Source organism: Arachis ipaensis, chromosome B9, assembly GCF_059453495.1.
Source record: "Arachis ipaensis isolate K30076 ecotype BB chromosome B9, ASM5945349v1, whole genome shotgun sequence".
NCBI classification, from domain to species: Eukaryota; Viridiplantae; Streptophyta; class Magnoliopsida; order Fabales; family Fabaceae; genus Arachis; species Arachis ipaensis.
In genome coordinates, this window is record NC_142444.1 from 44,261,562 (window position 1) to 44,333,650 (window position 72,089).

Below are 72,089 nucleotides of genomic sequence, written 5' to 3' on the forward strand. Positions count from 1 at the left end.
TTCTTGATCTAGCACACTCCTAGACCAGGTCTTTCAACTCTGTGCTACCCCATTGTTTTGAAAAATTTTGCCACAGATGCCACACACAAAATCTGTGCTGGGCCATGGGCATGACTTCCTTCACTGCTGGGATTAGTCCCTGACAGATACAGAGAAACCCGAAAAGAGTGTTAGTCAAATGAATCCCTCAAAGTTGATTATTAAATCAATTTAGTCCTATAATTATATTTCATTAAATCAAACAAAACCCAAAACTATGAATACGAGTATGAAAACTGTCCTCACCTTCTGCATGTCTGAAATGATGCACAACTTGTTATCATTGTAGTTGCCAAGGTCTGACTGCAACAAATCCAGAAACCATTTCCAGTTGTCCTTATTTTTCACATCGACAATTGCATAGGCAACGACAAAGATGTGATTATTGGCATCCTGAGCACACGCCGTCAGTATTTGTCCACTTTGCCTTGTCATTATACTGAGGATATACGGTTGGTGATTCCTCATCAGAGTCCAGTTCCTGGCTTGAGTCCTCCGAGTGCCATGAGTTGAGATCCGAATCACCATCTTCAAGGTTGTTATCTTCTAGGTCTGCCAAATCGAAAGTACAAAGTAATTACTCATGTGACCAAAATTAAATCCACAACTACAAACTACTTGAGCTAGCCAAATACCTGAGTCACTTTCATCCTCATCCTCAGAAGCTTCATAGCTTGAATCTTCAGTCTCTATTTCTTTCTCTGCTAATCTGGTCTTAGCAGGCTTGTGCTTCTCTTTCACCTCACTTTTTTTTTGTTCAGCCTTGTAGAATTCACACCATCCTCACTGTCACTGCTAGATTCATCATCTCCTACTACCTTTGGAGGTTTGTAAAGGCTGTCCTCAGCACTCTCATAGGAGTAATGAGAGTCACTGTCTTCTTCAACCTCTAATGTCTTCACAGGCCTTCCTGCTCTTGTGGTGGTAGTGACCTTGGTCTTTCCTCTGGTCTGAGATGGAGCAGGGGTAGGTTTGGTAGGCTGACTACAAAATTTTCTATGCTGTGATGGAGTTTGCACAGGGTGATGTGACTTTTTGGTGGGCTGAGATGATGCTCCGGTGGGCTTAAATGATGGTCTAGTTGGCTTGGATGATAGACCCGTGGACTTAATGGATGGTCCAGTGGGTTTAATGGGCTCCTTATTGGGCTGAATTGGTTGCTTAGTGGGCTTGGTATGCAGTTTACTGGGCTGACTTGGTTCCTTTGTGGGTTGGGTAGAAAATTTTGTAGACTGAGAAGACAACTTTGAAGGCTGAGATGATCTGCTACCATTAGCTAATGCCTTCGTGGATTCAGAGCATGCTTTTTGGTGGGATGGTAACTTGGTGGGTTGAGAGTGATGGCTTTTGATTTGGGTTGGCTTAATTTTTGGGACATCTTCTTCCTGCTCGTCAACCACACATGGCTCTGAAACACTATACTCGAAATACAGGTTGATCAAGTTGAAGTTCCTCCTGCAATCCTTCACCATTGCAATCAAATCATGATCCGTGGCCAGCCTCCTCAGCCCATATTCAAGGGGAACTCCTGGAGATTTCCACCAACACTCCCTAGCCTCAGCATATCCCAATTCCACATAGTATCCCTTCACAAAGAACACGTCAAGTGTGTCAGCTTCAACTCCCATTAACACCTCTGTGTGATCCGGCTCATAGTACAGATTTCCACCCTCATCCTTTTTAAACTTCCCATCATGGTGAAATACAAACGTCATAGGAGGACCCTCCATCTACAAGTGCAAAAATAAATAAATGTAGTCAACAACAAAATCTGAAACAACTACAGCCTTACACATGCATGTCAACACACAGCAAACAACCTAAACATAACCATCGCAAACCCTCCATTCCCCAGAAAAAACCCACCGCATAACGACCAGGAAACCCCTAACGGCAAACACATACAGAACATGTTCTTCCTAATCCGAACCCTACTCTCACTAGATGGTTCTTAGAACTAACTCAACCTAAACCAACGAACAGCAACATTGCAAAATCAACAGAAACTATCAAAAAAATTAAACCTTACCCTATGGCAGTTACTGTTCCTTCCTCCAACAACGAAACTCCTCCGCAAGCTCCTCCAACTATCCAACGTTGTAGAGCCAACTCCTCTACAAGCCTCGACACGCACGAGAATCGTCAATAACGCTACGAGGTTCTGATCAAAGGATTTTTGGGCAGAATACCAGAGTAAAGAGAAGACGAGGGGTTTTGGAGCGAAAGTTGAAGAGGGTTGTTATCAGAGGAGAGAAGGGAAGAACATTTGAATATCCCACTCTGGAGCATAAACGACGTCGTTCGATTGATTTGGGGGTGGATGAATGAAACTACGTCGTTTGGGAGTCTACCACGCTGGCACTTAACTTTCCAGCTCAGCAAACGTTAGCCACATCACCAACTCATATGACGGAAGGACAAACTTGAGCAACGTGAGTAACTTTCGGGAACGATTTTGATTAATTTTATCTTTCGGGGACTAAAATGGAGATCAAGGTTGCGAGAACCGGACCGATCAATGAACCGGTGAGGCGACTGGTTCACTGGTTCAGTGGTTCGACCGGGGTTCAACCGGGGTTCAACCCGTTTAATTAAATATTAAATAAAATTATTAAAAATTTAATATATAATTTTATATATTTAAATTCATTAAAATTCATGAATTTTTAAGTAAAAAAATTTTAATAGAATTTAAGATATAAAAAAAATTGAAGATGAAAAGTTCATTGATAATATTCAGATTGAGTTAAATTTATTGATAACTTTAAAACAACTAACTGAGGCAGAATTTCCACTCAAGCTGCAAAAAATTAAAGATCTTGCAGGCAACATTGTCAAGCCAAGGCTAATTATTCAACATCAATTCTCTTATACAATTCAATTATCCCTTTTTGGGCTGCCAATATATAATTCAATTGAATAACACATTGATGAAATTTCTTATTGTGCAACAAGCCTCTTATAACTAACCAAACCCTAACTAGATTCAACAAATTCAATGCTTTTCAACAACAAAAACTCAGAATACAGAGTTACAGACAACTCAACCTCCAAATCCAGAAACAGAAAAACTAAGTGAAACAATTCAAATTAAATTCAGACTCACATTAAGGAACAACCCAACTCAGAACACAATCACAATTCAGAATCTAGTACAAAAAATCAACTCAGAAGCCAGAATCTTAGAAATCAAAACTAAAGAAGCAGCGGCTTACTGGAGACACGGCGAGGGAGGAATGACCGTGGTGACAGTGAGCTCAGAAGAGGATCATCAGTTTCTTTTTTTTATTTTAATTAAAGTTTCAAAACCAGATCAATTTCAGTACTGCACCATTCAAACAAAACAAATCAAATTCAAAACAACACAATTTACACAAAAATGTATACATATATACACAAAATTGAATCAGAGGAAACAAATCTAGAGAGAAAAACAGAGAAACCGAATGAAGCAGCAAGCATATTCAGAAGCAGCAAAAAATTTTCATCATTAAGCAACAAACAGAAGCAGCAAAACATATTCAAAATCAACAACAGCAATGATTCAGAAAACCATGAATATAATGAAACAGCAAGCATATTCAGAAGCAGCAAAAAATTTTCATCATTCTGAATATAATAAAACAGCAAGCATATTCAGAAGCAGCAAAAAATTTTCATCATTAAGCAACAACCAGAAGCAGCAAAACATATTCAAAATCAACAACAGCAATGATTCAGAAAACCATGAATATAATGAAACAGCAAGCATATCCAGAAGCAGCAAAAAATTTTCATCATTAAGCAACAAACAGAAGTAGCAAAACATATTCATTATTCAAAATCAACAACAGCAATGATGAAAATCAAAATCATAAATCAAGAAGGCAGCATAGAACAGGCGAGCTCACAGAACCTCAGAAAATCAAAATCCAAAATCAAGAAGGAGCATAGAACAGAGTCTTACCGAATTCAGAAGGACGCGGGCTCGGCCGGTGATGGTCGCGGCTGCTGTGGATGGTTGTGGGTGGCGAATGAGGGTCGGGTTAGGTGATGTTCGGCGACGAGGAGGCGGGCTCGGCCGGTGGTGGTCGCGGCTGCTGTCGATGGTTGTGGGTGGCGAATGAGGGGCGGGCTAAGTGACGTTCGGCGACGAGGAGGCAGGCTCGGCCGGTGGTGGTCGCGGCTGCTGTCGATGGTTGTCGGTGGCGAATGGTGGCCTTGCTGGGTGAATGGAGGCTGGTGCAGATTAGGTTAGGGGAAAGGGGAGCTGAGCTCAGATTGAGATTAGGGTTAGTGGTAGTGGGTTAGGTTTCGGCGCTACGCGTTTGCCTTTTCTTCTTTTTTTTTTTTTAAGCCAAAACGACGTCGTTTTGGCATTGAAGCTGCAAACCACTAAACCGCCAAAAAACCGGACGGTTCTTTCGATTTGCCGGTTAACCGCCGGTTCGACCAGTTTTTTCACCGATTTTTTGCCAGACGGTTATCTCCGTCACCCGGACCGGCTAGGCCACCGATTCCCGGTTATTCCGGTTGAACCAGCCGATTCGGTCCGATTTTCAAAACCATGATGGAGATCGGATATCTTTCAAAGACGATTTTGACTATTAACTCCTTAAAATAACTCAATAAAAGAAAATTATTAAAAAGCGGAAGAGTGTTTGATGATTGCGATGAAAGTGTAAAGTCTGCAGAATCAAGAGCACAACATGGAAGACGACGCGGCGGCGATTCACGCTATCAAGTCGCTCTCGTCGGAGGACGACACTGACACCGGAAGCTGCTGCCCAATTTGCTTAGGACCCACTCTTCAACCTTCCTACCTCGACAAATGCTTCCGTAATTTCATTTCATTTCATTTCGTTCGGACGCCATTAAACAAATAATGTCTTTTGGGGAAAATTCTGGTTTAATACCAAGAGGAGATTCATTGGGATAATACTTAGTAACTAAGCTTGTTCTTTTGTGTTGCAGATAAGTTTTGCTTCAATTGCATTTTACGCTGGACCAAGGTGGTTGCCAGCAAGCACCGTTCTCAACCTTCTTCTGTCAAATGCCCCCTTTGCAAGGTTTCCTAATTTTTCAAATTTTTGGAAATACATTCAGGGTTTAGCTAACATGTGTGTTCAGAGCAGATGATAAATTTACCAGTGAAAAGTTTTAAATATTTTCATTTAATTAATGCAAAACAAATGCATTAGAAATTTAAATTTTTTATATTTTTAATGAAAACTTTTTAAATTTGTAAACTTAGCATACGCCCTTAAGGCACAAGATAGATAATTATTATTGTTATTGTTGTTTCTTTGGCCACTAAAGTAATCCCCTTTATAAGAATTTTAATCATTGACTTCTAATTGCTCCCAGTTTTGGGATCCAAAATGTTTGAAGGTGATTATTGACTTATGATCGGATAACATGGGAATAAGCACTGAATTTGGTTTCTCAAATTTCACTTGTGACTAAATTTGATCCTCATATTTCAACTGACCTCGAGTAGTTCCCCGTAGTTAATTGTTACTGAATTTGATCCTTCAAATTTCAATTGACCCGAAATAGTTCCCTATAGTTGATTGAATTCTGTGACTCAATGGTCCCCCAAAAATTTGACTCTGACCTAATTCGGTCCCTTAGTGACTCACGCCATGTGATTATGGCATTCACGGGCCAAATTGAGTCTTTAGTTGATAAAATGTGCTGCTGACTTTGTACTTGTTTCTCTAATATGCAGACAGAAAACTTTTCTATAATACATGGAGTTGATGGAAGTTGTTTTCAGCGGCATTATCTAAATGAAGATTTTGAGTATAGGTTTGTCTGATCAGTAAGTCTGTTAAAGTTTCAGTAGAAGTATCTTTACTGAGCCCTTATAGTTGTGTATGCAGTTTTACATTGTCGAGAGCTCACAGATATAGATTGCAATGCTATTACACTGAACAAGGTCTTCCTTCTACAGCTGCTTATTTAACAAATTTTGTGCTCAATAATGGTCTGTCTGTCTTCTACTTCATATCCATCTTAGTTATCTTTATATGAGTATATTCTTTGCTTTTAACTTTGATTAGGTTTCTTGGATGACGTATTCAATATATCACATTATTGGAAATCTCGTAAGTATTGTCAGCCAAACAGCTGGCTTCAGGGTTGGTTAAGAAGGGAAATTCAAGCTCTTATTCAGGTTAATGAATGTACCATATTAATGTTTTTTATGAATTCTCTTTAGTTAGTTTAATTTGTTTGCAGCTCTCTGATTCTTTATTGTAACTGGGGAAAAAAAAAAGAAAAAGTTCATTAGCAAAATGCTGCCAAATTATGAATGAAATTTCCGGTTTCTCACTCTGGTCTTTTTGTTTAGTGAATGAAAAATAAAAGGGCAATAGAAGATTGCATAGTTGTCCATCTTAACTTATTCCTCCTTTTTGCTTAAATTATAGGAGGAAGATGTTGACATCATTGTTTACCATATTTTTGGAGTGGTGAATGCATCATTGACAAAGTAAGTTTCTTCGTGCATCTTTAGCCGGTTTAACATCATTTGAGTATGCCAAATCCCAAATCAGTTATGATTTCTGCTAATTCTTAAACTTCCAGAAGAGAGCAGAAGTCACACATGAATGCACCTGAAAAGGTACAAGAGGAGTTCAAGACATCAGTATCTGAAGCAGCAAGGCCTTTTCTGGGAGCAAGAACAGAGAGATTTGTGTATGAGATTCAACTGTTTCTTGCTTCAGGATTGAATATTGAAGCATATGATGCTGTTTACATACAAAGATTAGGTTGGAGCTCACCTGGGGTAAATTCTCAGGTTTCTGAAAATGAATTAATTGATCGCACTACTGTGATTCCATACATGTATATATTTAATGATGACTCTGATGGAAATGAGTAGATATCCTTTATTATTTTTTTTTCTTCTCCATTTTCACTGTAATTTTTTCATAATATTAAGTGGGGTCATAGGTGCCAAATCGTGAATCATATTGAACATTGTTTATTTAAGGGGGTCATAGTTCTCCATTTTCACTCATAATTAACTTTTGGTTTAAATAAATTTTCGGTCCCTATAAAAATTTCTTCTAGTTCTGGTCTAATAAAATTTAAAAAGTTTCTGTTTTAATCACTATGGTTATTTTGTAACGCAGCAGGTTAATGTTGACATTGAAGGTTGAAGAGAAATTATTAGTTGCTCACTTGCTCTGAGAGTAAATGAAAGTTCTTGCTCTTTCCAATCACTTTTACGTCATGTGGATAAAATTTATTTAATTTAATTTAAAATTTAAAAATTATTAATTACAAAAAGCAAAACTAACTATAATTAAGTCAGTGTTATACTATCTCTTTTTCTTTTTTCCAATCATTCTTCTCTCTTATAAACCTCCTCCGTTGATTTTTTCTCTGTCATTCCTTCTCTTGTGGGCCCCTCCAACTCGAGCAGCCACCATGGCTTCTGTCCTCTTGCAACAAGATTTGTTGAGTATCCTCAAGTTCAATTATGCCCCTGTTCTTATTTGGCTTCTTCCAATATCTAATTTCTCTACGTTCAAATATTGATGTGGCTAGATATGTCACACCATGTCATGTCAGTCTTAACTCTTAACAGCAAATTAACAATAAATTCTACAGAAAAGATTTTATTGGATTAAAATCAAAAGAAAATTTTTGTAGGGACTAAAATCTTATTTTAACCTTCAATTCCGTTCGGTAATTAATAAGGAGTGCAGTCAACTTTAGCCAATTTTGAACTGCACCCTAAGGCTCACAAAAAACCTCCACAGTATATTAAAAAAAGTTAAATATAATAAAAAAAATTCAAGTTATACAAAAAATATTCAAATTACATGAAAAAATTTAAATTATATTAAAAAAAATTTAAATCATATTAAATTTTTTTTTCGGGGTTGTGAATGTTTTTTTGTAATTAGATGTTTTTTTCTTTATAAAAGAAATATCCACATCCTAAACACTAATACATTTTTTACTAAAAGACAAAAAACATCCAAATTATATAAAAAAAAAATCTACGTTACATAAAAAAAATTCAAATCACATAAAATTCAGTGTCAGAATTGTAGATGTTTTTTTTGTAATTAGATGTGTTTTTTTTTTGTACATCCATATTCTAAACTCCAATACATTTCTTACGGATAACAAAACATCCACAATATACTAAAAACATCCAATTATATTGGAAAAAATCTAAATTACATGAAAAATTATCGGAATCACATCGTAAAAGTCCAAATCACAAGAAGACTATGGTGGCGGAGGGAGAGCAGCGACGCAAGGGAGGACGGGCCTACTGTGGCGCGATGGAGGATGGGAGAGTGCAATCGCATCACTCGTGCGACTTCTCCCTGCAGCAGCGACGTGAATGGCGTGAAGGACCGCACATACATCTCACACGAAGACGGCAACGCAGCAATAGCAGCTCGATAGGGAGTGCAATGGCTGAGATGGTTTCGTCACCGAAGAAAGGCCAATGATTGCCGTACGATAAAGCGGGCGGCACGATGGCATGTTATTCTGGTTGATGAAGAGTCCTGCATCAATGGCAGAGCTTACGGCGATCATGACGGGGGCGCCCCAGTGTTGCGGCGGTACAATGGAGGTGCAGTGTGTGGTTATGAGTGACGGCAGGGCTTAGAAAAGAGGAATTAGAGTTTGTGTGGAGATTATTTGTGGGATCCTAATTATTCAAAATTTAATTAATTTTAATTATTTAAATTTTGATCTTTACAAAATTTTAAAATTAATTATTAAAAGAGTTTGTTTAAGTTGACTTATTTGCTTGTTAGTCCTTGTGCTTTCTCTTAAACAACTCCTTAACACTCTCTCTCTCTCTCTATATATATATATATATATATATATATATATATATATATATATATAATTTTTGTAAAAAATGTTCTTTTTAATAATTAACTCCTTCTAAAGGGTCCTTCGTGGTGTGTTTTTGAGTTGCCAAAAAAAAAAAAAAAGAAAATGAAATATTTTGAGAAGTTGAGAAGGGAAGGAAAGGAAGGTTAAAATTCTTAAATTCCTCTAGTTCACGAGTTTAAATTATGAAAGAAGGAAGGGTTTGGATTTAGTATTTTTACATTTTTTTTATTAGAATATTAGGGACAAAAACATAAATAACAATAAAATAAAAAAATTTAAAGACCAATAAAATTTATTGTATTTGTCTATCACTTTTAGTCATTAATTAAATTTTTTTAGTCTAGTAATCTAACATCATACTTTTAGCATATACTTTTAAATATTAATGACTAATTGCTAGCCAAAAATAATAAATTCTACTGATTCTCTAGTATTTTTTGTAAAATAATTTGTTTGGTTATTCGATGAGTCGGTCGGTCAAGATGGGCTAAGGTGAGAATCAGGATCCGAACGCGGATTAGGAGATGGAAGGCTGTCCGATGTGTTATCGGTTGGTCAGCAGGTGGAGCCATTTAAAAGGACACTCCGATGTCAAAGTCAGCGTCTGTATGATAAATAGGCTAATTTAGGGTAATAGTGACGTACTAAGGGAGAGCGGTATGTCTCTCTCCCATTCGGGTGGGCCTTCTTTCTGCTAAGGCCTAGCTCCTCAGAAGCTTCTGCCAGCTGTTGAGATCTTTCTAAAGAAGATTGAGTTACGTGGAGTGCGTCTACCTGTATAAAAAGGGCGCATATTCGCTTGGTGGCCCCCTGTTGTTGGGTTGGGGCAAAACAATGCCCCCAATGCATTAAGGCATGAGATTCACGATTGGCGCATTCACCTACTTGTGGTCTCGTAATGATAGCCTCTACCCAATGCGGGTTCGTCGTCATGGGTCCGGGCTTCTGGAGGCTTCCTCACGCATGGGAGTTGCCCTTAATGCCTATTTTGAAGGCGTCGCTTCGATTATCATGCTTAGGTCATTAAATGCACTTGAGTGTGATTTGAAAGCGCGCAAAAAAGTCGATTTTGCCCCTGACCTTTCGCGCTTCTTTTTCTACAGTTACAATTACCACCTTTGTTTTATATTATCATTTCTATTCTTCCCCTCCTTTTCCATAACTACCACCACCACTCACCCACTTCTTTCATCTTCCCTTTTGCGATTGCTACTTCCATCTTTGCCTGCGGATTTCGTACTACTACCGTGAGGGACTTACCATTCCCAGCACCGTTTTGTGTCACAATTATTGGTAAGTAGTCTTTTTATTTATTTCTTGCCATTGTTGCTCTGCTTTTCTTTGCTGCCGTCGTTTCCAAATATGGCATTTGCTAGGTAGTTTTTAGGGGGTGTACCATAGGTGTCATTTTCATAGTTTAGGCTAGGGTGGTTTAGTGTAGGATAACTTAGTTTTGGACTAGGATCTGGCTTCAGCCTTGCGATTAACTTAAGTGGTACCTCTACTATAGGTATGGCGATGCGACCTCATGGGATGGCTCCTCCCTCGCCTAGGGCCACAAATTGTTATGGATGGTATACATCCGACATGACGAGTATTTCCTTCAGGATAACTGTGGAGGACCTTCAGGAGTTCTATGATATGGGAGCAATATGTGGTGGTGGTCTCGAGGAGGAAAACTACGAGCTTAGTTCCGGGTCCCAGAAACGTATTTGCCACCTTAACCTTGATGTCCCCGTGTCCCCAACTAGATGTGGGTGCCTTTGTTCACCGTCCTGGGCATCAGGTTTCCTTTTCACCTTTTGTCCAAGCTCTCTTAAATAAATGTAATGCTGCCCCCTCCCAACTTCACCCGAATAGTTGGGTTGCTATCCGGTGCTTTGAGATGGTTTGCGAGTACCTAGAGCTCCCAGCTATTGTCGAAGTCTTCCTTTTCTTTTTCCTACTTACAAATCCCTCTAGGGAGGATAAGCACAAGAAGAAGTACCTGTCCTTTCAAGCTATACAAAATCGGAGGATCTTCGGTCTCTTCGAAGACACCTTCCATGACTTCAAAGAAACTTTCTTCAAAATATGGCCGGCTTAGGGTCATTATCCCTTCTGGCTTACTCTAGAGGGAGAGAGGCGCATCCCGACTTATTGGAGCTTTGGCTCTGGCGCCAAGTACTTAATCAAGGTGTCTTCTAAGGGTATAGGTTGGGAGAACCATCAGATTCTCGATGTTCTCCTGGATGTTGGTGCACGAAATTGTGATCATCAACAATGGCGCCAAAGACTTGGAGCTCTTAAACGTGAATCACACTTTGTCACAATTCTGCACAACTAACCAGCAAGTGCACTGGGTCGTCCAAGTAATAAACCTTACGTGAGTAAGGATCGATCCCACGGAGATTGTCGGCTTGAAGCAAGCTATGGTCATCTTGTAAATCTCAGTCAGGCGGATTCAAATGGTTATGGAGTTTAAGGTGGTGAAAATAAATATAAAATAAAGATAGAGATACTTATGTAATTCATTGGTGGATTTCAGATAAGCGTATGGAGATGCTTTGTTCCCCTTGAACCTCTGCTTTCCTATTGCCTTCTTCCAATCATTCATACTCCTTTACATGGCAAGCTTTATGTTGGGCATCACCGTTGTCAATGGCTACATCCCGTCCTCTCAGTGAAAATGGTCCTGATGCTCTGTCACAACATCGGCTTATCAGCTGTCGGTTCTCGATCATGTCGGAATAGGATCCATTGATCCTTTTGCGTCTGTCACACGCCCCACAATCGCGAGTTTGAAGCTCGTCACAGTCATCCCTTCCCAGATCCTACTCAGAATAACACAGACAAGGTTTAGACATTCCGGATCTCAGGAATGGCCGTCAATAATTCTAGCCTATACCACGAAGGTTCCAATCTTAGATCAGAAACCCAAGAGATACGCATTCAAGCCATTGCTAGTAGAATAGAGGTGGTTGTCAGGCACATGTTCATAGGTGAGAATGATGATGAGTGTCACCAATCATCACATTCATCAAGTTGAAGAACGAATGAATATCTTGGAGAAGAAATAGACTTGAGTTGAATAGAAAAACAATAGTACTTTGTATTAATTCATGAAGAACAGCAGAGCTCCACACCTTAATCTATGGTGTGTAGAAACTCCACCGTTGAAAATACATAAGAACAAGGTTAAGGCATGGCCGTGAGGCCAGCCCCCCAAAACGTGATCAAGTGTATGAAGGTATGAGTAAAAGATGGATAGTATGAAAATACAATAGCAAAGGGTCCTATTTATAGAAAACTAGTAGCCTAGGGTTACAGAAATAGGTAATTAATGCAGAAATCTTCTTCCGGGCCCACTTGGTGTGTGCTTGGGCTGAACATTGAAGCTTTCATGTGTAGAGACTTTTCTTGGAGTTAAACGCCAGCTTTTGTGCCAGTTTGGGCGTTTAACTCCAGCTTTTGTGCTAGTTTTGGAGTTAAACGCCAGAATTCTTGAGCTGACTTGGAACGCCTATTTGGGCCATCAAATTTCGGACAAATTATAGACTATTATATATTGCTGGAAAGGCCAGGATGTCTAATTTCCAACGCAATTGAGAGCGCACCGATTGGGCTTTTGTAGCTCTAGAAAATCCACTTTGAGTGCAGGGAGGTCAGAATCCAACAGCATCTACAGTCCTTTTTCAGCCTCTGAATCAGATTTTTGCTCAGGTCCCTCAATTTCAGCCAGAAATTACCTGAAATTACAGAAAAACATAAAAACTCATAGTAAAGTCCAGAAGAGTGATTTTTATTTAAAAACTAACGAAAATATAATAAAAACTAATTAAAATATACTAAAAACATACTAAAAACAATGCCAAAAAGCGTATAAATTATCCGCTCATCACAACACCAAACTTAAATTGTTGCTTGTCCCCAAGCAACTGAAAATCAAATAGGATAAAAAGAAGAGAATATACAATGAATTTCAAAAACATCTATGAAGATCAATATTAATTAGATGAGCGGGGCTTTTAGCTTTTTGCTTCTGAACAGTTTTGGCATCTCACTTTATTCCTTGAAGTTCAGAATGATTGGCATCTATAGGAACTCAGAATCCAGATAGTGTTACTGACTCTCCTAGTTAAGTATGTTGATTCTTAAACACAACTAATTTATGAGTCTTGGCCGTGGCCCTAAGCACTTTGTTTTCCAGTATTACCACCGGATACATAAATGCCACAGACACATAACTGGGTGAACCTTTTCAGATTGTGACTCAGCTTTGCTAGAGTCCCCAATTAGAGGTGTCCAGGGTTCTTAAGCACACTCTTCTTTTTGCTTTGGACCTTGACTTTAACCGCTCAGTCTCAAGTTTTCACTTGACACCTTCACGCCACAAGCACATGGTTAGGGACAGCTTGGTTTAGCCGCTTAGGCCATGATTTTATTTCTGTGGGCCCTCCTATCCACTGATGCTCAAAGCCTTGGATCCTTTTTATCACCCTTGCCTTTTGGTTTAAAGGGGTATTGGCTTTTTCTGCTTGCTTTTCTTTTTCTTTCTTTTTTCTTTTCCTTTTTTTTGCAAGCTTTTCACTGCTTTTTCTTGCTTCAAGAATCAATTTTATGATTTTTCAGATCATCAGATAACATTTCTCCTTTTCCTTTCATTCTTTCAAGAGCCAACAATTTTAACATTGATAAACAATCAAATTCAAAAATATGCACTGTTCAAGCATTCATTCAGAAAAACAATAGTATTGCCACCACATCAAGATAATTAAACTGTTTTAAAATTTGAAATTCATGCACTTCTTTTTCTTTTTCAATTAAAAACATTTTTCATTTAAGAAAGGTGATGGATTCATTTTCATAGCTTTAAGGCATAGACACTAATGATCATGTAATAAAGACACAAACATAGATAAACATAAAGCATAATTTTCGAAAAACAGGAAAATAAAGAACAAGGAAGTTAAAGAACGGGTCCACCTTAGTGATGGCGGCTTGTTCTTCCTCTTGAAGATCTTATGGAGTGCTTGAGCTCCTCAATGTCTCTTCCTTGCCTTTGTTGCTCCTCTCTCATGGTTCTTTGATCTTCTCTAATTTCATGGAGGAGGATGGAGTGCTCTTGGTGCTCCATCCTTAGTTGTCCCATGTTGGAACTTAATTCTCCTAGGGAGGTGTTGATTTGCTTCCAATAGTTTTGTGGAGGAAGATGCATCCCTTGAGGCATCTCAGGAATTTCATGATGAGGAGTTTCCTCATGCTCTTGGTGAGGTTCTCTCACTTGCTCCATCCTTTTCTTAGTGATGGGCTTGTCCTCATCAATGAAGATGTCTTCCTCTATGTCAATTCCAGCTGAATTGCAGAGGTGACAAATGAGATGAGGGAAGGCTAACCTTGCCATGGTAGAGGACTTGTCTGCCACCTTGTAGAGTTCTTGGGATATAACTTCATGAACTTCTACTTCCTCTCTAATCATGATGCTATGAATCATGATGGCCCGGTCTATAGTAACTTCAGACCGGTTGCTAGTGGGAATGATTGAGCGTTGGATGAACTCCAACCATCCCCTAGCCACGGGCTTGAGGTCATGCCTTCTTAGTTGAACCGGCTTCCCTCTTGAATCTCTCTTCCATTAAGCGCCCTCTTTACAGATGTCCATGAGGACTTGGTCCAACCTTTGATCAAAGTTGACCCTTCTAGTGTATGGGTGTGCATCTCCTTGCATCATGGGCAAGTTGAATGCCAACCTTACATTTTCCGGATTAAAGTCTAAGTATTTCCCTCGGACTATTGTAAGCTAATTCTTGGGGTCCGGGTTCACACTTTGATCATGGTTCTTGGTGATCCATGCATTGGCATAGAACTCTTGAACCATTAAGATTCCGACTTGTTGAATGGGGTTGGTGAGAACTTCCCAACCTCTTCTTCGGATTTCATGTCGGATCTCCGAATATTCGCCCTTTTTGAGCTTAAAAGGGACCTCGGGTATCACCTTCTTCTTGGCCACAACTTCATAGAAGTGGTCTTGATGCACCCTTGAGAGGAATCTCTCCATCTCCTATGACTCAGAGGTGGAAGCTTTTGCCTTCCCTTTCCTCTTTCTAGAAGTTTCTCTGGCCTTTGGTGCCATAAATGGTTATGGAAAAACAAAATGCTTTAGCTTTTACCACACCAAACTTAGAAGGTTTCTCGTCCTCAAGCAAAAGAAGAAAGAAGAGAGTAGAAGAAGAAGAAATAGAGGAGATGGAGGGGGGCTAGTGTTTCAGCCAAGGGGGAGAAGTAGTGTTTAAGATGTGGGAAAATGAAGGGGTGAAGATGGGTTTATATAGGAGTGAGAGAGGTGTGTATGGTTCGGCCATTATGGGTGGGTTTGGGAGGAAAAGTGGTTTGAATTTGGATGGTGAGGTAGGTGAGGTTTTATGAAGGATGGATGTGAGTGGTGAAGAGAATGGTGGGATTTGATAGGTGAGGGATTTTTGGGGAAGAGGTATTGAGGTGATTGGTGAATGGGTGAAGAAGAGAGAGAGTGGTGGGGTAGATGGGGATCCTGTGGGGTCCACAGATCCTGAGGTGTCAAGGATAGCTCATCCCTGCACCTAAGTGGCGTGCAAAACGCCCCTTTCTGCCAATCCTGGCGTTAAACGCCAGGCTGCTGTCCATTTCTGGCGTTTAACGCCAGCTTCTTGCCCATTCCTGGCGTTAAACGCCAGTCTGGTGCCCTTTTCTGGCGTTAAACGCCCAGAATAGTGCCAGATTGGGCGTTTAACGCTAAACCCTAAACCCTAAACCCTAAACCCGGGCGTTTAACGCCCATTCTGCTACCTTTACTGGCGTTTAAACGCCAGTAACTGTCTATTCCAGGGTGTTCTGTTTTTCATTCTATTTTTCACTTTTGTTTTTGCTTTTTCAATTGTTTTTGTGACTTCACATGATCATCAACCTACAGAAAACATAAAATAACAATAGAAAATAGAAAATTATCATAGAATAGTAACGATTAGGTTGCCTCCCAACAAGCGCTTCTTTAATGTCAATAGCTTGACAGTGGGCTCTCATGGAGCCTCACAGATGTTCAGAGCAATGTTGGAACCTCCCAACACCAAACTTAGAGTTTGACTGTGGGGGCTCTGTTTGACTCTGTATTGAGAGAAGCTCTTCATGCTTCCTCTCCATGGTTACAGAGGGGTATCCTTGAGCTTTAAACACAAGGGAGTCTTCATTCACTTGAATGATCAATTCTCCTCTGTCAATATCAATCACAGCCTTTGCTGTGGCTAGGAAGGGTCTGCCAAGGATGATGGATTCATCCATACACTTCCCAGTTTCTAGGATTATGAAATCAGCAGGGATGTAATGGTCTTCAACCTTTACCAAGATATCCTCTACAAGTCCATAAGCCTGTTTCTTTGAATTGTCTGCCATCTCCAGTGAGATTCTTGCAGCTTGTACCTTAATGATTCCTAGCTTCTTTATTACAGAGAGAGGCATGAGGTTTATGCTTGACCCTAAGTTACACAGAGCCTTCTCAAAGGTCATGGTGCCTATGGTACAAGGGATTGAAAACTTTCCAGGATCTTGTCTCTTCAGAGGTAATCTCTGCCTAGTCAAGTCATCCAGTTCTTTGATGAGCAATGGAGGTTCATCCTCCCAAGTCTCATTACCAAACAACCTGGCATTTAGCTTCATGATTGGTCCAAGGTACTTAGCAACTTGCTCTTTAGTAACATCTTCATCCTCTTCAGAGGAAGAATACTTATCAGAGCTCATGAATGGCAAAAGTAAATTTAATGGAATCTCTATGGTCTCAGTCTGAGCCTCAGATTCCCATGGTTCCTCATTAGGGAACTCTATGGAGGTCAGTGGACGTCCATTGAGGTCTTCCTCAATGGGGATCACTGCCTCTTCCTCCTCTCCAAGTTCGGCCGTGTGGGTTGTGGTTATGGCCTTGCACTCTCTTTTTGGATTTTCTTCTGTATTGCTTGGGAGAGTACTAGGAGGGAGTTCAGTAATTTTCTTACTCAGCTGACCCACTTGTGCCTCTAAATTTCTAATGAAGGACCTTGTTTCAGTCATGAAACTTTGAGTGGTTTTAATTAGATCAGAGACAATGGTTACTAAGTCAGAGTGGTTTTGCTTAGAGGTCTCTGTCTGTTGCTGAGAAGATGATGGAAAAGGCTTGCTATTGCTAAACCTGTTTCTTCCACCATTATTGTTGTTGAAACCTTGTTGAGGTCTCTGTTGATCCTTCCATGAGAGATTTGGATGATTTCTCCATGAAGGATTATAGGTGTTTCCATAAGGTTCTCCCATGTAATTTACTTCTTCCATTGCTGGGTTCTCAAGATCATAAGCTTCGTCTTCAAAGGAAGCTTCCTTAGTACTGCCTATTGCAGCTTGCATTCCAGACAGACTCTGAGAAATCATATTAACTTGTTGGGTTAATATTTTATTCTGAGCCAATATGGCATTCAGAGTATCAATCTCAAGAACTCCTTTCTTCTGATTTGTCCCATTATTCACATTCCTTTCAGAAGTGTACATGAATTGGTTATTTGCAACCATTTCAATGAGTTCTTGAGCTTCTACAGGCGTCTTCTTCAGATGAAGAGATCCTCCAGCAGAGCTATCCAATGACATCTTGGATAGTTCAGACACACCATTATAGAAAATTCCTATGATGCTCCATTCAGAAAGCATGTCAGAAGGACATCTTCTGATTAATTGCTTGTATCTTTCCCAAGCTTCATAGAGGGATTCACCTTCCTTTTGTCTGAAGGTTTAGACTTCCACTCTAAGCTTGCTCAATTTTTGAGGTGGAAAGAACTTTGCCAAGAAGGCATTGACTAGCTTTTTCCAAGAGTTCAGGCTTTCTTTAGGTTGTGAATCCAACCATGTCCTAGCTCTGTCTCTTATAGCAAAAGGAAAAAGCATAAGTCTATAGACTTCAGGGTCAACCCCATTGATCTTGACAGTGTCACAGATTTGCAAGAATTAAGCTAAGAACTGATGAGGATCTTCCAATGGAAGTCCATGAAACTTATAATTCTGTTGCATTAGAGAAACTAATTGAGGCTTAAGCTCAAAGTTGTTTGCTCCAATGGCAGGGATTGAGATGCTTCTCCCATAGAAGTCGGGAGCAAGTGCAGTAAAGTCACCAAGCACCTTCCTTGCATTGTTGGCATTGTTGTTTTCAGCTGCCATGGTTTCTTCTTCTTTGAAGAGCTCTGTTAGGCCCTCTAGAGAGAGTTGTGTTTTGGTTTCTCTTAGCTTTTTCTTCAAGGTCCTTTCAGGTTTAGGATCAGTTTCAACGAGAATGCTTTTATCTTTGCTCCTGCTCATATGAAAGAGAAGAGAACAAGAAAGTATGGAATCCTCTATGTCACAGTATAGAGATTCCTTGAAGTGTCAGAAGAAAAGAAGAATAGAAGGAGGAGGTGGAGAAGAGGGAATTCGAACTTATCAAGAGGGACAGAGTTCAAATTGCACCTTGATGAGGAGTCTTGGTCCCTTAAATAGAAGGATGTGAGAAGAGGGGAAGAATTTTCGAAAATTAATTAAAAGATTTTGAAATAATTAAAAGAAATTTTGAAAATTTTGATTGAGATTTTTGAAAATTAAGATTAGGAAAGAAATTAAGTGATTTTTGAAAAAGATTTTGAAATTAGAAATCAAAAAGATATGATTGAGAGTTAATTTTGAAAAAGATGTGATTGAAAAGATATGATTGAAAATCAATTTAGAAAAGAAAGTTTTTAAAATTAAAGTTGATTACTTGACTAACAAGAAATTAAAAGATATGATTCTAAAATTTAAAGTTTGATCCTTTCTTAATAGACAAGTAACAACTTGAAAATTTTTGAAGTAAATCTTGAATTGAAGCAAGGATTTTCGAAAATAATAATAAAATAAAAAATGGAAAGAAATTGATTTTGAAAGAGATATGATTGAAAAGATATGATTTGAAAAAGATTTGATTTTGAAAAATTATGAAAACTTGAAAAAAATGTGAATTAAAAATAAAATCTTCCCTCTAGTGTCATCCTGGCGTTAAACGCCCAGAATGGTGCCCATTCTGGCGTTTAACGCCCAAATCTCTACCTTTTTGGGCGTTAAACGCCCAGCCAGGTACTCTGGTTGGCGTTTAAACGCTAGTTTTCCTTCTTCACTGGGCGTTTTGAACGCCCAGCTTTTTCTGTTTGATTCCTCTGCTGAATGTTCTGAATCTTCAATTCTCTATATTATTGACTTGAAAAGACACAATTTTGAAAATATTTTTGAATTTTTTGATGATGAGAAACAACAATAAAAAATGCAACTAAGATCAAATAAACAATGCATGCAGGACACCAAACTTAAAAATTTTCATATAGGAGACACTAACAAATTGAGAATGCATATGAAAAATAACAAAACACACAAAACAAGAGAATTTAAAGATCAGAGCAATGAAATCATCAAGAACAACTTGAAGATCAATGAAGAACAATATGTAAAAATTCGAAAAATGCAAGAAGAAGAAAGTCATGCAATTGACACCAAACTTAAAAATTGATACTAGACTCAAACAAGAAACATAAAATATTTTTGATTTTTGTGATTTTATAGATTTTTTTGTGATTTTCGAAACTTATATGGAAAAAAAAAGAGAATCAAAACTTTTAATGAGAATTCCAGGAATCATGCAATGTTAGTCTAAAGCTTCAGTCTAAAAAGATTAGACATGTTTGGCCAAGCTTCAGCAGGACATTACATTCAGCAGCTAAATTGATGAGAATCAATCAGCTTTTGTGATGCTAAGAACATCACCTTGAAACTCTAGAATTCATTCTTATAAATTCTGAAAAGTACCTAATCTAAGCAACAAGATGAACCGTCAGTTGTCCAAACTCGAACAATCACCGGCAACGGTGCCAAAAACTTGGTGCACGAAATTGTGATCATCAACAATGGCACCAAAGACTTGGAGCTCTTAAACGTGAATCACACTTTGTCACAATTCCGCACAACTAACCAGCAAGTGCACTGGGTCGTCCAAGTAATAAACCTTACGTGAGTAAGGGTCGATCCCACGGAGATTGTCGGCTTGAAGAAAGCTATGGTCATCTTGTAAATCTCAGTCAGGCATATTCAAATGGTTATGGAGTTTAAAGTGATGAAAATAAACATAAAATAAAGATAGAGATACTTATGTAATTCATTGGTGGATTTCAGATAAGCGTATGAAGATGCTTTGTTCCCCTTGAACCTCTGCTTTCCTATTGCCTTCTTCCAATCATTCATACTCCTTTCCATGGCAAGCTTTATGTTGAGCATCACCGTTGTCAATGGCTACATCCCGTCCTCTCAGTGAAAATGGTCCTGATGCTCTGTCACAACATCAGCTAATCAGCTGTCAGTTCTCGATCATGTCGGAATAGGATCCATTGATCCTTTTGCGTCTGTCACACACCCCACAATCGCGAGTTTGAAGCTCGTCACAGTCATCCCTTCCCAGATCCTACTCAGAATACCACAGACAAGGTTTAGATATTCCGGATCTCAGGAATGGCCGCCAATAATTCTAGCCTATACTACGAAGGTTCCAATCTTAGATCAGAAACCCAAGAGATACGCATTCAAGCCATTGCTAGTAGAATAGAGGTGGTTGTCAGGCACATGTTCATAGGTGAGAATGATGATGAGTGTCACGGATCATCACATTCATCAAGTTGAAGAACGAATGAATATCTTGGAGAAGAAATAGACTTGAGTTGAATAGAAAAACAATAGTACTTTGTATTAATTCATGAAGAACAGCAGAGCTCCACACCTTAATCTATGGTGTGTAGAAACTCCACCGTTGAAAATATATAAGAACAAGGTTCAGGCATGGCCGTGAGGCCAGCCCCCCAAAATGTGATCAAGTGTATGAAGGTTTGAGTAAAAGATGGATAGTATGAAAATACAATAGCAAAGGGTCCTATTTATAGAAAACTAGTAGCCTAGGGTTACAGAAATAGGTAATTAATGCAGAAATCTTCTTCCGGGCCTACTTGGTGTGTGCTTGGGCTGAGCATTGAAGCTTTCATGTGTAGAGACTTTTCTTGGAGTTAAACGCCAGCTTTTGTGCCAGCTTTTGTGCCAGTTTTGGAGTTAAACGCCAGAATTCTTGAGCTGACTTGGAACGCCTGTTTGGGCCATCAAAGCTCGAGCAAAGTATGGACTATTATATATTGCTGGAAAGCCCAGGATGTCTACTTTCCAACGCAATTGAGAGCGCGCCAATTGGGCTTCTGAAGCTCCAGAAAATCTACTTTGAGTGCAGGGAGGTCAGAATCCAACAGCATCTACAGTCCTTTTTCAGCCTCTGAATCAGATTTTTGCTCAGGTCCCTCAATTTCAGCCAGAAAATACCTGAAATTACAAAAAAACATACAAACTCATAGTAAAGTCCAGAAGAGTGATTTTTATTTAAAAACTAATGAAAATATAATAAAAACTAATTAAAATATACTAAAAACAATACCAAAAAGCGTATAAATTATCCGCTCATCAGATGTGTTTGGCTCTAACCCTCTTAATCCTCTTCTTCTGATGGGCCACCGGATGCCGGTCGAGACCACATGGGTGAATTTGGGGCGTTCTCTGAGCCGTGTTCTATTTTCCTGACTAATCTATTTCTATTTTATAACAGTGTCATAACTTTGGTTTTTTGTTATTCTTTGCAGTTGAGATGGCAGGTGGGAACATCACCTTTGGTTGCTTGATGACCCACTTTTTTCCTGACAGATATGACGATGGAACTAATTCTCTCGAGGCCAAGGGTGGAGATTCCCCAGCCCGAGGAGCCGGAGGTCCAACCCGACCCCCAACCTGGGCATAGCGCTACTGGCGAGGTTGACCAAGACAAGGGAGTTGTGGTTGGGAAATCTTCGGAGCTCGAGAAGGGGACGATGATATACTGGAGATTTCCAATCATAAGAAGTAACATGATGGGTCCAGCCCGGGGCAACTTCTTTTCGTTATGAAAAAACACTTCGATGCGTGCACCTTTATTGACTCCCAACTACTATCAGGCACTTAAATTTTTTTCCGTGATGAAGACCTGGCAGCACAAGCCAAGTAGACATATCGGAGCCTTCTCCGAGCTGCTGCTATCACGAAGAAGGTGGAGTCGGTCTTGGCCCAGTGCCATACTTTAAATAGGAAGTATTAGGTGGCTCAGCATGAAATTTCTAAACTGAAGGCTGGGGGAAAACTGTGGTAACAAAGCTGGAGGATGCCGAGAAGTAGCTGAAGGAGGCCGGCGAAGAGATCCAACGCCTTAATAACCAAGATACCACCCTTCTGAAGCAAGTCAACGATGCTTAAGATCGGACTACTACGGCAGAGGATAGGGTAAAAGAACTCGAGAAGGAGCTGGCTAAGGTCATAAAATTGGCAGATTCTGCTCACCTTAAGGCCACCAATATGCGGAAAAAGAATAAGGAGATCATAAAGGATGCTCGGGATGCCATATCTGCTACCAAGGAGGCGATGAAGACCCAAGTGCTTCTGCTTGCTCCCGGTTTCGACACTTCTGCATCGGAGATTTCAAGATAATCCAAGATGGCAAGATTGTGGACATGCCGAGGTAATAGCCGCTTTTGTTTTTGTAGTTTGAACTCTATTTCTCTTTTGCTATAGTTGAACTCTTTCTCTTTTGCATTAGTTGTTTTCGTGTTGGTGCACCGATTATTTGCCCCGTTTATACATTTTTGGATTTGTTTTTGAATTTGTAAACTTGTGAATTTGCAAACTTGTATCTGCGTGATGCGTGAGCATCTTTTCTTTGATTTTCTTATTTTTTAGATATGAATTCATTGAGTTTTATTGAGATTTTAGTGTTGGAAGCCTGTTTGGATGCTACTTTGAGGCGCATTGTGGTTTTATTTATTTCAAAAAAAAATCCGGGCGAGTTTGGGAGAGTTCGTGCAGAAGAAAAAGGAGAAAAAGTGAAGCTACCAAGCTGGCGCTAAACGCCACTACTGGGCGTTTGTGCCAGGCATCTCGTGCTGTGTGCAAGGTCTCTGTTGGGCTGGCGCTAAATGCCCCGAAGTGCCAAGAGCTTTGTAAAATGTGCCTGAGCTACACTAGTGGCGCTAAACGCGGAGCCTGGCGTTTAGCGCCAGGAAGACCGCAACATACGCAAAACACTCTGCTTCAGCAACCATGTGTTTAGCGCTAGTAGTGCGAATTTGGATCGTACGGAACGGGCTTCATTAGTAGATTTAGTTAATAATCATTATTATTTTAGTTTATCTTTATTATTAGTTAAAATAAAACACAATCTTTTGGGATTTTAGTAGTAATTATTTTATTTTAGCCTCAAATCAATTAGGTTAGATATAAAAAGGGAAAAAGATTCAGCTCTTCGGGCTTCTTCGCTCCTCTCTTTCTCATTCCGCACTGGACACACTTTTGGAAACCCTAGTTTTTCTCTGAGCCATGAGCAACTAAACCTCCTGTGTTAAGATTAGGAGCTCTATTTATTCTATGGATTAATATTATTGTCATTATTTTTTCAATCAATGCATTGATTTATATTCAAGGATTACTTTTGTTCTTCATCTTATGAATTTGAGTATATTGGAAGATAGCTCTTTTTCTACATGAATTCTTGTTGATTCTTGGGAAAGTTAACTCACTTGGATAATAGCTTGAAAGTAACTCCTCCTAAATCACTGATTACCTGGACTTAACGTGATACGCGATATATAATCATCTTATAGTTGGGTAATTAGGGTTTTTGTGGCTAATAAACTAGAATTGGACCTAAACCTTTAATCTTAATTTAAGTGACCAAGAAATTAACAGTTGATTAGGTTAGAGGAGATCAAACCACTAAAGAATTAGGGTTTAGTCAATTAAAGTTTGCTATGAATTGAATCTTACATGATTAAAGCAATTGGTAAGAACCATTAATCCAGAAAAATAAATATCTCTGAAACCTTAACCGTCTCTCGCATACCTTTTACACCCAATCTACTAATTTCCTTCTTAATTCCTGAACTACTGTTTAATGTTTTTGAACCCAAAAATATTATTTTCTGCTTGTCTGACTAAGTGAATCGCTCAATTATTGTTTCTTGGTCCATCAATCCTCGTGGGATCGACCCTCACTCACCTGAGATATTACTTGGTACGAACCATTATGCATTTAAGCTAATTTGGTCATTTACTCATGTGATGTTTATGCTAACTTGGCCGTTTAGTCGTGTCATGATGGATATCTATTTTTACTGCATAGGGGGATCTCAGGTTGATCAAATCCTGAGAAGACATAGATATAATTGAAAATTATTCTTGAAAGGAAAAAGAATTTTATTGAAAATGGGCCTCATCAAAACCCCTCACCTCTGTTCCGTGTTGACGGTAAGGGGAAATAGTACCCTTTTTTTACAAACTACACTCGATAATACAAAGAGGCATGCAATAAAAGTAAAACGAAAATAAGGCATAGGCATATCAAAAGCAATAAAGTGAGGACAAAAAGTAACAAGGTATAACCAAATCATGTTCAGGAGGTTGTTAGGGTGGAAGAAGTGTTGCCCCCTACGAGTAGAATCTTCTTAGGTTCGCTGCATCCCAAGTTCTCGAGAGCTCATTCCCGTCTAGTCGCTTTAGTTTGTACGCATATTTCCCCTGTACTTCTTCACCCTGTACGGTCCTTCCCAATTTGGGGACAAATTTCTTTTCCTCGGTGCTGATGGCCTAATGTCGTTGCACCGTAGAACTAGACCTCCTTCTTCAAATATTCTATTATGTACTTTGTGATTGTAACACAGTGCTAATCTTTGCTTCAGTGCTGCTTCTGACAAGTGGGCCATCGCCCTTGTCTCGTCTACCAGGTCCTTTTCACTCGCCACATCGCTGCCTCCTGGTAGGAGCCTTGGGCTGGGTTCTCTTATCTCGATAGGAATAACAGCATCTACCCTGTAGGTAAAACAAAAGGGCATTTCGCTGGTAGAAAATTATGGTATCGTCCTTTAAGACCATAGGACGAAGGCTAGCTCATCTGCCCACAAGCCTTTCATCTGCTCCAATCACTTCTTCAATCCTTTTAGGATGACCTTGTTCGCTGCCTCTACCTGTCCATTGCTCTAGGGGTCGTTGCTTGATACCGAGACCTGACAGGAACTCGCCGAATTTCTTATAAAAAAATTGTGTCCTATTGTCTAATATCACGACCTCCAGGATCCCAAACTTTGCGATTACCTGTCTCCACAGATATTTGCAGCAATTTGCCAATGATATGCTTGCTAGTGGCTCTGCTTCTACCTACTTCGTATAGTAATCAATAGCCACGATCAGATACTTTACTTGTTGAGTCTCAGAAACGAGCCCAGTAGGTCAACTCCCCACTGGGAGAAAGGTCGGAGGCCATGATGGTGCCTTGTGGAAATTCACATTTTCTTGGCACCTAGATCGTTTCTTCATGTACTCGCTGGCGTCGGCCATCATTATGGGCCAATAGTAACCAGCCCTGACGGGCTTTCGAGTTAGAGCTTTTCTTCCGATGTGATGCCCACAACATCCCTCGTGTTCCTCTTTCATGATATACTCCATCTGCCCGGGCCTCAGACATTTCAATAGAGGTTGGTTGAGTCCTCTCTTGTATAACTAGCCTTTCACTACTGTATACTTAGCGGCCTATCTTCTCACGAGCTTAGCTTCTTCCAGGTTTGCGAGTACTTCACTTCCTTGATGAATTATTGGATCGGGTCAGCCCAAGAAGGGGGTTCTTGGTGGTGGTCTCGGGTTAAGCATAGGGCTACTGAGGGCTCCTTTTCCAAGCCTTGAATGAGAGATCGGTTTCTTGGTCCAAGCTTGGTGCTAGCTAGTTTGACAGCAGGTCTACTCTAGCATTCTTTTTCCTGAGAACGTGCTGCACAACTACCTCCTCAAAACCCGTACACAACTATTTGGTTTCTTCTAAGTACTTTTGTAATAGCGGGTTATAAGTTTGGTACATTCCATTTACCTGGGCTGTCACCACCTGAGAATCACTATTGATTTCGAGTCTTGTTATCCCAACTTCCTTTGCAAGCATTAGGCCCCTAATCATGGCCTCATAATCTGCTTGGTTATTCGAGACCGGGAGCTCGAACTTAATAGACTACTCGTAAGTCACCCCTTCTAAGTTTTCTAATATTATCCCTTCCTCACCGAACACTTAGTTGGATGCTTCATCCACGTGGAGTTTCCACCGTGTGTTCGGGCTCTCGCAAGGGTCGCCAGCTACTTCTGCTAGGAAGTCAACCATTACTTGTACCTTGATGGTGTGGCGAGGCTCATACTGGATGTCATATTGAGATAGCTCTATTGCCCATATCATCATCCGCTCTGCTAGGTCGGGCTTTTCTAATATCTGCATGATTGCCTGGTTGGTTCTTATTATGACTGGGTGCCCCTAAAAATACTGCCTTAGATTCCAAGAAGAAATCAGTAGGGTGAAGGCCACCTTTCCTAACCTTTTATACCTTAGCTCAGCACCTGGAGCACTTTACTTATGAAGTACATCGGTTGCTGTTATTTACCTTCTTCCTTCACCAGGATAGCGCTTAAGGCCTTTTCCACAATAGCAAGGTACATGTACAAGAGCTCTCCTTCCCTAGGCTTTCTGAGTACAGGGGGCTCCGACAATACGATCTTGAAGTGCTTAAAGGCTTCGTCACAAGATGGATCCCCACACTTAAACATTAGCATGTCCTAATGCTAAGCTCAAGAGAAGCTATAAGAGTGAAGAGGAATGGTAGAATGTATGAAATGCAACCTATCTGTATGAATGCAGCTAAATGCAAAATACTTTTACCTACTTGGTGAAAAATAAATAAATCTTTCAAGAACAGACATGAACTGAATTTCACTAATTCAAATCATAAAATAAAGTACAAGTAAACTTGTAAAAGAAAATAGCTCGTGAAAGCTGGGAACAAAGAATCGAGCATCGAACCCTCACCGGAAATGTATACACTCTAATCTCTCAAGTGTTTGAGGTTCGATTCTCTCAATTCTCTACTAATATTGCTTTCTAAGGCTTGCTTTTCTTCTAACAATCAACAAGTATTTAATGCACAGATACACATATCAAGAGGTCTTTTAAGGGTTGTAATGGGGTTAGGGTCAAGGTAGGATTGTATTTGGCTAAGTGGACTAAAATCTGAATCCTTAATTAACTTAAACTTTTCCCACCTAACTTAAGACAATCCATGTAATTACAATGCAAAATCTAACTGCCCATTAACTATGTTTACCACATATTCATGCATCCGATTTTGAGTACAGCACATATGCATTGCTTTCACCATTTACTTTGGGGTATTTTGTCCCCTTTTATTTATTTACTCTTTTTCTTTTTTTTCTCTCTTTTTTTTCTTTTTCTATTTTCCTTTTCTTAATAATTTTTTTTCTTTTTCAATGCATATGATTAAGGTATTCAATGCATAAACATGTTCTTAACATTCTTATTCATATTTTCTCAAGAATACACAGCACCCAATTCTCAAACCAAATATTGGCAAACCCAATTTCCCCACACTTAATTTGTGAGCACTGTCACTAGTCTAAGCTAACCAAGGATTCAAATTAAGGACATTATTATTTTCCGCTTAAAGTTAATGATGTGCTAAAGTAAAGAACAAAGGGGTATAATAGGCTCAAAATTGGTTTGCAAGGGATAATGAAAGGTAAGGCCATATGGGTATGTAAGCTTAGTGAAACAAAGGCCTCAATCATAAAAGTGCATGTATACGTTAAACAATGGAAATATAGAATCAAGCAAGACAAAAATCACAATTTTAGAGAGAAAAACACACACCAAAAATAAAATATTGGTTGATAAAATGCAACCAATCAAATAAGCTCAAAATCTCACAGGTTTTGTGTGTTCGAGCTCTAAACCATGTTCCAAAATAATATTTCTTCAAACAAGTTTAATAAAAATTTTAATTCAAATTAGTGGAATGCTATAAAAAGTTTCTTGAAAAAGAAAATATTACTTTAACCAAGTGGTGGTAAAATATGCACAAAATCAAGCAAATATGCAATCAAACATGTAAATGTAACAATGAACAAACAAAGAAAATAAAACATTGGTGTTGAGAAGGAAATAACTAACCCATGGAGATCGGTATCGACCTCCCCACACTTAAAGATTGCACAGTCCTCGGTGCATGCTAAGATGTGCAAGTGAACGGGTGGTTCCAACTGGCGCTTTTCTCCAAAGATTGTGCAGATGGACTTGTCTGTCTCCCCATGTGAAAGTTTTCTGTTTCCCTTCCTCGGTGGCCATCCTGAAAGAAGAGGAAAAAGAAGAAAAGTAACCCAAAAACAAAGATAGAAAACAATTTAAAATATGGTTGGGTTAATGCCAAATAATGAGAGTCTTAGTTACATGGTAGCTACAACATGCAAGTGAGAAAACAGTAAAAGCAATTGGCGTATCAACAGTGCAAAAATTGCAATAATGGGAGAAGAGTGTGGGCAATGAAAGACAGTGTAAATGCATAGCAATGCAAATGGAATGCAAGTATCATAAAAGATTAGTATTGACTTATGCATAATAATACCCAATCAGAATAAAACAAGTCATGAAGCACCAGAATAATTCAAGAAAAGATGTAACAGTTGAATAAGAAAATTTAACACCAATGGAAAAATAATAAATTTAGAAAAGGAGATAAAAATATGCAAAAAATTAAAATGCAACGAATGAAAGTATGCAAATAAATTAAGTACAAATAGAATGAAAGTGAAGAAGGATGAAAAGGTAAATAAACGAAGAAAAAGAAAGTAAGAAAGGAGGAAGAAAGAAAGAGAAAAGAGAGAAGAAATGGGAGGGAAATTAAAAACGGGACGCGACGCGCGTGCACAGGGCACGCGTGCGCGTGAAAACTGCATTAACCATGTGATGCATAAGCGTCGCCCACGCGTACGCGTGGGTGGTCTTGGAAGCAAAAGGACGCGCACGCGTCAGAGACGCGTATGCGTGGATGACCTTGTGCCTCTAGCACAGTTCCAGCGTGGGGGCAGCACAACTCTCTGTTCATATGATTTTTACGCTGATTTTCATCCCCACGCATACGCGTCGCTGAAGCTTACGCGTGGGTCGCACTTTCTGCAGGGGACGCGTACGCGTACGCGTGGGGTGGCTTGTGCTTCATGCACCCCTCCCGCGCGTCTCTCGCGCCACTCTCTGTTTGGTTGTGCATACACAAATGATGCGTGCGCGTCGTAGACGCTTGCACGTCGTAGACGCTTGCGCGTCGATCCCCCTCTTTTTTTATGCAGTATGCAGAATGCGAAATGCAGATGCTAATGCAGACATTATGAATGAACACTAAGAAAAATAGAATAAAATAAAACTAAGAATAAAACAAAACAAAATAAAACTAAGACTGAAAAAGAACGATCATACCATGGTGGGTTGTCTCCTACCTAGCACTTTTAATTAGAGTCCTTAAGTTGGACATTTGGTGAGCTCCTTGTTATGGTGGCTTGTGCTTGAACTCATCCAGGAATCTCCACCAATGTTTGCAATTCCAATAGCCTCCGGGATCCCACACTATTTGCATAAAGCCTTCAAGCAAGTTAAAGCAAGTGACAAGACCCCAAGAGTGTTGATTGCTAGAATGAATTCTGGGGTCCCAAACCTTGCTTTTGCACCCGTCTTCTTGTTGATCATCATTTTTCCACTTGGGTGGTGAACAGTCGAAATTCTTACTGAGACATCAAAACAATTTTCTAGACCCATTCAATTGAGAATTATATCAACCCTTATACTTCAATTTGGAGCATGCAACCATATTGAACCTTGCATGACAACTCTTGCCACTAACCATCTCCCTCTTACTCTTATAGCCACAAAGAGCTCTAAGTTGCCCATCCGTCTCAAGCAAAGCATATTCAAGTGGGCTAATTAAGCTTAGAGATGAAAGATTTACCCACTTGAATGAAGGAATGGACAGTGATGGCTTTGGGGAGAGGTCTCCAGCAACTTTGGAAAGGTGATTTCCAGCTCCATTCCCTTGAGCTCTTCCTTGACAACTTCCACCTCCTTGCAAGCTTCTTCAATTTTAACCTCTTCCTCTTGGTAGCTTTCTTCCAATTCGATCTCTTTTTCATTGTTCACCAAGGGCATGGGAGGTTGTTATTCTTCTTCTTTAATCTCCATGTCAAGTCCAATGGGAGAGGATTTAAATGTAGATAAGAATTCATCAATGATTGAATCCATCTCTTGATCATCCCCTTTAAAGTCTTCAACCATGATATGCCTTGGAGGTTGTACACCCTCCTCAACATCAAATTCAAACTCCTTAGAAGGGGGGCTCTATGACTGGGCTTTCCTATGGACGTTTTGCATCTCCTAAGTCTTTGACCACTTCTTCCTTTTCAATAATTCCGGCTTCCTCCACTTGTTCCAGTATAAATTCATGCTCCTTACTGTCCACCAGAGTTTTTAGTGTCTCATTCATGCTACGTTCTTCATTAGATTCTCCACATGAAGCCATGGGTGTTCCTTGAGTGTCCGAACATCTGGAAGGTAATTGATTTATTGCTTGCTCCAGTTGATGAAGGGTTGCATGAAATTGATCTACTGTTTCCTTGAGGCGAGCCTGTGATTCTTAGGTCGATGGATATGGACATGGTGCATATGGAAGTGGTGGTTCTTGGGGGTAATTGGATTGGAATTGGGGTGATTAAGGTTTAGGGTCATATGGAGGTGAATGGTTGTGGGTGGCTTGTGAGTATGGTAGTTCAAAGCTATGTTGAGGAGGTAGTTCATTGGCATATGATGGAGCTTGTTGGTAACTACAAGGGGGTCCACCACATCTATCATCTTGGTACGCACCTCGGAATGGCTCTTGACCATAGTAATTTGGTGGAGGTTGGTTGTCACGAAAAGGTCCACCATAACTGTTGTCTTGGTATGCATCACAGAATGGTTGTTGGTTATAGCGCATTGGAGGGGGTTATTGCCAAGAGGATTGATCAAATCCTTGTGGCTCCTCCCATCTTTGATTCTTCCAACCTTGATGCCTATTTTCATTATAGTTTCCATTTCTTACAACAACATTGGAACCAAACTTAAAGCAACAAGGGTGAGAATTCATAGTAGCTAATAAAAGAAAAAATTAAAAACAAAAACAAATAAACAAGCGAAAAACAAATATTTACAATTGATGAGCGGATAATTTATACGCTTTTTGACATTGTTTTTAGTATGTTTTTAGTAGAATCTAGTTACTTTTAGGGATGTTTTCATTAGTTTTTATGTTAAATTCACATTTCTGGACTTTACTAGGAGATTGTGTGTTTTTCTGTGATTTCAGGTATTTTCTGGCTGAAATTGAGGGACTTGAGCAGAACTCAGATTCAGAGGTTGAGAAGGACTGCTGATGCTGTTGGATTCTGACCTCCCTGCACTCAAAGTGGATTTTCTGGAGCTACAGAACTCTAAATGGCGCGATTCCAATTGCGTTGGAAAGTAGACATCCAGGGCTTTCCAGCAATATATAATAGTCCATACTTTAGCCAAGAATAGACGACGTAAACTGGCGTTCAACACCAGCCTTCTGCCCAAATCTGGCGTCCAGCGCCAGAAAAGGATCCAAAACCAGAGTTGAACGCCCAAACTGGCACAGAAACTGGCGTTCAACTCCACAAATGGCCTCTGCACGTGCAACACTTAGGCTCAGCCCAAACACACACCAAGTGGGCCCAGGAAGTGGATTTATACATCAATTACTTACTCATGTAAACCCTAGTAGCTAGTTTATTATAAATAGGACCTTTTACTATTGTATTAGGCATCTTTGGTCTCAGTTTTAACCCATTGTTCATCTTAGGAGACTATTGATCACGTTTTAGGGGGCTGGCCATCTCGGCCATGCCTGGACCTTCACTTATGTATTTTCATACGGTAGAGTTTCTACACTCCATAGATTAAGGTGTGGAGCTCTGCTGTTCCTCAAAGATTAATGCAAAGTACTACTGTTTTCTATTCAATTCTTCTTATTTCTCTTCTAAAGATATCCATTCGCACCCAAGAACGTGATGAAGGTGATGATTATGTGTGACGCTCATCATCCTTCTCCTTTATGAACGCGTGTCTGACAAACACTTCTGTTCTACATGAATTAAGCTAGAATGAATATCTCTTAGATCTCTTAATCAGAATCTTCGTGGCGTAAGCTAGAATGATAGCGGCATTCAAGAGAATCCGGAAAGTCTAAACCTTGTCTGTGGTATTCCGAGTAGGATTCGATGAATGAATGACTGTGACGAGCTCCTAACTCGCGATTGCAGGGCGTTAGTGACAGACGTAAAAGGATAGTAAATCCTATTCCAGCATGATCGAGAACCGACAGATGAATAGCCGTGCCGTGACAGGGTGCGTGAGCATATTATTCACTGAGAGGATAAGATGAAGCCATTGACAAGGGTGATGCCTCCAGACGATTAGCCGTGCCGTGACAGGGCATTGGATCATTTTCCCGAGAGATGACCGAAAGTAGCCATTGACAGTGGTGATGTATCACATAAAGCCAGCCATGGATAGGAGTAAGACTGATTGGATGAAGATAGCAGGAAAGCAGAGGTTCAGAGGAACGAAAAGCATCTCCATTCGCTTATCTGAAATTCCTACCAATGATTTACATAAGTACCTCTATCCCTATTTTATTATTTATTATTCGAAAACTCCATTATCAATTTATATCTGCCTGACTGAGATTTACAAGGTGACCATAGCTTGCTTCATACCAACAATCTCCGTGGGATTCGACCCTGCCCTCTCAATGTTTGTTTACTTAATTTTCTCCTTCATGCAATTGAATTATGTTGATGCTTTATTTGACTTTTTTTTATACAGGATGAACAATGAAGGAAATCCCAAAAGAAAAAGGTTAAGGACCCTATCACAAATAGAGTCACAAAGAAGTCCCTTGAAGATGAGGAGTCCAGTGAAAAATTCAGGAAAAATACAATTCACGAGTGCTTATGCATTGTTAAAACAATTTCAAATCAAAAGGGAACATGTTTTAGCTGCATGTGGGGATAGTAGTAAACATGAGACAATGAAAAAGGGCAAGATGCCAAAGAAGAAGCTGACAAGAGTTGACGATGAAGGTCAAAGCAAAATGGCAACCAAGAAGATAACAAAAATGAAAGACCATGAGGATCAAATCAAGATGCCAACAAAGAACTGCAACGAAGAAAATCATCTAGTCAAGATGAAAGCCAATGAAATTGAGGGTCAAAGTGGGAAGAAGTCGTCTAGGAAGAAGGTGCCAATGAAGAATTCAAAGGTGGAAGATGATAAACCCAAGATGAATAGTAATGAAGCTGATGGTCAAAGCAAGAAGCCGACCAATAAGAACATGCTAATGATGAAATCGAATGAAGAATATGCCAATGAAGAAGAACATAAGATTGAGTCTCTTATCCCGGCTATGACTTTGGATGAATTTTTCGAAAAATATGGGATATCATTGGATGAAAATGATGAAGAATATGAATATGATTATGATGATCACAATCCAAGTGTTGGTGATAGTGGTGACAGTCAACTCGGTAATGCCTTTATCCTTTTTTTTTTCAATAGCAAATAGTGAAAGACATCAACCTAACTCTTGTATTTAGTTGCTTACTCTTTTATTTACTTCATTAGTATTCTTGTTAATGTTCTCTAGTAATGACATTGGAAATAGGTACCAAAAATAAAAAAGTTCGTGGTCCCACCCAACTCAAGCATATTCATGCTATGGAGACACAGATAGAGTTAACATGGTGCAACGGCAGACCTATAGGCCCAACAAAGACTCAGGTTCAATTGTTTAGTCGATTCTTAGGTACACTTGCAAGAAACTCTAATTTGGTCACGTTATTATATACTAGTTGGCAAGCTGTTTCAAGTGAGACTAAAACTTCAATGTTGGATTATGCAAAGGTAACTAGACCATTCTCCTTTTTAAATTGTTTACAATTAGGCTTAGCATTGTATGGTAAAATAACATAACTCACTGTTTATTCATAGTCTAAATATAAAATTCCAAGTGATGCTGAGCCTTGGGTGATAGATACCATTGGAGAGTCATGGAAGCAATTTAAGAAACGGATAAAAAAATATCACTATACACCGTACAGCTCATTCAGAGAGATGATGAAAAATCGTCCAATTACTGTACCTGAACTGCATTTTAGGAAATTAGTTCAATTTTGGAGTCTTGATATCATCAAAGTAAGTTATTTTCACAACTTTCTTGGCTTTATTAATGGTATTGTGTATTTAACTAACTTTATGTATTTTTGTATTACAACAATATGTAGGTTATTTCTGAGAAAAATCGTGAAAATAGATCCAAACAAAAATGGAATCATCGAATGGGACCAGTTAGTTTTGAATTAGTACGCGCTGAATTGGTATCATATTTGTACTTCGCATTTAAGTATCTTTACATCTTTCATGTCGTCTATGTTGACTTCATCTGTGTTGACTTCGAGTAACCTTGATGGTTTCTTTGTAGCGTGCAAAAAAAGAGGGCAATGAAGATCCATCACAGTCTGAGATGTTTGTTGTAACTCGTACTAACAAGAAAGGAGAAATTGACTCGGGAACACAAGAGACGATTGTGAGTTGTTTAGTTTCGTAGAAATGTACACTAAAAGAAATGTGTAAATCATTTTTTTTATTTTCAGCATATGCGCACATGAACTTATTACAATTTTCCTTCTGTGTAATAGGAACATCTTCAAAATTTGAAGCAAGCTGGATACAGTGATGATGAAGCGCTTCAAACGGTGTTTGGAAAGGAGAGACATGGTAGGGTTCGTTTCTATGGTCGATCAGTCACAAAATCCTCTCTTAAAAAGGATAAGCAAATCCGACAAATGCAACAACAACATGCTGAAGTGGTTTCAACTATGGAAAAAAATCAAAATAACTTGACTTCCAAGTTGGATGGTTTAACAAGCTTGATCAAAACGGTGTTGCAACAAGTTAATCCTGGTATGAGTGCGGAACAAGTGCAAGTAATGATAGAAGCTGCCCAACAATCTCCGCCTGATGCAAGTAGTGCACCAAATGATGCGAGGCGAAGCATTCCTCCTTCACTGGGATCGAACCATGTGTCAAAAGATATGGAAGTAAGTACTGTCAAAATGAGTAGTTAAATTAATAGTGGCTGATTGCTTAATAGTACCTGATTGTTGTTGATGTTAATTTTATTGTTGATTTTATTGGCTAATTGGCTCCATGAGCACGTGTTGAATAGAAGGGTAAGAAACTAATTACGAACTAAGATGCATAACCTACCATTGTTTCTCTTCAGAAGGTATAGAAAATTAGATAAAGCAATAATAATACATGAAGGTGAAGGGGTAGCAATCAGCATTGAATTAGTACTCAGTAATATATAGCAATCAGTATTATTATTATTTTAAAATTTACTTTGTCTATTGATTTCACACTCAATCTGGTTTTTCTGTTTCGCTGGTGTTGATTACTTGATTTGTTTGATGGGTTGGAAGCTAATAATAGTATTTCGGTATTACCTTGTTTTTTAAGCTTCTATTTTGGTTGCGGTTGTTTCTTTGTGCTGGATTTTTTTCAGTTTTAAGCGACTTCAACAGGGGAGTTGAAGTTCCACTCAAAGATAGATTAAAAACATATAAACATTACCAAATGGCTCAAAACCACATGCAAATGCTCCTTGTTATTTAGTGGTTGAAATTTTCATATTGATTGACTTACTTAACTTGTGCTCCATATTCATTACTCAACTGCACTGCATGCATCATCAAAAATATTTTTGTTCTGTTCTAACTTCTTTATTTCTTTTGCTAGCAGGAGGATATGATGTGAAGAAAATATGTTCAATACAAATATAAGATGGGATGGGTCTTATAATGATTTTGGTTATCTAAATGTATTATTTTGATGTCTTCTTTACATTTTGATAAGAGATTTTATTCGATAATACATGTAATGGATAAATTACACTCTATTTTGATTAGTGTTGTAATGGATATCTACTTTTTAATGAAACTTTTATGATTTACATTTATTGAATTTCTCATTCTTAGATTTATTTTGTGATTATCATCATTTTGGAATGTGATTATGCTTTAAAAAAATTTATAAAATAAAACAAGTTACCATAGATAAGTTATGGCCACCGTTTTAAGGAGGGGTGACCATAGATAAGCTATGGCCACGGTGAAAACAGTGACTATAGATAAGGTTATGGTCACTATTTTAATGCGGGGTGACCATAGACGCTATGGTCACGGTAAAAAACCGTGACCATAGATAAGGCTATGGTCACGGTTTTCATGTGGGGTGACCATAGAGGCTATGGTCACGGCCAAAACTGTGACCATAAATAAGGCTATGGTCACGGTTTTGGGAAGGGGTGACCATAGAGGCTATGGTCACGGTTTTAGGTAGAGTGACCATAGAGGCTATGGTCACGGCCAAAACCGTGACCATAGATAGGGCTATGGTCACGGTTTTGGGAAGGGGTGACCATAGAGGCTATGGTCACGGTCAAAACCGTGACCATAGATATGGCTATGGTCACGGTTTTAGGTAGAGTGACCATAGAGGCTATGGTCACGGCCAAAACCGTGACCATAGATAGGGCTATGGTCACGGTTTTGGGAAGGGGTGACCATAGAGGCTATGGTCACGGTCAAAACCGTGACCATAGATATGGCTATGGTCACGGTTTTAGGTAGAGTGACCATAGAGGCTATGGTCACGGCCAAAACCGTGACCATAGATAGGGCTATGGTCACGGTTTTGGGAAGGGGTGACCATAGAGGCTATGGTCACGGCCAAAACCGTGACCATAGATGGGCTATGGTCACGGTTTTATCGCGTGACCATAGATTAACCTATGGTCACGGTAAAAAAACGTGGCCTAAAGTGCCAGAATTTGAACATTACAACCGTGGCCATAGAAACCGTGACCATAGATAAAAAAACCGTGACCATAGGTCTATGGCCATGAGAGAATAGGCCACGGCAGAAAAACCGTGACCATAGGTCAAAAACCGTGACCATAGACCTATGGTCACCCTTTTCACTAGCTATGGTCACGGTTTTTCACCGTGACCATAGACCTTTTTTTTTGTAGTGCATGTGTGTTATAAATTCTGAAAATCATGAGAAGCAACAATAGAGGCATAAAATGGGGCCAATCAATTTTGCAAGAGTGCGTGTTGATTTTTGTAAGGTCATGTTTGAGTTAAAATTCTCTACTCGTGATTTTTACCTAATTTTAGTATGTTATAACTTTATAATTGTCATCTTGGTATGTATCATGAGAAAAAAGAGAACAAAGAGGAACCAAATCAAGCTAAAATGTTTGTTGCAACTCAGAATGGACTAAAAGGAAAAATACTTGACGTAGAAACACAAGTTGCTATTGTAAGTTAGTCTATAATTTTCTTGTTTTAATTGCTGTTTTATGGCTGTTATGGTTACTGTTTTAGTTACTATTTTATGGCTGTCGTGGTTGCTATTCTAGTTGCTACTTTATGGCTATTTTATGACTGTCATAGTTGCTGTTTTATGAATGTCGTGGTTGCTGTTTTATGGCTGACATGGTTATTATTTCAGTTGCTATTTTATGGCTGTTTTATGCCTATTTTGGATTGCTGCCTTTATTAGTTATCAATAGGTTGTTGGATTAATTATAAGATATTCATATTTATATCACTTATAATTAGAAATATATAGGATAAATGTTTAAAATTATTTCTAAAATATTATCGTGTATTGGTTTGCCCTTCTAAATATTAGATGTTTCAAATTAATTTTAAAAAGATATAACAATGAATAAAATTGCTAGTCCTTTTGTGAATTAGATTATAAGGGTCATAATGATCTATGACATGTGTGATTATTTAGATGATAGAATAACTAATATAACTATGATTTTATTTTTTTTAGGAGAATCAATTTGAGGCTCTAATCTTTTTATGATTAAATTGATCATTCTTTCATTGAATTTTTATCACTAAAAATAGGCATATAATATATTTGTGTGTATAGGATAAACTTGATGATTTTCAAGAAGTTGGAGAAACTCCTACCAATGCATTTTAAAAAGTGTTTGGTAAAGAGAATCCAAGAAGAGTTCGATGTTTGGAAAGAACTATTACAAAAATTTCTCTTAAGAAAAATAAAGAAATAGATGAAATCAAAAAACAAAGTGAAGAGAAGATAACAACTTTAAAAATTGAATTAGACCACTATAAGTAACGGCTGCAAGGATTGGAAGATATTGTGAAACTTATATTGCAACAAACTTCTCCTAGTATGAATGTTGATGAAACGCTTTCTCTCTTGCGATCTAAGCAATCGTCTGCAAATAGTGCACAAGATCTAAATTTGATAATTCGACATTCTCCTCTATCGACTCATATACCAAATCATGATTAGGTATATGTGTGCTAAATTATTGTAACACTTGAGTATACATGTTATTGTTAAGTGATGAGCGGATAATTTATACGCTTTTTGACCTTGTTTTTAGTATGTTTTTAGTAGGATCTAGTTACTTTTAGGGATATTTTCATTAGTTTTTATGTTAAATTCACATTTCTGGACTTTACTATGAGTTTGTGTGTTTTTCTGTGATTTCAGGTATTTTCTGGCTGAAATTGAGGGACTTGAGCAAAAATCAGATTCAGAGGTTGAAGAAGGACTGCTGATGCTGTTGGATTCTGACCTCCCTGCACTCAAAGTGGATTTTCTGGAGCTATAGAACTCGAAATGGCGTGATTCCAATTGCGTTGGAAATTAGACATCCAGGGATTTCCAGCAATATATAATAGTCTATACTTTGGCCAAGAATAGATGATGCAAACTGGAGTTCAACGCCAGCTCTCTGCCCAATTCTGGCGTCCAGCGCCAGAAAAGGATCCAAAACCAGAGTTGAACGCCCAAACTGGCACAAATGCTGGCGTTCAACTCCAAGAAGGACCTCTACACGTGCAACACTCAAGCTCAGCCCAAGCACATACCAAGTGGGCCCCAGAAGTGGATTTATGCATCAATTACTTACTTCTGTAAACCCTAGTAGCTAGTTTATTATAAATAGGACATTTCACTATTGTATTGGATATCTTTTGATCCTGGATTGTATCTTTTGATCACTTTTAGATCTCTAGACCTCCATGGGAGGCTGGCTACTCGGCCATGCCTACCCTCTATTCACTTATGTATTTTCAATGGTAGAGTTTCTACACTCCATAGATTAAAGTGTGGAGCTCTGCTGTTCCTCAAAGATTAATGCACAGTACTACTGTTTTCTATTCAATTCATCTTATTTCGCTTCCAAGATATTCATTCGCACTTCAACCTGAATGTGATGAACGTGACAATCATCATCATTCCCTATGAACGCGTGCCTGACAACCACTTCCGTTTTACATTAGATTGAATGAGTATCTCTTAGATCTCTTAATCGGAATCTTCGTGGTGTAAGCTAGAATGATGGCGGCATTCAAGAGAATCCGGAAGGTCTAAACCTTGTCTGTGGTATTCCGAGTAGGATTCAATGATTGAATGACTATGACGAGCTGGGCGTAGTGACCGACGCAAAAGGATAGTAAATCCTATTCCAGCAGGATCGAGAACCGACAGATGAATAGCCGTGCTGTGACAGGGTGCGTTGACCATTTTCACTGAGAGGATAAGATGAAACCATTGACAAGGGTGATGCCTCCAGACGATTAGCCATGCCGTGACAGGGCATTTGGATCATTTTCCCGAGAAAAGACCGAAAGTAGCCATTGACAATGGTGATGTATCACATAAAGCTAGCCATAGAAAGGAGTAAGACTGATTGGATGAAGATAGCAGGAAAGCAGAGGTTCAGAGGAACGAAAGCATCTCTATTCGCTTATCTGAAATTCTCACCAATGATTTACATAAGTATTTCTATCCCTATTTTATTAATTAATTTCGAAAACCCCATTACTATTTTATATCTGCCTGACTGAGATTTACAAGGTGACCATAGCTTGCTTCATACCAACAATCTCCGTGGGATTCGACCCTTACTCACGTAAGGTATTACTTGGACGACCCAGTGCACTTGCTGGTTAGTTGTGCGAAGTTGTGAACCATGGTATTGGCATCATATTTTTGGCGCCATTACCAGGGAAAGAAAGAGTGATGAATTTTACATAATCAAAGTGTAATCACAATTTCTGCGCACCAAGTTTTTGGCGCCGTTGCCGGGGATTGTTCGAGTTTGGACAATTGACGGTTCATCTTGTTGCTCAGATTAGGTAATTTTCTTTTTGTTTTCTTTTCAAAAAATTTTTCAAAAATATTTCAAAATTTTCTCACCTGTTTTCGAAAAAAAAAATTTATTCAAAATTTTTAAGAATAAATTCTAGTGTTTCATGAAGCATGTGAAGCCTGGCTGGCTGCAAAGCCATGTCTAAATTCTTTTGGACTGAGGCTTCCACACCATCAGCATAGAGGCAAGTTACATATTTGATAAGTAAGGAGCAGTATATTCTGATATTTCGCTGAAGCTTGGCTGGCCATTGGCCATGTCTAGTGTTTTGGACCGGAGCTTTCATTGAAAGCTTGGCTGGCTAGTGAGCCATGTCTAATTCCTGGACTGAAGCTTTAGACTAACATGGCAAGATTCCTGGAATTCATATTAAAAATTTTGGAATCCTTATTTTTTTCTTTTACAAATAATTTTCGAAAAAAAAAATCCAAAAAAAAATTTAGAAAATCATAAAAATAAAAAAAAATTATTTTTGTGTTCTTGTTTGAGTCTTGAGTCATGTTATAAGTTTGGTGTCAATTGCATGTTCATCTTGCATTTTTCGAAAAAATTCATGCATTCATAGTGTTGTTCATGATCTTCAAGTTGTTCTTGGTAAGTCTTCTTGTTTGATCTTTGCATTTGCATGTTTTGTGTCTTTTCTTGTTTTTCATATGCATTCCTGAATTCTTTATGTCTAAGCATTAAAGAATTCTAAGTTTGGTGTCTTGCATGTTTTCTTTGCATTAAAAATTTTTCAAAAATGTGTTCTTGATGTTCATCATGATCTTCATAGTGTTCTTGGTGTTCATCTTGACATTCATAGCATTCTTGCATGCATTCATTGTTTTGATCCATAACTTTCATGCATTGCATCATTTTTTCTTGTTTTTCTCTCTCATCATAAAAATTCAAAAATAAAAAAATATCTTTCCCTTTTTCTCTCTTAAAATTTCGAAAATTAGATTTGACTTTTTCAAAAATTTTTAAAATCTAGTTGTTTTTATGAGTCAAATCAAATTTTCAATTTAAAAAAAATCTTATCTTTTTCAAAATCTTTTTCAAAAATCAAATCTTTTTTCAATTTTTTTTAGTTATTTTCGAAAATTTCAAAAATATTTTTCTTAATTTTACATCATATTTTCGAAAATAACATCACAATTAATGTTTTGATTCAAAAATTTCAAGTTTGTTACTTGCTTATTAAGAAAGATTCAAACTTTAAGTTCTAGAATCATATCTTATGATTTCTTGTGAATCAAGTCATTAATTGTGATTTTAAAATTCAAATCTTTTTCAAAAACTAATTTCTATCATATCTTTTCAAAAATATCTTCTTATCTTATCTTTTTCAAAAATTTGATTTCAAAATACTTTTTCTAACTTCCTAACTTCTTATCTTTTCAAAATTTGTTTCAACTAACTAACTAACTTTTTGTTTGTTTCTTATCTTTTTCAAAACTACCTAACTAACTCTCTCTCTCTCCAATTTTCGAAAATATCTCCCTCTTTTTCAAAATTTCTTTTTAATTAACTAATTATTTCAATTTTTAAATCTTAATTTTCGAAAACTACTAACCTTTTTCAAAAACTATTTTCGAAAATCACTAACTCTTTTTTCAAAAATAATTTTCGAAAATTCTCTTCTCTCTCATCTCCTTCTATTTGTTTATTCATCTACTAACACCTCTCCCTCACTCACAAAAAAAAAAGAAAAAAAGAAAAAAAAAGAGGATCTCTATTATTATTATTTTTCTGTACCCTCTTCTTTGTCATATGAGCAGGAGCAAGGACAAGAATATTCTTGTTGAAGCAGATCCAGAATCTGAAAGGACTCTGAAGAGGAAACTAAGAGAAGCTGAATTACAACAAACCAGTAAGCACCTGTCAGAAATTATCAAACAGGAAAAGGAGATGGCAGCTGAAAATAATAATAATGCAAGGAGAATGCTTGGTGACTTTACTGCACCTAATTCCAATTTACATGGAAGAAGCATCTCCATTCCTGCTATTGGAGCAAACAACTTTGAGCTGAAACCTCAGCTAGTTTCTCTGATGCAGCAGAACTGCAAGTTTCATGGACTTCCATCTGAAGATCCTTTTCAGTTCTTAACTGAATTCTTGCAGATCTGTGATACTGTTAAGACTAATGGAGTAGATCCTGAAGTCTACAGGCTCATGCTTTTCCCTTTTGCTGTAAGAGACAGAGCTAGAATATGGTTGGATTCTCAACCTAAAGACAGCCTGAACTCTTGGGATAAGCTAGTCAAGGCTTTCTTAGCCAAGTTCTTTCCTCCTCAAAAGCTGAGTAAGCTTAGAGTGGATGTTCAAACCTTTAGACAGAAGGAAGGTGAATCCCTCTATGAAGCTTGGGAGAGATACAAAGGACTGACCAAAAAGTGTCCTTCTGACATGCTTTCAGAATGGACCATCCTGGATATCTTCTATGATGGTTTATCTGAGATATCAAAGATGTCATTGGATACTTCTGCAGGTGGATCCATTCACCTAAAGAAAACGCCTGCAGAAGCTCAAGAACTCATTGACATGGTTGCTAATAACCAGTTTATGTACACTTCTGAGAGGAATCCTGTGAGTAATGGGACGCCTATGAAGAAGGGAGTTCTTGAAGTTGATACTCTGAATGCCATATTGGCTCAGAATAAAATATTGATTCAGCAAGTCAAGATGATTTCTCAGAGTCTGAATGGAATGCAAGCTGTATCCAACAGTACTCAAGAGGCTTCTCCTGAAGAAGAAGCTTATGATCCTGAGAACCCTGCAATAGCAGAGGTGAATTACTTAGGTGAACCTTATGGAAACACCTATAACTCATCATGGAGAAATCATCCAAATTTCTCATGGAAGAATCAAAAGCCTCAACAAGGCTTTAATAATGGTGGAAGAAACAGGTTTAACAATAATAAACCCTTTCTATCATCCACTCAGCAACAGACAGAGAACTCTGAACAAAATACTTTTAATTTAGCAAACTTAGTCTCTGACCTATCCAAGGCCACTGTAAGTTTCATGAATGAAACAAGGTCTTCCATTAGAAATCTGGAAGCACAAGTGGGCCAGCTGAGTAAAAGGATCACTGAAATCCCTCCTAGTACTCTCCCAAGCAATACAGAAGAGAATCCAAAAGGAGAGTGCAAGGCCATTGACATAACCAAAATGGCCGAACCCAAAGAGGGAGAGGAGGACGTGAATCCCAATGAGGAAGACCTCCTGGGACGTCTAGTGATCAATAAGGAGCTTCCCTCTGAGGAACCAAAGGACTCCGAGGCTCATCTAGAGACCATAGAGATTCCATTGAACCTCCTTATGCCCTTCATGAGCTCTGATGAGTATTCCTCTTCTGAAGAGAATGAGGATGTTACTGAAGAGCAAACTGCCAAGTTTCTTGGTGCAATCATGAAGCTGAATGCCAAATTATTTGGTATTGAGACTTGGGAAGATGAACCTCCCTTGTTCACCAATGAACTAAGTGATCTGGATCAACTGACATTGCCTCAGAAGAGACAGGATCCTGGAAAGTTCATAATACCTTGTACCATAGGCACCATGATCTTTAAGGCTCTGTGTGACCTTGGTTCAGGAATAAACCTCATGCCCCTCTCTGTAATAGAGAAACTGGGAATCTATGGGGTGCAAGCTGCTAAAATCTCATTAGAGATGGCAGACAATTCAAGAAAACAGGCTTATGGACAAGTAGAGGACGTGTTAGTAAAGGTTGAAGGCCTTTACATCCCTGCTGATTTAATAGTCCTGGATACTGGAAAGGAAGAGGATGAATCCATCATCCTAGGAAGACCTTTCCTAGCCACAGCAAGAGCTGTGATTGATGTGGACAGAGGAGAATTGATCCTTCAATTGAATGAGGACAACCTTGTGTTTACAACTCAAGGATCTCTCTCTGCATCCATGGAGAGGAAGCATAAAAAGCTTCTCTCAAAGCAGAGTCAAACAAAGCCCCCACAGTCAAACTCTAAGTTTGGTGTTGGGAGGCCACAACCAAACTCTAAGTTTGGTGTTGAACTCCCATATCCAAACTCTAAGTTTGGTGTTGGAGAGTCTCAATAATGCTCTGAACATCTGTGAGGCTCCATGAGAGCCCACTGTCAAGCTATTGACATTAAAGAAGTGCTTGTTGGGAGGCAACCCAATTTTTTATTTATCTAACTATATTTTTCTTAGTTATATGTCTTTATAGGTTCATGATCATGTGGAGTCACAAAATAAACAAAAAAATTAAAAACAGAATCAAAAACAGCAGAAGAAAAATCACACCCTAGAGGAAGCATCTGTCTGGCGTTCAACGCTAGAACAGAGCATGGTTCTGGCGCTGAACGCCCAAAATGGGCAGTATCTGGGTGCTGAACGCCCAGAACAAGCATGGTTCTGGCGTTCAACGCCAGAAATGGCCAGTAAATGGGCGTTGAACGCCCAAAATGGGCACCAACCTGGCGCTGAACGCCCAGAGTTACGTGCAAGGGCATTTTGCATGCCTAATTTGGTGCAAGGGTATAAATCCTTGAACACCTCAGGATCTGTGGACCCCACAGGATCATCTCAGGATCTGTGGACCCCACAGGATCCCCACCTACCTCCACTCACTTCTTCTCACCTCTCTTTCACACAATCTCATAAACACCCTTCCCCAAAAACCCTTTACCAATCACCTCAATCTCTCTTCCCCATCACCTCTTCACCACTCACATCCATCCACTCTTCCCCATAAACCTACCTCATAAACTCCACCTACCTTCAAAATTCAAAACCAATTTCCCACCCAAACCCACCCTAAATGGCCGAACCTTAACTCCCCTCCCTCCCCTATATATAGCCCTCCATTCTTCCTCATTTTCACACAACACAACCCTCTCCTCTCTACTTGGCCGAAACACACTTCACCCCTCTTCTCCATATTTTCTTCTTCTTCTTCCTCTATTCTTTCTTTTATTGCTCGAGGGCGAGCAATATTCTAAGTTTGGTGTGGTAAAAGCATAAGCTTTTTATTTTTCCATTACCATTGATGGCACCTAAGACCGGAGAATCCTCTAGAAAGGGGAAAGGGAAGACAAAAGCTTCCACCTCCGAGGCATGGGAGATGGAAAGGTTCATCTCCAAAGCCCATCAAGACCACTTCTATGATGTTGTGGCCAAGAAGAAGGTGATCCCCGAAGTCCCTTTCAAACTCAAAAGAAATGAGTATCCAGAGATCCAACATGAAATTCAAAGAAGAGGTTGGGAAGTTCTAACAAATCCCATCCAACAAGTCGGCATCCTAATGGTTCAAGAGTTCTATGCCAATGCATGGATCACCAAGAACCATGATCAAACTAAGAACCCGGATCCAAAGAACTACGTTACAATGGTTCGGGGAAAATACTTAGATTTTAGTCCGGAGAATGTGAGGTTGGCGTTCAACTTGCCCATGATGCAAGGAGATGAACGCCCCTACATTAGAAGGGTCAACTTTAATCAAAGGTTGGACCAAGTCCTTATGGACATATGTGTGGAAGGAGCTCAATGGAAGATTGACTCCAAAGGCAAGCCGGTTCAACTAAGAAGATTGGACCTCAAGCCTGTGGCTAGAGGATGGTTGGAGTTCATTCAATGCTCAATCATTCCCACTAGCAACCGATCTGAAGTTACTGTGGATCGGGCCATCATGATTCATAGCATCATGATTGGAGAGGAAATAGAAGTTCATGAAGTCATCTCTAATGAACTCTACAAAATAGCCGAAAAGTCATCCCCCATGGCAAGGCTAGCTTTTCCTCATCTTATCTGCCATCTATGTTACTCAGCTGGAGCTTTCATAGAAGGAGACATTCCTATTAAGGAAGAGAAGCCCATCACTAAGAAAAAGATGGAGCAAGCAAGAGAGCCCATTCGTGGAGCTCAAGAGGCGCAGGAAGCTCATCACCATGAGATCCCGGAGATGCCTCAAATGCATTTTCCTCCACAAAACTATTGGGAGCAAATCAACACCTCCCTAGGAGAATTAAGTGCCAACATGGAACAATTAAGGGTGGAACATCAAGAGCACTCCATCATGCTCCATGAAATAAGAGAAGATCAAAAAGCAATGAGGGAGGAGCAACAAAGACAAGGAAGAGACATAGAAGAGCTCAAGGACATCATTGGTTCCTCAAGAAGGGAACGCCACCATCACTAAGGTGGATTCATTCCTTGTTCTTATTTCTTCTGTTTTTTGTTTTCTATGTGCTTATCTATGTTTGTGTCTTCACTACATGATCATTAGTAGTTAGTAACTTTGTCTTAAAGTTATAAATGTCCTATGAATCCATCACCTCTCTTAAATGAAAAATGTTTTAATTCAAAAGAACAAGAAGTACATGAGTTTCGAATTTATCCTTGAACTTAGTTTAATTATATTGATGTGGTGACAATGCTTCTTGTTTTCTAAATGTATGCTTGAACAGTGCATATGTCTTTTGAAGTTGTTGTTTAAGAATGTTAAATATGTTGGCTCTTGAAAGAATGATGACTAGGAGACATGTTATTTGATAATCTGAAAAATCATAAAAATGATTCTTGAAGCAAGAAAAAGCAGCAAAGAACAAAGCTTGCAGAAAAAAAAATAGAAATAGCGAAAAAAATAGAAAAAGAAAAAACAAGCAGAAAAAGCCAAAAGCTCTTAAAACCAAGAGGCAAGAGCAAAAAGCCAATAACCCTTAAAACCAAAAGGCAAGGGTAAATAAAAAGGATCCCAAGGCTTTGAGCATCAGTGGATAGGAGGGCCTAAAGGAATAAAATCCTGGTCTAAGCGGCTAAACCGAGCTGTCCCTAACCATGTGCTTGTGGCGTGTAGGTGTCAAGTGAAAACTTGAGACTGAGCGGTTAAAGTCAAGGTCCAAAGCAAAAAAAAAAAAGAGTGTGCTTAAGAACCCTGGACACCTCTAATTGGGGACTTTAGCAAAGCTGAGTCACAATCTGAAAAGGTTCACCCAATTATGTGTCTGTGGCATTTATGTATCCAGTGGTAATACTGGAAAACAAAGTGCTTAGGGCCACGGCCAAGACTCATAAAATAGATGTGTTCAAGAATCATCATACTGAACTAGGAGAATCAATAACACTATCTGAACTCTGAGTTCCTATAGATGCCAATCATTCTGAACCTCCATGGATAAAGTGAGATGCCAAAACTATTCAAGAGGCAAAAAGCTATAAGTCCCGCTCATATGATTGAAGCTATGTTTCATTGATAGTTTGGAATTCATAGTATATTCTCTTCTTTTTATCCTATTTGATTTTCAGTTGCTTGGGGACAAGCAACAATTTAAGTTTGGTGTTGTGATGAGTGGATAATTTATACGCTTTTTGACATTGTTTTTAGTATATTTTTAGTAGGATCTAGTTACTTTTAGGGATGTTTTCATTAGTTTTTATGTTAAATTCACATTTCTGGACTTTACTATGAGTTTGTGTGTTTTTCTGTGATTTCAGGTATTTTCTGGCTGAAATTGAGGGACTTGAGCAAAAATCAGATTCAGAGGTTGAAGAAGGACTGCTGATGCTGTTGGATTCTGATCTCCCTGCACTCAAAGTGGATTTTCTAGAGCTACAGAACTCTAAATGGCGTACTTCCAATTTCGTTGGAAAGTAGACATCCAGGGCTTTCCAGCAATATATAATAGTCTATACTTTGGCCAAGAATAGACGACGCAAACTGGAGTTTAACGCCAGCTCTCTGCCTAATTCTGGCGTCCAGCGCCAGAAAAGGATCCAAAACCAGAGTTGAACGCCCAAACTGGCACAAATGCTGGCGTTCAACTCCAAGAAGGACCTCTACACGTGCAACACTCAAGCTCAGCCCAAGCACACATCAAGTGGGCCCCGGAAGTGGATTTATGCATCAATTACTTACTTCTGTAAACCCTAGTAGCTAGTTTATTATAAATAGGACATTTCACTATTGTATTGGATATCTTTTGATCCTGGATTGTATCTTTTGATCACTTTTAGATCTCTAGACCTCCATGGGAGGCTGGCCACTCGGCCATGCCTACCCTCTATTCACTTATGTATTTTCAACGGTAGAGTTTCTACACTCCATAGATTAAGGTGTGGAGCTCTGCTGTTCCTCAAAGATTAATGCAAAGTACTACTGTTTTCTATTCAATTCATCTTATTTCGCTTCCAAGATATTCATTCGCACTTCAACCTAAATGTGATGAACGTGACAATCATCATCATTCCCTATGAACGCGTGCCTGACAACCACTTCCGTTCTACATTAGATTGAATGAGTATCTCTTAGATCTCTTAATCGGAATCTTCGTGGTGTAAGCTAGAATGATGGCGGCATTCAAGAGAATCCGGAAGGTCTAAACCTTGTCTGTGGTATTCCGAGTAGGATTCAATGATTGAATGACTGTGACAAGCTTCAAACTCGCGATTGCCGGGCATAGTGACAGACGCAAAAGGATAGTAAATCCTATTCCAGCAGGATTGAGAACCGACAGATGAATAGCCGTGCTGTGACAGGGTGCGTTGACCATTTTCACTGAGAGGATAAGATGAAACCATTGACAAGGGTGATGCCTCCAGACGATTAGCCATGCCGTGACAGGGCATTTGGATCATTTTCCCGAGAGAAGACCGAAAGTAGCCATTGACAATGGTGATGTATCACATAAAGCTAGCCATGGAAAGGAGTAAGACTGATTGGATGAAGATAGCAGGAAAGCAGAGGTTCAGAGGAACGAAAGCATCTCTATTCGCTTATCTGAAATTCTCACCAATGATTTACATAAGTATTTCTATCCCTATTTTATTAATTAATTTCGAAAACCCCATTACTATTTTATATCCGCCTGACTGAGATTTACAAGGTGACCATAGCTTGCTTCATACCAACAATCTCCGTGGGATTCGACCCTTACTCACGTAAGGTATTACTTGGACGACCCAGTGCACTTGCTGGTTAGTTGTGCGAAGTTGTGAACCATGGTATGGGCATCATATTTTTGGCGCCATTACCAGGGAAAGAAAGAGCGATGAATTTTACATAATCAAAGTGTAATCACAATTTCTGCGCACCATTAAGCTGATGTTTTGACTATATTTTTTTTGTCTATTTAGATTGATTGCAGCTTTCTTATGGTTGGGTGAAGTTTTCTGAAGAGATAAAGGCGATTCTTGGCACAATGGTAAAGCACAAAACCTTTATTGTTTCAAATGAAAAAACTAGTTTCTTTTTTATTCAATTTCATCATGAGAAAAATATGTATTTTGTTTACTTATGTTTATTATTTATTTAATTTGGTAACTTAGCAAGTATGTTAATTGACACTTATTGGAATACCTTTCTATATATATGCAATATATATTATTAGCTTATTCTCTCTATTGATTAAATTGAATTTAAATATTTAAATATTGTTAGTGTGTGCTATATATCCTTCAAATGTCATATAAATATAACAAAGGTAAAAAATATATTACTTTAGATATAAAAAAAGAGAACTTAAGAAAAATTCAATAAGGTATTGCTTAAGGTATTAGAAAAAGACAACTACAAATAAACTTAGATAAGTGTTGCTTTAACTCTATGAAAAAAGTAACTTAAAAAAATATAGACAAGTGTTGCTTTAGGTATATGAAGAAGGCAACTTAAAAAATTTGGCGTGTTACTTTAGGTATATTAAAAAACAACCAGAAAAAATTTATACAAGTGTTGCTTTAGGTATATGAAAAGACAACTTAAAAAAATCTGGACAAGTGTTGCTTTATGTATTAGAAAATACAACTCGTAAAAAGTGTTGCCATAAATCCTTATCTAAAGTGTTATGTTTGAGTCTTCTAAGGCAACCCTTTCGTGAAGTTGCTTTTTTTTGTAGAAAAGGAAACTTTTTTTAAGGTTGCCATAAAAAGGGTTCCCTTTGATGCACAAAAATGTTGCCTTAGACCTAAGGTAACGGCCGTATAGCCAACCCCCAAAAAGCGTTGCGTTTTGTTGGAAAGTGTTGCCTTTGATCAAAGACAAAACTTTTTCTTATTATAGGCAACGTTTTTAAAGGGTTGCCTCAGCCTGAATTTGTTGTAGTGTTAGCCACCATCTCTATCGAATTCAGGGCTTCATTAGTGGTCTTCATGTGCAAAGATCCTCTTGCAGAATTATCCAATGAGAGTCTCGAAGCTTAAGTGATTCCATAAAAAAAATCTGCAACTGCACCCAATCTGAGAACATATCTGGAGGGAACTTTCTAATAATGGCCTTGTACCTCTCCCAAGCTTCATAGAGAGACTCGCCATCTAACTGTCTGAAAGTCTGAATGTCTATTCTCAGCTTAGTCAACCTTTAAGGCGAAAAGAATTTGGTTATGAACTTACAGACCAAATCCTCCTAAGTTGTAATACTTCCATTGGGTTGTGCCTCGGGCCACTGACTAGCCCGGTCCCTCACAGTAAATGGAAAAAGTAACAACCTGTAGACATCAACAGGAACTCCGTTGGTCTTGACCGTATCACAAATCCTCAAAAAATTAAAGATGAATAAGTTGGGGCCCTCCTGAGGACTCTCAATGAATTGGAAGTTTTGCTAAACTAAGATAGTCAATTGAGGTTTCAGTTCAAAATTGTTGGCATTCACAACTGGTGCCACAATGCTTCTCACACAATTCCCAGGATTGGGGTTAGTATACGACCACAGAGTTCTTCTTACTAGTTGGACATTATTGGGATTGTTGACAACATCATGATCATTATTATCTGCCATTCTGACTTCAATTTCCTCTTAAGATTCATCCCTGAGATCTTTTGCAATTCTCTGAGCTCTAGCTTGTTGCCTTCGTCTCCTAAGATTTCTTTTAATCTCAAGGTCATAGTGAAGAACAAGTTCTTCGTCCTTGTTTTTCTGCATAAACACTCAGAAAATAAGAAGAATTGGGATTCTCAATGTCACAGTAAAGAGAACCTCTGTGAGCAACTCGAAAAGAGAAGAAAATTGAATTAAATTAAAATATCAAAAAATAAATTAAACTAAAATGAAACAAAATAAACAAAAAGAAAGGGTCTAATCAAGGTAATCAACCAACTGGTAGTTTGTTAATCACAATTAATCCCAGTAACGGCGCCAAAACTTGATGCGAAATTTTCACACCACAAACTACCAACAAGTATACCAGATCGTATCAAGTAATACCATGGGATGGGGTTATCATTCCCACGAGGATTAATGGATTAAGTAAGCAATGATTGACTGATTACTCTATTCAGACAAGCAACAATTGAGGATTTTGAATAGCAAATAGCATAAAAGTCACTAAATTAAAGAAAATAGACAGTAAATGCGTGAAGAGGTTAATATGAGAAGAGCATTAAGGCTTTGGAGATGTTTAGATTTTCAAATTAACAACTATTGTCATCTACCTTGATCATACAAAGATTTAATTCATAGCAAACACTAGGTGATTGAATTTCAATCCCTTGGCAATTCAATCTCTTCTAACCTAATTAACCGTCAATTCCTTAATCGATTAATTGTGTTAAAAAAATAAGTTTGAAATCTGGTTTAAAGACCACACAATTCTCAAGAACCCATAAATAATCCGATTATATGTCACATATGACATCAAATCCAGATAATAAATTATGAGAAAAAGGTTTCAAGATTTAATTCCAATGATTTAACTTTTTCAAGATTCAAAGGGATTCAATTTAGATTAGGGTTATTTTCCAATATACTCTAATCCTTAGGATGAAGAACGAAATCAATTCTTGAATAGAAATCAATGCATTAATCAAAAGTAGAAAAATAGTAGTATTAGTCCATCAAAATAAACAGAGCTCCTAACATTAACAATGGAGACTTTGTTACGCATGGTGCAGAGAAAATCCTAAAAGTGTAAAACTGAAAATTGCTGAAGAGGAGAATAGAAGAGAGAGCCCCGCAGGACAAATCTCCTCCCTTTTATAGTCCTAATCCTAATTGATACAAACTTAAATTAAAACCTACTAGTATCTTTTCTATTTATTTATTTGAATTTAAATCTAAAGGAAGGAATCATGCTACTGGCTTCAAGGAGAACGTGAGGACTACTTGCTGATTCGTTGTCAGCGCTAAATGCCGGTGATGTGGCATTTAGCGCCACACATCCAGGGAGTTACGTGCACGTCCCAAGGTCCTGGCACTAAACACCGGTGATGTGGCGTTTAGCGCCACCTTGCCTGAAGGGAGCGGAATGGTGAGCTTTAAGGGTCCAGCACTAAACGCTAGTGATGTAGCGTTTAGCGCCAACATGGTAGGGGACAATTTTTTGCTTTACTTTTTCATGAATTCTGCCCGATCTTCACTCAAATGCTATCTGAAATCAATAAAAGGCAACAACACTCAAAGTAGCTTCGATCCAAGCATAAAATATCTAATTCCTCTCAGAAAATCAATCATTCACTACATAAATCAATAAAAAAAGATGTCTGTAATGCTCATGCATTATCTACCCATACGAAAAGTGTGCATGTCTGCTTGGTAGACTCCTGACTCCTATTGAGTTGGACCAAAACATAATTCATTAAGAATAAAAAAATAATTTAAATTTAATTATCATAAAACTTTCGATTTGGAGAACTTGAAAACAAAGGGAATTCGGAAGAGTTTTAGCGGGTTAATAAAAACTTTCAGAATCCTTGTTCTCCAAATAATTAAACTCATGAATGAAGTTTAACTCTCCAAAACCACTTCTTCCTATCTAAAATCCTCTTAAACCAAACACGTCAACATGCCCTTAGAGTAACTCTCCTTTTTAAATATATTCAAAAGTGAACTATTTAATCCCATTTTTTAAACTGTTGATGGAGTGTAAGGTGACTATAAGTTGATAAAAATATAGTCTATGCAAAGTTATTGATTGTCGATGTTTGCTAACTCGTAAACCAATATAAGATTATCTTCTATGCACAATGCTCTCGTACCAATTCAAAAGTTAATAAACCTTTTACTTTTACAGAATTTCATTCTTATAGTTTAATTATCTTTTCATCTTTATAATTTTATTAAATTGTTAATTAAATTTTATAAATTTTTTTAATTGAATTCTTACATTTTTTTTTAATTTTATAATTAGGTATTGCTTAATCTAAAAAATGTTAAAATTAATTGAATATTTTTTTATAAATTAAAGATATTCATAGTTAAAATTTAATTAGATCTTTGACTTCATATATTTTAGAAAAAAAATTCTGTTAATTTTAATATTTTTGATATAAAAATAACTTAATTACAAAATTATAAAGACACAATTGAAAAGAAAAAAATATAAAAATCTAATTAAAAATTTAGTAAAACTATAAGTACTAACAGAATAATTAAACCAATTTCATTAAATTATAACTCTTACTGAGTTACTGAATATTATGTATACTATTTGGTTGTTAATATTTTTCACAGAAATAACTAACACGTATATCAGAGATGAGAGAGAGAGAGAGCATGGTGGGAAACACAGAGAGGGGTAGGAATAGGAAACATGGCAATGATTCGAGAATTTGGAATCGAGAAGAGCATCGACGGCTGGAGCATGATTCTTTTTCCATCTTCGTGGATAACCTTCCTCAAGACATCTCAAAGAAAGAACTTTTTCAGCTGTTCAATTGGACTGGACGTATAAATGACATATACTTATCACGCAAACAAAAAGGTGATAACATATACATTTTTGCGTTCATATATACTACGAAGGGTGGGGCTTTGAAGGCAATAAAGGAAATGAATCGTATGAAGTTGAGAGGAAAAGTTGTGTTCGTGGGGGAAGCAAAGTACAGAAGGATATCGAGTACGAAGGACACAAAGAGTCCTCAGAGAGGAAAAGATGATCGGAACAAGTTGGGTCGGCAGCCAAAGCGCGAAGAGGCTAGCGACGTGCAGTTGAATACTTTGGAGGTCAGAAAGGAGAAAAAAGAACAAGATCCCAATGTAAAGGGGGGGACTAAGAAGAAGATCGAGGTAACGGTGGCAAAAGAAAATCTCGATTGGTTGCAGAGAAGTCTAATAGGAGGGATGACAAAGGCCATTGATTTTTGTTCTTTGAAGGATATGATCGAGATAAATATGCCTCAAGTCATCCAAGTACGAGAGCTAGGTGCATATAAAGCCCTACTGACTTTTGATTCTATGCTGAGTGCCGAAGAAACCTACACTTTTAAAATGAATAGTCTTCTACAAATCTTCCATAGCGTATGGAGATGGGAGGAGGCGGAGAGGAGTGAAACAAGGAGAGTGTGGTTGGAATGCTTTGGAGTTCCTCTACATGTATGGTCAGCGAACACCTTCAAAATGATAGGAGGTCAATGGGGGAAAGTAGTCGGGTGTGATAATTTAACGGAATCGCGCAATTCCTTTAGTGTTGGACATGTGCAAATCGATACAAGCATGCTGGATGTAATCAATGAATGGATTCATATTACAGTAGGTCTCAGTGGTTTTGATGTTCTGGTAAAAGAGGTAGGACGAGAAACATACGGCCTGGGGTGTAAGCTGGTAAGTATGGATGATGGAGGTACAAGCAGCAAACAACAATTGAATGGTGCAACACTTGACTTAACAGAAAATGTTATAAAATTGGCACGGTGAACAGACATACAGGAGTTCAGGGATGACGCGGTGGAGCTGTTAACGATGGTGACGAAAGATGGTGAAGAAGATAAGGACAGAATGGTAATTTCAGAAGAAATTTTGAATGAATGGAATTATGACAATTCAAATCACAACCCCATGAATATGGTACCATCTAATTCTAATTAAGAGGAAATTAAAGACAGGGCTAATTTTGTGGGAGGGGATCTAGTGAGTGATGAGGACGATTCGGAAAGGACTCAATCTGGAATTCTTGTGAGCAGACTAAGTGGGTTGCGAGCGGGTGTCAAAGGGGGAAAAAGAAAAAGTTCAGGCTCTTATGAAAGTTGGGCCAGATACACTAGTTGCTACAACAAGGGGTTGCTATTGCAATTGGGCCCTAATCCCCCAGCTGACCTAATTGAAACAGGCACTGGATCAGGAGCTGCTGGTGGGCTAGGCTCCTTCCAACCGGGTCGGGCTTCAGCAATCAACGCTGGTGCAAGGTTCTCCAATCCGTGCGTAGCTGTTCCAGGGAAGGTTCTCCAATTGGGCCCTAATCCCCCAGCTGACCCATTTGAAACAGGCACTGGATCAGGAGCTGCTGGTGGGCTAGGCTCCTTCCAACCGGGTCGGGCTTCAGCAATCAGCGCTGGTGCAAGGTTCTCCAATCCTTGCGTAGCTGTTCCAGGGAAGGTCTATGGAGATGGGGTTGCTGCGACGAACGGGCACCCATGCTCACGGCGAGATGGAGAGGGCGGAGTGGCGAACAGTGGGGATATAGCCATGACACCTGGTGTTGGTGGCTGCTCGCCCCTCTTTGGCACGGTGACTTGCGCCGCTGAAGAAGTAGTGCGGTTAGGTGATTCACTAGAGAAGAGAAAGGCTGAGGAGGGGTCGATTGGGCTGGCTGATGGAGACAGGTTGAATGACAAGGAAGCTGAGATGAAGGAAATTCAGGGGTCGGCAACAAGGGCCGGGGGAGGGGACATGCACGATACTGACGAAAACGAAGGGATAGGGGAGACAAGTGATGAAAGGGAAGTGGCTGAGACCACGATTGTTGAGGATGATAACGAGGTGGTTAGGGAGACTGGAATGAGGACCTGGGCACAGAAACGTGGGATTCATGACTTGGATGTTAAAGAACGTACAGGTTCATTGGCAAGCAGGGAGAGCTTGGCCCAGGGAAGGGATGAAGGTGCTGGGGCTGCTAGGGAGGGAGTAGATGTTGAAAATATTGGGGGAACGAGTGACAATCTGAGTTCAACGTTGGAGGAGCAAATGCTGGAAAATAAAAGGACTTGGGATCTAGCAGTGGAATCCGGCGCAATTCTGTATGACGAAGAAGGGGATATAATGGCCATTCTCCAAGCCCAGAATGAGGAAAATGCTCAAAAAAGGTTGGCAAAACAGAAGGTGAAAGCAAGGCGAAGCAGACCCAAAAACTCCAAAAAGGTGTGTAATAATATCCTAAAATGATTTTTTGTTCTTGGAATGTTAGGGGGTTGGGGGTGATGGGAAGTCGAGAATGGTTAAGGACTTGAAGACGAAGAATAGATTGAATATGCTAGGGCTGGTTGAAACTAAAAAACATGTTGTGACGAGATTTGATGTTGCACGTCTCTAGGGCTGTAATAGTGTAAGTTGGGAATATGTTGCATCCGATGGTGCTTCGGGTAGGTTGTTGTTAATGTGGGATGATTTCATGTTCAAGATGAATAATTGTTATAAAGGGGAGAGATGACTGTGTGTTGAAGGGGTCTTATTAAAGAATAATTTCAATTGTGCATTCTTTTTGGTTTATGGTGCTCATGTCAGAGAGAAGAAACTTGTTGTGTGGGAGGAGTTGAGCTATGTTGCTGGTTTATGTCAGGTCCCGTGCTGCTTCATGGGGGACTTTAATGAAATTGTCCATATAGAGGAAAGAAAAGATACTGGTAGTTTAACTGTAGCTGCTGAAGAGTTTAAATCTTGGATACAGGATATGCACTTGGTGGACTTACCGCTTAATGACCGTAAGTATACGTGGTTTAGAGGCTGCTCATGTAGTCGGATTGATAGAGTGATGGTCAGCCTCGAATGGGTTGAGGAATTCTCAGAGACTCAGTTAAGAGGAGGACCAAGTGGTTTGTCAGATCACTGTCCGTTGATAATGGAAGATACTAAGATGAGAGACGGCCCAAGACCTTTTAGAAGTCTTGACTCATGGTTTACTCATGAAGGTTTCCTAAGAATGGTTAAAGAGGAATGGAGGGGTTTAGGGGAGATAAACTTTACAGACAAATTGAAGGCTTTGACAGCTCCTCTGGAAAAATGGCACACGGTCAATTTTGGGAACATGGATAACAAAATTCTGCAATTTGAGGAAGAGATACAGAAGTTGGATGACAAAGTAAGTAGTGGGGTGTATGATGGAACAGTGGAGGCAAGAAGGAAGGCGTTGGTTACCTGCTGCAAGAGATGGTATGTACGAAAAGAGATGCACTGGAAGCAGATGTCACGATCTAGGCATGCAAAGGAGATGGACAAAAACACCAGGTATTTCCACCAGATAGCTTCCGCTAGAAGGAGGAATAACAGGATTGATGTTTTGATGATTAATGGGAGGTTGGTTAGGAACTCAGTTAGAATAAAGATTGCTATCAGGGATTTTTACAAGAATTTGTATCATCAAGAGGAGTCTCCTAGGGTGGGCTTCAGGGATGGATTGGTGACTATGATATCTGACGAGGAGTCCGTGGAGCTAGAGGTGTTGCCATCAGTTGAAGAGATTAGAGAGGCAGTGTGGGACTGTGAATCGTCTAAAGCACCAGGCAATGATGGGTACAACATGAACTTTATCAAGAAGTGTTGGGATGAGATTGGGCCTGAGTTTACGGCAGCTATGATTGCTTTCTTTCAGACAGCCAAGTTACCTAAGGACGCTAATACCACTTGGGTTGCTTTGGCTCCTAAGTTTATTGGGGCCAAGGAAATCAAGGACCTTCGCCCGATTAGTATGGTTGGATGTGTATATAAGGTGATCTCTAAGGTGTTGGTTAGGAGGGTGAGAACCGTGATGCCAAGGCTGGTTGGGGAGACTCAGAGTGCATTTGTCAAAGATCAAAAAATTCATGATGGTGCACTTATTGCATGTGAAACTGTGCATTGGCTCAAATTAAGGAAAAAGGAGGCAGCAATCATCAAGCTAGACTTTCAGAAGGCATATGATAGAGTTAAGTGGAGTTTTGTGGACATCGTACTACAGAAGATGGGTTTTGGGAGAAGATGGAGGGCTTGGGTTATGGAATGCGTGGGCACAGCTTCTATGTCAGTGTTGATAAATGGTTCACCCACAAAGCCATTTTTGATGGAAAGAGGTTTGAGACAAGGTGACCCACTATCTCCATTCCTTTTTGTACTTGTTGTTGACGTGCTCCATAGAATGATTGGCGAGGTAGTTAGAAACGACCGTATCTCCCTTTTGTTGGTTGGGGGAGACAAGATGATCACAGGACTTACCATGGAGGTTGGTGATGGTAGAAGAACCCGGTTCTGGGAGGATGTTTGACTATGTGGTGGTGCTCTAAAGGATAGGTTTCCAAGACTCTTCTCGGTTTCAATCCAAAAAGGATCGGTCATTGGGGACTGTGGGTTCTAGGATGGGTTAGAGTGGATATGGAACTTCCAATGGAGGCGTGAGCTGTTCCAATGGGAGTTGGAAAGTGTGAATCAGTTACACGACGCTCTGAGAGTAGTTAAACTAGCGGCTGATAGAGATGATAGGCTTGTATGGAAGTTTGACAAACAAGGTATTTTTACTACTAACTCATTTGTGCATGTGTTGCAGGAGGAAACACTCCCAGAGGACATAACAAGTTATAGCTTCACCAAGACTATCTGGAAAGGCTTAGTTCCTCCAAGAGTGGAGCTGTTTGCTTGGTTTGTCTTGATTGGTAGGGTGCATAATTAATCAGAAAGATAATTTGTGTGCTCTATGTAAAAAGGACGTTGAAAATGTTCATCACTTATTTCTTGGATGTGAATTTATTTGGCATGTTTGGTGCACTTGGTTAGTTAATCTCGGGCGGAAATGGTCCTTTCCTGGTACTGTGAATGAACACTTTCAAAGCTGGACAGGCGCTACCGGTAGTAAGGCGGAGTCTAGAAATTGGTTCATTTGCTATTTTGCGATAGTCTGGAACGTTTGGCTGGAAAGGAACAGGAGGATATTTCATAATAAAGAAAAAGGCGTTGAAGACATTATTGATATGTCCTTTCTTAGTTACCAGGAGTGGAGGTATAAAGACCCCTTGTGTTGTTGATGGCTATGCAAAAGATGACATTGGGGTTGGTTAGTTCTGTAAGCTACTAGCTAGATTCTATTTGTGTTAGCCTTTTTTGTTACTGTTTTGCTCCATCTCGATGTTGAGCTCCCTTGTTTCAAAAAAAAATTATGTATACTATTTGTCTATTTGTAGTGGTCGGAAAAAGGTATGTGGATAAGGTAAGGATAATCTTTTTTTTTAAAGAAAAATTGGTTGAGTGTTAATGGAAAGATAAATTTTGTGATTTTTTATTTATATAAATAAAATAAATGTTTTAATTACTGAAATAAATAATTATAAAAATTATTACTGAAATTCGTTTCCCAAGTTTATCTCGTTTATAATGTAAATGAGATAAAGTTGGGGGACATCTATATATACATTTCGTTGACAGCAAGTTTCCGGATCCCAATTCGAACTTTTCGACCACTTTCTTTTCTCTTTTAACCCTTTCTGATCATATTATCGAGTAATATGAAGATGCACATGATCAGAACATCAACTAGCTGAATACGACATGGCACTATGCTAGGACAGATGACTTGGCTGTTAGTTCTATTATCTTGAATTTTATGTAATCCCATAGATGTAGAGCCATGGTTAGGGTACTTGCGAAGAACTCGAATACAATTACAACGATTAGGAATAGGTCACTGGTAGAAATTATTAATTCTAGGAATGTGGTTATTATTTTATATAATCCCATGTATGTATAGTCATGGTTAGGGTATTTGTCAAGAACTAGAATACAACTTGTATCCTTAGGAATAGGTCACTGATAGAAAATAGTAATTCTAGGGTTGTGGTTATGATTTTTTGGTAATTAAATTGTTAACTATATAATTATTAATTTAGAGTTTAAATGTTGGAGTAGATATTTTTCATTTGTGGAGTCTAGTTTAGGGGTCACACGTGTCTTAATTTATTAATTTAGTTAGTAACTAGTCAAGTATGATAATTAGATTATTAAGTTAACTCAAAGTTTCGTAGTTAGATAATTAATTACCTTATTGAATATTTTAATTTCACGTAACGCAATCAGAAAATGTGTATTAGTTAAGACAGTTTATGTTGATGGACCTAGAAAAAAATTTTAATTTTACTTTTTAATAATTGTAAAATATTTTTCTTTGTCAGGCTTCGCCTACTCCTTCCCGGCGAGTGTCACACACGCTTCCTCCACTGGACGCCATCGTCCCGTATTTGAAGGAGGCTGGATTCGGTGATATGGTGCCTCTCATGGATTTAGTATTCGACAACTCCCTGATTACGGCATTCGTGGAGCGATGGCGTCCGGCGAACCACACGTTCCATTTGCCGTGGGGTGAGGCCACCATCACCCTACAAGACATGGCGTACCACCTTGGGTTACGCGCACACGGGGACCCAGTTAGGGGTACTTTTGTGACTTCCTCAAGTGGCACGGCACCGAGACATGGGAGATGGTGGAGCGACTGCTTAGTGCCAGGCCTCCAGTGGTTCCACAGCAGGGGGCTCAAAGGAAGGAGTCATTCTCGCTAAAGCTTGTATGGATGTGGGACCATATCCGCCATATGCCACCGACCGATGACCCGGATACACTTCGACAGTATGCGAGGTATTACATCTTGTTACTAATCGTAGGCTACCTGATGACGGACAAGTCAAACAACTTCGTCCATCTGCATTGGCTGCCACTATTGCAGGACTTTGGGTGGTGTCGTGTATTGTCTTGGAGCTCGGCGGTGCTTACCAGGACATACTACTCACTATGCTCTGCAATATACCGAGGCACCACAGACATCGCCGGCTACACTCCGCTGTTGGAGTCCTGGATATACTAGAGATTTTTTCAGTGGTGTCCACCTGAACGAGAAATTTTCATGTATCCTATGGCTGCGAGATAACAATTGTTTATGTGTTTTTAATCTTTTCCTTCGCCATCCATACCTTTTTGTAGGAGGATTTGAAGTGATAGCTCTGCCAGGCTGCACCTTGCAGGACAGGGATGCTGACGGATAGGTTCGTCTGTATCAATGGCAGGATGACCTTGCAGATGAGGCTGCTATCTAGTTGTCGATTGTCTTGGGACATGGTGGGTGCTAGACAACTATGCGCTCCACCAACCCTCTGGACCTCCCTAATGAAATAAAACATCCATGGTTGAAAACTACTCAACATATAGCAATCATAAATGAGTAAGTACGCCTCAATTAAACTTGAACTCACTAGTATCCAAGGTTCTGTCGGAGGGCAACACGGATACTCCATGGACATCCATTTGTAACTTGACGACAATGCACATGGTACTCTAATCGGTCCGATTCCACCACTCGGTACTCAGTACTTCTGTGAATACTATAATTCTTCACACCCTATATTACTGCATCTCGGCATTTGAATCTATGGCCAACCCAAAACTCAACCCCATCATCTAGGTTGTAATTCTCTTCCCTGATATTGGAAAATGGAGATTTCTCATGCATGGCGTCCAGATCCAATGTATGATAGTGACTTGGTACATTTGATAGCACCGGAATCGGGTGGGAGGGGAGGCAAAACATATTGCATCGCTGCCTCAGCCGGCGTCTCTGGTACAAACTCCTCCTCATCATCATCTTTAGAGGAATAACTATCGTTGCTATCCACAACGTACTCTTCGTCGGAGTCTTCCTTACCCATCTTCATGTCTTCCACTGGTATGGCAATATGAATCGGTGGTGGTGCGAAAGGTGAGTCATCCTACACAAATGTCAAGCGTACAGAATCACCACCACCAACATCACCAACCTCGGCGGAAAGCTTCATCACTTATTCCGCCATGATTCTCCCATGGATGTCGAACATGAGTCGCACATGCTCGTCGCTGAGGAGCCGAAATAGTCGAAAATGGAAAACTCCATTACCTAACGGTGCTAGCAACCTATACCCCACCCTTCCGATCTCTCCTCTCCATGTGCCACCAAGGTTGCTCAATATCAAACTTTTCAATTCAGACAACAAACTTACGCGCCGAGTGCGCAATAGTAACGGATTCTCACACTCAAATATCACCTCATTGTCGCTGTTTCTCATATGACAATTGGGATACACACAGACAACTTCGTATCCGCTATTACTGGACATGTTTGCCTACTTTTTGTAAGAAAAACGGGAGAGAAGAAGATATGAAATGTATATGGAGAATGCCAAGGATTGTACATCCTTTTATAGAAATTGGAAATTTGTCTTACTGTATCTCGTTTACACAATAAACGCATTATTTTAACACGTATCTCGTTTACAGTATTGATGCCAGGGCATTTTGGCCAGTTTCACTGACCTTTTCTTTACTGTTTTTAGGGTAGTTTCATACATTTCCTTATGAAATAAGCTAGTTTTGGGTAGATATTCACTTACATCTTGATTCAAGCATGCATTGTGCATTTTACATGATTTCATGAGGATTTTGCATGAATTTAAGGACAAATTGGAAGTTGCATTTTCCATGACTTGGACTAGAACTTTGATGCACTTTATTGCTTAATTTCAGGACAAAGGAAGCAAAGAAGAACCACATTAGTGGCTACGTTAGTTGCACTAACGTGGAATGGGAGTAACTTGCAAAGTTAATGAGAAAAGTGATTGCCAATAACGTTCTCGAAGCCATCATTGCCCATGTTAAGAAATAGAGCCAACGTTAGTGACACTTAACATTATCACTAACGTTGAACCAAGATCATGAGTGGCCACGTTAGAGTCCACGTTAACCTAGTTAATGTGGCCTCTAACGTTAAGAAGGAAGGGGGGAGCCAACGTTAGTGACACTCAACATTGTTACTAACGTTGGCCAAAGCACATTAAGCCACGTTAACTCCCACGTTAACCTAGTTAACGTGGAAGCAAACGTGAAGGAACAAAGTGGTCGACAACGTTAGTGACACCCAACATTGTCACTAACATTGGAAGAACACAAGCCCCAATGAGCCACGTTGACTCCCACGTTAACCTAGTTAACGTGGAAGCTAACGTGAAGAAAGAAGGTGATCGCCAACGTTAGTGACACCCAACATTGTCACTAACGTTGGAAGGAGCCACACATGCCATCATGAGCCACGTTAACTCCCACGTTAACTTAGTTAACGTGGAAGCTAACGTGGATAAGGGAAGGATGAGCTAACGTTAGTGACACTCAACTTTGTCACTAACGTTTGAGATGGCTAGTAAGGCCACGTTAGAAGCCACGTTAACCTAGTTAACGTGGACTCTAACGTGGAAAATAGGGGTAATTTGGAACGTTAGTGACAATGGTAAGTGTCACTAACGTTCTCGAAGGATGGCAAGCCTACGTTAAAAGAGCCACGTTAACTAAGTTAACGTGGGCTCTAACGTAGGGAAGGGGGAGGCTTCTCAACGTTATTGGGAAAGTTGAGTCCCAATAACGTGTGCGAAGGACATAGTGGAAACGTTAGTGGCAACGTTTGTGCCACTAACGTTGAGGTTAACGTGGCCTTTAACTTTGGTGAGGAACGTTAGTAAAAAAGTGATTGTCACTAACGTTCTCGAACCCATATTTTCACTGAACGTTAACACCACTAACTTCCTGAGCCAAAGCCCCTGCCCACTTCATACTTTCTCTCTGCAAGTAAAAGCTAAGCCCAATGAAGAAAAGAACTGCTTCCAACTCAAGATCCAAAGGCCCAAGACTTGAAGAATCAACTAGAAGAACAGAAGAGTAGTATATATAGGAGTATCTTTGAAATATTTTAGAGAGTTGGAAATTATAGGGAGACTCTTAGCATAGAACTACTCTCTGTATTTACTTTCTCTGCACTTCTAAGTTTTCATCATGTATTCTCCATCTTTGTTTTCATTTTCCAGAGCTATGAACAACTAAACCCCTGTCATTGGGTTAGGGAGCTCTGTTGTAATTTGATGGATCAATACTAGTTTTTATTATTCTTCTTCTATCTTTTATCTTGATTTTACTTGAAAGCTTTCGATCTTCATCCAATTGAGTAGTTATCTTGAAAAAGAAGCTATTCATACTTGGATCTCTTCTGAACCTTGAAAGAGGAATGAAGAGATCAAGCTAGAAATGCTTTCTCATGCTAGACCAAATTGGGTTTGGATGGATATGTGACTATAATCCTCTCAACACTTGGTTTGGGAAATGCATGTGGTATAATCAGTGACCATACTTTATCTCTTCTCATGAGCAATTGACCAAGGAATTGGTTATTGATCAAGATTTGAGAGATTGAATTACAAGAAATTGTAATTCAATCACTTAAGATTGCCAAGGAGATTAATGAGTGCATTGATTGAGGAAGAGATGAAAATGAAATTGATCCGGAGAATGCAACATCTCCTAAGCCCAATGAACTCCCCATTTCTGATCTTAACCATTCTCTTTAATTTCTGTTATTTACTTTAATGAGTAATTCCCCCATTCCCATTTACAATTCTGCAATTTACCTTCCGTCATTTACTTTCAGATCTATAATTCTAGCATTTACTTTCCTGTCAATTACCTTCCCGCCATTTTATTTTCTGCAATTCTCAACTCAAATTCTGGATTCACTCAACTAGAATAGTCCTCTAATTAAAGTTGCTTGATCAATCAATCCTTGTGGGATTCGACCTCACTCTATTGTGAGTTTTTACTTGACGACAAATTCGGTACACTTGCCGAAGGGAATTTGTTGTGAGACAAGTTTTTCGTGCATCAAGTTTATGGCGCCGTTGCCGGGGATTGATTGTGCATCAACAATGATTAGATTGGAGGATAACTAGATTGAGCATTTTATTTTTGTTTGATTTAAATTTCTGTTTGAGTCATTTACTTTCTGTTTTAGATAACTTCTTCCCTTCCCCCTTACTTTTTCTTTTTTATTTACTATTCATCTCACTAACCCACTAACTGTTTGATATATTGCATCACTCACACTAACAGTAATTCTGACAGATATACTTTCTGCACCTATTCTCTTTGCTTGTACTTGTTGGTTGTATGACAGGGAGAAGAAGCGGGGCTTCAACTACCTTTGATTCTGAACCTGAGAGAACCTTCCTTAGACTAAGGAGGGAGGCAAGAGAAAAACGTGTAATTGGTGGTGAAGAAGAGGAGGAACACTTTGAGGAATACTTTGAACCAAACATGGAAGAAAACATAGAAAACCATCATGAAGAAGAGGCTCACAACCATGGCAGAGGAGGTGGAGCAAATCATGCTGGGGAGGATAGAAGAGTTTTAGGCTCTTACATCAATCCAAACCCAGGGAACTGTGGAAGTAGCATTCAAAACCCAACCATCCATGCCAACAATTTTGAACTGAAGCCACAGCTCATCACCCTTGTTTAGAACAACTGTTCGTTCGGAGGGAGTGTCCAAGAGGACCCCAATCAACATCTAACCACCTTCCTGAGAATATGTGACACAGTGAAGTCTAATGGTGTTCATCCTGACGCCTATAGATTGCTCTTATTTCCATTCTCACTCAGGGATAAGGCAGCTAAGTGGCTGGAGTCTTTCCCAAGGGAGAGCTTGATAACTTAGGAAGACGTGGTGAATAAATTCTTAGCAAGATTTTACCCTCCTCAACGAATCAATAGGCTGAGAGCTGAGGTCCAAACTTTCAGACAACAAGATGGTGAGACTCTATATGAAGCATGGGAGAGGTTTAAAGACTTAACAAGGAGGTGCCCACCAGATATGTTCAACGAATGGGTGCAGCTGCACATTTTCTATGAAGGGCTCTCATATGAGTCAAAGAAGGCCGTAGACCATTCATCCAGAGGATCTTTGAACAAGAAGAAGACTATTGAGGAAGCCATAGATGTCATTGAAACAGTAGCAGAGAACGACTACTTCTATGCTTCCAAAAGAGGGAACACAAGAGGAGTAATGGAGCTAAACAATGTAGATGCTCTGCTGGCCCAAAACAAGCTCATTACCCAGCAGCTGGCTAACCTCACCAAGAAGATGGAGAGGAACCAAGTAGCAGCAGTCTCCACTTCATCAACAACCCAAGAAGGAGTGAATGAAGAAGCAGAGGGTAGTCAGGAGCAAGCCAACTACATTGGAAATTCACCTAGGCAAAACCATGATCCATACTCCAAGACCTACAACCCTGGATGGAGGAATCACCCAAACTTTGGGTGGGGAAATCAATAAGACCAAAGCCTTGATCAAAGACACCCAAATCCAAACAATGCAGCCACCCAACACTTCACATCTAGATCATATCAACACCCCCATAACAACACCTCCCCACATTCATATCAAGGCCAGAATAACCCTACTCAGCCTGACCTGTCATCATTTGATGAAAGAATCTCAAGGATTGAGAATCTACTTGAAGGCCTAAGCAAGGAGATTCAAGACAACAAGGTCTTCAAGGAGGAAGTGCGAGCCAGTTTCAAGAACCAGGGAGACACAATCAAGAGGTTGGAATCTCAAGTAGGATATCTCTCTGAGCAAATTCCCAAACCCACAGATGGATTCCCAAGTGACACAGAGAAGAATCCGAGAGGTGAAACAAAGAAGGTAAGATGGGAAGATTGCAAGATGGTCACTATAAGTGATAAGGAGACTGAGGACAAACCAAGCAAGCTGTCAGAACAACCTGAAGATACCTCAGTAGAGGAGGTGGAAAAAGATTACCAAGAACCAGAAATCTCAAAACAGGAGTTGCTGAGACTCTATGCACCTTTTTCCCAACTGCTCAAGGGAGCTGTGGAGATGAGAATATACTCAAGATTTCTTGACTTATTTGCATCTCTGCATGTGAACATACCATTCATCAAGACTATCCAACAAATGTCTGCATTCATCAAGTACATGAAGGAGTTGCTTCCCAGGAAAAGCTCACTCAAGGAAGGCCAAACTATAGTGATGAACAAGGAGTGTAGTGCCCTCATTCAACCGCAGTTGCCTACAAAAAAAAAAGATCCAGGGAGTTTTCATGTCCCCTGTGCCATAGGAGAAACAATGTTTGATAGAGCACTCTACGATTTGGGAGCAAGCATCAACTTAATGCCTCTATCCCTGGTGAAGAGGCTGCAGATCAATGAGATATTGCCCACAGATGTAGTCATCAGGCTGGCTGACAAAACTCAAAAACAAGCAAGAGGGGTGGTGGAAAACGTGTTGTTAGAGGTAGGGAAATACTTTCTTCCCACAGACTTTGTCATCTTGGACATGGAAGAGAGTCACACTCACCCAATCATATTGGGAAGACCATTCCTAGCTACAGCCAGAGCACTCATAGACGTGGAGCGAGGGGAGCTAATATTGAGGATCCATGATGAACAACTCAGCTTCAATGTCTTCAAACTCTCCCAAGAAACTGACCAAGAAAACAAAGAACCAAGCAATGATCATAACGGGATGCTGACAGAGGAAACAAGCACTGAAGCACCACCAACACATCTGAGAACCCCACTGAATGATGAACAAGGCAAACAGCAATCGTCACAGCTCAAGGAGAAGTTGGAGGAACCTAAACCACCAGAGGCATGTGAAGACAACAACAAAATTCACTTAAAAGAAGAAGTCGCCAAGAACAGGGAAGCATCAAAAGGGACAAAGAAGAAGGTACCAAGGGGGTGGAGGAACAAGAAGATCCCTACGGAAGGCCTCTCTCCAGGAGATAAAGTGATTTCAGCTTACTTCCCAGATATCCCCCCTAATCTCCCCACTGTACCATCTCAGTTACCTAAGGTCTTCACTATCAACAGAGTTCTTTCCTTGGAACATGTAGAGATCATTGATACAACCAATGGATATAAGTCCAAGGCAAGAAGGGAGGACTTGAAGCATTATCAACCACCCTGATGAAGGAGAAACGTCAAGCTAGTGACGCTAAAGAAGTGCTTCATGGGAGGCAGCCCATGTTTTATTAGCTTTTACTAGTGAATAAGTCAATATTCATAAATTCCAACCCAAACTTGGTGAAGTCCTTATATTACAGTATATAGTGAAGAACAAGTTTGGTGTTCAAAGCATACCAAGAAAGCATGAATGCAACAGAGAGCATTCTAGTCTTGGAGCTTTGAACAGAACTTTTCATCACAATGCTTTAAACTAAGTTTGGTGTCACCCCATGGTGCCACCAAAATGCATAAAGGGATACACAGTTAGTTAGTTAGTTGAAGTTCATGAATAAACAATCTAATCTTTTCTTCTCTTTATTATTTTAGCCGTAAAAATCTAAATTGATTTTTTTTATGATATTTCTTACTTTTCTTATTTGATCTTTATAGGGAAAGGAAAGGAGCATTGAAAGAGATTGATTGGACAATTTAATGGGAAAGGTTCGGCCACTTCATGAAGAGGGCACTACACACGTGCCTCAAGGGGGAATGCATTGGGAATGGTTGCCATGCAACATTGGAGGAAGAACAAACTTGGAAAGCGAACCAACTCCATCATAAAGTTGAGAATCCTTGTGCTTACTCCATATAAAACCCCATCCGTTCATCATACACCAATCCCATCAATCTACACCTTTCATCTCTTCATCACTTCTCTATATAAGTGAATCAAATCCACACCATCTCCATATTCGAAATTCATACCCCTTGCACCTCACTTTCCAGCAACCAATTCTTCAACTTCCCACTCTCTAAATCCCACATCTCTTCTCTTCACTACACCCCTTTTTTTGCTTTAACTTCATTCATGGCATCATCAAGCTCCAAGAGGCAGAAGAGGAAGGAACCAACGGAGAACATTCCCTTCGACGAGAAGAGATTCAAGACTGCCTTCCATGAACGAGAATTTGAGCGGATAAAGCTCAAAAAGATACTGCCCGAGTTAACCTTCCAAATCAATGAAGACGAATGCCCACAGATTCGGGAGAAGATTGAAGAAAGAGGGTGGCAATTGCTCACCAATCCAGAGGGGAAGATCAATGCAAACCTCATCAAAGAGTTCTACGCAAATGTGGTCAGAGAAGACAAAACCAGAGCCCCAACCTTCAAAAGCTATGTAAGGGGAAAGGAGGTAGACTTCAGCCCAAATGCTATAATAAGAACTCTTCACCTGAAAATCACCACACTTTGATGAGCCTAGCTATCATGCAAGGATAAGTAAAAGCCAAGATAATGATGAGCTCACTGAGATAGTGACTGACATCTGTATTATAGCTGCTGACTGGGAGAGGTATGGAGATGGGAGACCCCGGTTCATCAAGAGGGGAGACCTTAGCCCAGAAGCCAAGGGGTGGTTTGAACTCGTGAGGAGGTCTATTCTCCCAGCTGCAAATAATTCAGAGGTAAATATTAATCGAGCAACTATGGTACATTGCCTAGTACAAGGTGGAGAAATCAACGTGCATGAACTTATAGCTGAGGGAATTCAAGATTCAGCTGAGAAGCTTGAATCAGGTGCCAGGCTTTGGTACCCCAGCACCATTCTCCGATTGTGCACAAAGGCCAAGGTGGTCTTTGAGGATAGTAATCCAGAATGGGTTAACCCAGGGAGGCTAATGACAACCCAGCGTATGGCCTATACTACACCTGCTCAACAACAAAGAAGGCCACAAATAGGGAAACTAAAAGCAAAGGAAGGAGCTCACCAAGAGGAGTCTCATCAGGAAGAATATCAACAGGGAGAGCATCCTTACCCAACAGATTTGAATATGAATCACCTTCTAAGAGCTATTGAAGATTTGGGGATGAGACATATGGAAGGACAAGAGCAAATATTGAACTGGATGAGCTAACAAGAAGAGTGGAAGAAACAACAAATGGAGCAGCAACAGGAACAATACTCCCAGCTCACTCAAACCATCCACCAAGTTACCGAGAGGCAAGAACGTCAAGATAAGCATTTGCAGGAACTCAATCAGCGACAACTAGCCCAGATGAAAGCATTCAATGAGTTCACTGTACTTAATGAAGGACGGCAACTACATCGGGAGGAGTTCAACATCAACACTCAAGCCAAGTTGAACTACATGTCCAGTAATATGCATCATCTACACTATGCCATCCCTACATATGATGAGGTCCAAAAAGATTTTGTAGAACAAGAAGAGAGGTAAGTGAAACAGCAAAAGGAAACACTCAAGAAGAAGATAGAAGATGGTGGTTTCTGGAAGAAGCTGCTTGGAAAAGGCAAGGGAAGTGGGAGCACAAGCAATCAAGAAGGAGAGCATGGACATCCACAAGAGTAAAAGGTGGTGGAGTTCCTTTTTTGGTCCATCTTTCTCTATGCTTTAAATAAGGAAGATCTTGTATGAAATAGAACTTGCTTCCATTTCAGTTTAAACATTTCTAAATTCTTTCTTTTAAGTTCTTGTTGAAGAGGTTTATGATATCTAGTCCTTATGTCACTGCATCTTTACTTTGCTTACTTGTATGCTTGTCCCTTTTGAATCAAATGAAAAGAGAATGATTGTTTTCAAAAAACCAGAGTGGAGTTCATACTAGGGAGTAAGTCCATGAGTTTGTGGTGTGGTCATAAGCTAGCTAAGTTGGTTCAACCATAAGGTGGGAAGACAACTATCTGTCATGAATACTATGCTTGAGACGCACCCCATGAGACTAGATAAATAAGAAGATCCTAATAAGAAAAAGGAAAAGAACAATCAAAGTTGAGGAATAAAAGAAAAATAGTAAGCAATAAGGCTAGGCACCAATGGTTTTAATCTTGAAGCATGTGTTTGTGGTGCTCCTGTGTGAGGGATCTACTTGGATGAATAAGCTCTTAGGGGTGCCTTATCACTTGGTAACTTGGGTTAACTAACCCGGGATTATCAGCTGAAAGTCCACTATCAAGAGTAACCCTCACCATAGAGCATTTAGTAACCCAAAGAGGTGCTGGACACCAAGGTCTCAAGAAAAGAAAATAAATAAACTATGTGCCTGTGGTGTGTATGTATGGGGGAGAGACTTGAGCAAGTAAGTCCTTAGGAGTGCTTCAACACCTAGCACCTTGAACCAACTGGTTCGGGAGTGTTGGCTGAAAGCTTATTTTAAAGAGTTGCCCCCTTACAGAGCACTTAGCTTAAGAACAAAAATAAGCCCTCAAATAACAACAAAAGGATCAATGAATAAAAGTCTCATGGGATGCAATAACAAGTGAGTATTCTAGGACATGATAAAGGTCTGAAAGCCAGGAATGAGCCTAAGTTGCTATGCATGAAACCACCATAAAACCAGGACATGACTTCCACAAGAATGACTCATGTCTCGTGGCATTTCTTTCATCATTCTCTTGTTCCAGTACTTGCTTGGGACAAGCAAGCTTTAAGTTTGGTGTTGTGATGCCAGGGCATTTTGGCCAGTTTCACTGACCTTTTCTTTACTGTTTTTAGGGTAGTTTCATGAATTTCCTTAGGAAATAAGCTAGTTTTGGGTAGATATTCACTTACATCTTGATTCAAGCATACATTGCGCATTTTACATGATTTCATGAGAATTTTACATGAATTTAAGGACAAATTGGACGTTGCATTTCCCATGACTTGGACTAGAACTTTGATGCACTTTATTGCTTAATTTCAGGACAAAGGAAGCAAAGAAGAACCACATTAGTGGCTACGTTAGTTGCACTAACGTTAACACTAACGTGGAATGGGAGTAACTTGAAAAGTTAATGAAAAAAGTGATTGCCAATAACGCTCTCGAAGCCATCATTGCCCACGTTAAGAAATAGAGCCAACATTAGTGACACTTAACATTATCACTAACGTTGAACCAAGATCATGAGTGGCCACGTTAGAGTCCACGTTAACCTAGTTAACATGGCCTCTAACGTTAAGAAGGAAGGGGGGAGCCAACGTTAGTGACACTCAACATTGTCACTAACGTTGGCCAAAGCACATTAAGCCACGTAAACTCCCACGTTAACCTAGTTAACGTGGAAGCTAACGTGAAGGAACAAAGTGGTCGACAACGTTAGTGACACCCAACATTGTCACTAACGTTGGAAGAACACAAGCCCCCAATGAGCCACGTTGACTCCCACGTTAACCTAGTTAACGTGGAAGCTAACGTGAAGAAAGAAGGTGATCGCCAACG

The 72,089-nt window shown here is 39.4% G+C and overlaps 2 protein-coding genes and 3 non-coding genes across 6 annotated transcripts; 3 read left to right on the plus strand and 2 right to left on the minus strand.

Annotated features, from left to right (window-relative positions):
* The first annotated feature begins 4,648 nt into the window (after nucleotides 1-4,648).
* LOC107619563 (RING/U-box superfamily protein) lies at nucleotides 4,649-7,045 on the plus strand. 2 transcript variants are annotated; one of them, XM_016321854.3, is made up of 7 exons: nucleotides 4,649-4,857; nucleotides 4,993-5,087; nucleotides 5,750-5,829; nucleotides 5,904-5,959; nucleotides 6,084-6,196; nucleotides 6,453-6,514; nucleotides 6,610-7,045. In XM_016321854.3, exons 1-7 carry the CDS (start codon nucleotides 4,728-4,730, stop codon nucleotides 6,905-6,907), a joined length of 834 nt encoding a protein of 277 aa, XP_016177340.1. In that variant the 5' UTR covers nucleotides 4,649-4,727; the 3' UTR covers nucleotides 6,908-7,045. The 2 variants fall into 2 exon arrangements, with proteins under 2 accessions (XP_016177340.1, XP_088355769.1); XM_088499643.1 differs by having other exon boundaries at nucleotides 4,675-4,857; nucleotides 6,613-7,045.
* A 10,526-nt stretch (nucleotides 7,046-17,571) lies between these two features.
* LOC148544497 (small nucleolar RNA R71) lies at nucleotides 17,572-17,679 on the plus strand. The gene has a single exon (XR_015900242.1). It is a non-coding gene; the product is annotated as a small nucleolar RNA R71 (small nucleolar RNA).
* Nucleotides 17,680-33,026: 15,347 nt separating this feature from the next.
* On the plus strand, nucleotides 33,027-35,938 carry LOC107616818 (uncharacterized). Its single transcript, XM_088500205.1, has 7 exons — nucleotides 33,027-33,474; nucleotides 33,612-33,850; nucleotides 33,938-34,141; nucleotides 34,231-34,323; nucleotides 34,428-34,532; nucleotides 34,645-35,046; nucleotides 35,747-35,938. Exons 1-7 carry the CDS (start codon nucleotides 33,042-33,044, stop codon nucleotides 35,762-35,764), a joined length of 1,494 nt encoding a protein of 497 aa, XP_088356331.1. The 5' UTR covers nucleotides 33,027-33,041; the 3' UTR covers nucleotides 35,765-35,938.
* Nucleotides 35,939-42,509: 6,571 nt separating this feature from the next.
* On the minus strand, nucleotides 42,510-42,617 carry LOC148544498 (small nucleolar RNA R71). Its single transcript, XR_015901612.1, has one exon. It is a non-coding gene; the product is annotated as a small nucleolar RNA R71 (small nucleolar RNA).
* Nucleotides 42,618-65,670: 23,053 nt separating this feature from the next.
* On the minus strand, nucleotides 65,671-65,777 carry LOC148544499 (small nucleolar RNA R71). The gene has a single exon (XR_015900265.1). It is a non-coding gene; the product is annotated as a small nucleolar RNA R71 (small nucleolar RNA).
* Nucleotides 65,778-72,089: the final 6,312 nt, after the last annotated feature.

Bases quoted from the DNA above. Each gene is read 5' to 3' on its own strand.
- LOC107619563 (XM_016321854.3), top strand. From the start codon at position 4,728: ATGGAAGACGACGCGGCGGCGATTCACGCTATCAAGTCGCTCTCGTCG. The intron at 5,088-5,749 runs GTTTCCTAATTT...TCTAATATGCAG, and splicing joins TCAAATGCCCCCTTTGCAAG to ACAGAAAACTTTTCTATAAT. The intron at 6,515-6,609 runs GTAAGTTTCTTC...TTAAACTTCCAG, and splicing joins GTGAATGCATCATTGACAAA to AAGAGAGCAGAAGTCACACA.
- LOC107616818 (XM_088500205.1), top strand. From the start codon at position 33,042: ATGGCAACCAAGAAGATAACAAAAATGAAAGACCATGAGGATCAAATC. The intron at 33,851-33,937 runs GTAACTAGACCA...GTTTATTCATAG, and splicing joins CAATGTTGGATTATGCAAAG to TCTAAATATAAAATTCCAAG. The intron at 34,324-34,427 runs GTATCATATTTG...GTTTCTTTGTAG, and splicing joins AATTAGTACGCGCTGAATTG to CGTGCAAAAAAAGAGGGCAA.